The following is a 71,742-nucleotide window of genomic DNA, read 5'->3' as shown; positions in this document are numbered from 1 at the left end:
ATTTCTCAGAACAAGAATAGACTGATGAGTTTCAGAAGAAAGTCCTTTGTTTTTAGCCATTTTGAGCCTGTAATCAAACCCACAAGTGCTGATGCTCCAGATACTAAACTAGTCTAAAGAAGGCCAGTTTCATTGCATTCTTAATCAGAATAGTTTTCAGCTGTGTTAACATAATTGCAAAAGGGTCTTCTAATGATCAAGTAGCCTTTTAAAATTATAAACTTGGAATAGCTAACACAACGTGCCATTGGAACAGAGGAATGATGGTTGCTGATAATGGGCCTCTGTACGCCTATGTAGATATTCCATTAATAATCAGCTGTTTCCAGCTACAATAGTCATTGCAACATTGAGATTGTCTGCTCTGTATTTCTGATCAAATGGATGTTATTTTAATGGACAGAAAATGTGCTTTTCCTTCAAAAACGAGGACATTTCTAAGTGACCCCAAACTTTTGAACGGTAGTGTACTTCAGCCATAGAGAGCGGTGATAGCGTGATGGGTTACTGAAGGAATGTGTGTCCTTTGTCCCTGCAGGGAATCTCTATTTTTCTCTCTCTCTTCTTTCTATCTTTCTCTCGCTCTCTCGCTTTTTCTCTCTCTCTGCTCTAGCTCTTTCTCTCTATCTCTTTATTTCTCTCTCTTTTTTGCCCTCTCAGCTCTCACTCTCTCCGTGTCTTTCTCTCTCTTGGCCCCTTCTCATCCCTGTCCCCAGTCACCTGTATTATTCATGGAGAAGCACTCTGCTAAGTCGTGCAGAAATGGTGATCATGATGATGTAATAATGGCTGTGTGTGGGTGGAGAGCATCAGTTGGGAAGGCTTCACATGATTGGAGGAACGTGGCCACTGTAGAGATGGTCCCTCTCTTACAATGATGGTGGCTAGTGTAGTTAGGCTCCTCTCCAATTATTCGCTAACATTTACAGCCGAATACTAAAGTATCTAGTTTGAGAAGGTCGAAAACTTGTCCAAACTCCTTGGCAGTCATCAAATTATTCACCAGCCAGGCATCAACATGTGTCCAAAGATGAAGATGGAAGTGATTTGGAGCTCCTGGGTGGCGCAGCAGTCTAAGGCACTGCATCTCAGAGCCAGAGGTGTCACTGCAGACCATTGTTCAATTATGGGCTGTATCACAACCGGCTGTGATTGGGAGTCCAATAGGGTGGCACACAATTGGCCCAGCGTCGTTAAGGTTTGGCAGAGGTAGGCTGTCATTGTAAATAATAATTTATTCTTAACTGACTTGCCTGGTTAAATAAATACATTAAAAAAAATGTGTTGAGCAGCTCCCTATTCATCAGACTGATCCTTTATCCACAATCATTCACATATTATTTTATAACATTGGGGACTGCTAGAAGGAAACCATGGCATGAATAGAATACAGTCCATTTTGTGAAGTTGGTACTTGATACAAAAAATGGCCGAGGGTTAGTACTGAACCCAACATGGCCAACCTATCAGGCCTAATGCAATGGTACTATACTACCATCTAGTGTTGGTGGCCTGTACTACAGCTATTCCCTGCACAGTCCTGCAGTAGTCTGGTTAAATTACAATAATGAAACGTGGTGATAAATCAATATGGCAGAGTAATTTATATCCACTTGAAAAATCTTAGTAGTCAGTAAATAAGGTGAGATAATAATAATTTATACTGTCTCTTTCCAGTGTCCACCTTCCTCTCCCTTAAGCATTCTTCTCTTGACATCTATTATTTTAGTAAAACCTTCAAATAAACTTTGCATGACAACAACAACAAAAATATCTTTAGTGAGGGAATTCCATGGTCCTGCATAAACTGAAATTTTACAGCTTCGATTATAGAAATAATAGTCGGTGTTGTGACAGTTGGAAATATGGGAATTAACCAGTGATTTACATCTCAGTTGAGCTCTGCTATCCAAGACGTACATCGGGTTAGGGCCGTGTTGGGCCTGTTTTTTATCAATAATTGGGGTACACGCAGGGCTCAGAGATCACTAAATTGATCACTAACATTTTGAACCTGAGCCATTTACGTGTGCTCTGCTGCGCAGTACAGTCATAGCTGACTAAGTGTCACACCCTGATCTGTTTCACCTGTCCTTGTGATTGTCTCCACCCCCTCCAGATGTCACCCATATTCCCCATTATCCCTTGTGTATTTACACCAGTGTTCTCTGTTTGTTCATTGCCAGCTCTTCTAGTTTGAAAAGTCAACCAGTGTTTTTGTTCTCAGCTCCTTATTTTCCCAGTCTCTCTTTTTCTTGCACTCCTGGTTTTGACCCTTGCCTGTCCTGACTCTGAGCCCGCCTGCCTGACCACTCTGCCTAACCTGACAATGAGCCTGCCCGCCATCCAGTACCATTGCCCCTCCTCTGGTTTACTGACCCCTGCCTGCCTTGACCTGTCTATTGCCTGCCCCTGTTGGAATATTAAACTATTGTCAATTCTAATAAATGTAATGTAAATGTCAATTCGACGTGTCTTGGTCTTACCTTGTTTTCTGATGCTAAGATCATAACATGGTGTCAGAAGTGCTTCAAACTAGTCAAAAATAAGACAGGAGAAATGATTTCACCGAAAATAATATGGTTCCTTGAGTTTTGTCTGACTTTAGAGTGACAAAATGTAGCAAGCTGTTTACTGTTGTCTCATGTCTTTTAATTGAGCAGCCCAAGTGCAGCCATTGCTATGGATACTTATATACTCCGAGCCGACAAGAGCAGAGCACATGCAGAACGAGCTGAGTGCAGGGAGCAAGTGACAGATATAGAGGAGCAGTTAGAAGAATTACTAACTTTTTGATTTTGGGCTTCAGGTCGGGCCTTAAATTTGTCAGAAGCATTCGTGGCTGGGTAGGGTATCAGGGGCATTAAAATTTGTGCTCGCGCAGGGCAGGGCCCTATATCTCAGTGCTGTTGTCGTTTGCTGCTCTTCATTTTGCAATCTTTAGATAGCTATTGTAAATGACAATATACTGTAACTAAATGTTTCCATTTCAAATGCATCTATAACAACATGCTTATAAGCAACTCTGGCCCAAACACCCAAAGCAGCAAGCAAAGAAGACTTCAAGGACAAACTCCTCAAAAAGGAAGATTTCCTTCTCTAGTTGGCCAGGTATAAGTAATATATAACCATCAAGACCAGATCAATGTAGATTTCAATGTACATAAAAAAATGTAGGATTTGTATGTATATTGACTGATATAAACTGAATATAATGTATGCCACACTGTTAAAATGAATTGCTTTGTAACACTAAAACGTAATGTTATGACTATAATTTTAAAAAGACAGAAACAACATATGTAGTGTTGGTTGAATGATCAACTAGCACACCTGACAAGGCCAATGAAATCTGTGCCTCGCGGGAAGCCCTGCCCTCCACAGGTGATAAGCGTGAGGCTCCAATTCATTCCTTCAATTTATTACGGCTCTTCACCAAGCACAGGAACGGGTGGTGCGGGGCCAAACAACCCCACCTCCAAGCAGACCAGATATTTGCTCCGACCACTCAATCCATCTCCGCTTCCCGTGCCTCGATCCCAGCCGAGGTACCGGCATCTGGGGAAAGTAGCCATTGGTAATTTCAAGCTTCCTCAAGAATGCTACACGTCTTTCCAGGGAGTTTGCACGTAGTGCTTGGCAATGGGCACATGGACTGGTGCACAGGACTGGTTCAAGCGAGGACCACCTGAGCGTGATCCAAGCCAAGACAAACTGCTCATAGATTGGGAGTATCTTTCAGAGAAATGCTATAACCACATGACTGGGGGCATGTGCTTAACCCCAAACCCGTCTTAGGCAACACCGTCTCGGTCGTTTTCTTAGCCATCTTACTCATTGCACCAGCAAATTGAATAATAACTAATTGTTTGTTTTAGTAGTGTGAATCGTTCCTGTTTGCACCAAGGTGAAGAGCGGAATAATTGAAGGAATGAATCTGAGCCTCACGCTTATCACCTGCGTGATTGTAGATCTTTCGACCGAAGTCGCAAGAGTGCGACTCCCCATAGTATGTTGTAATGAAGTTGACAGACTGAAATGGAACTAGTGGCAACTGAGCTGCCACCAATGTTTAGGAGCGACTGCCCCTATAAATCAATGAATCCTTTTGAAACAGCCTATGGGGCATCGATATGAGTCAGAAGCATTGATTCACGAGTCAAAATTGACTACAACGTTTAAATAGGATACTTATAGTCATAAAGTCAGTATTGTCTAAAGTGAAGTTTGGAACCTAAGTGTGTCACAACAAGTAAATTAAGGTTGTGTTTGGATTACAGTTGTGTCAACAAATCATGCTCCCTTTTGCCAAGCTCCAAGTGCAAATTGCCCACTTCACTTCCCTTCATTGAATGGGGATCCTTTCTTTCATCGCCCCCATCCAACGCATTCAAAGGATCACGGACATTTGAGACTAGCTAGCTGGCTAACATTAGCCTGCCTCAATATGACTTAGATTTGGCTTGGAAACACGATAACATTGCACAAGAAGGAAAATAATTAGTAGGAAACCCTTTTCTTATGATTGTGATGTCGCCAGATTAACTTTAGATGCAGTATAACTTAAGCCAGCTAATTAAGATTGTGGGGACCTGTAGAGCCGGCTGAGGCGAGGGAACCTGTAGACCCGACTGAGGCGCGTGAACCTGTAGACCCGGCTGAGGCGAGGGAACCTCTAAAGCCGGCTGAGGCGAGGGAACCTGTAGAGCCGGCTGAGGCGAGGGAACCTGTAGAGCCGGCTGAGGCGAGGGAACCTGTAGAGCCGGCTGAGGCGCGGGAACCTGTAGACCCGGCTGAGGCGAGGGAACCTGTAGACCCGGCTGAGGCGAGGGAACCTGTAGAGCCGGCTGAGGCGCGGGAACCTGTAGACCTGGCTGCGGCGCGGGAACCTGTAGACCCGGCTGAGGCGAGTGAACCTGACGAGCCAATCGAGGCTTGTGAACCAATCGAGCCAGCTGAGGTATCCCCGATTGCTTCGGCAGCCGCCCTTGGACCCCAAAAAATTATGTTCCTTCCCATTGGGGAGCCGTTATTCTGTAGCGTGTACGCTAATAATCGGGAGGCATGTACAGGGAGCGAATTTTATAAATAAACAAACATGGAACAAAACAAGAAACACGAGTAGTGTACAGACATGAAACAGAAACAATAACGCCTCAGGACAGAACCAAGGGGAGTGTCATATATAGGGGAGGTAATCAGGATGGTGATGGAGTCCAGGTGAGTCTCATAAGGTGCAGGTGTGCATAAAGATGTTGGCTGGTATGCGTAATAATGTGATTTCCGGCGCCGACAGAGATGGCCGCCACGCTTCGCCTTCATAGGAAACTATACAGTATTTTTTATTTATTTACGTGTTATTACTTACATTGGTACCCCGGGTAATCTTAGGATTCATTACATACAGTCGGGAGGAACTACTGAATATAAGAGCAACGTCAACTCACCATCATTACGACCAGGAATATGACTCTCCCGAAGCGGATCCTGTGTTTTGCATTCCACCAAGGACAATGGATCGGATCCCAGCAGGTGAACCTAAACAACGTCGCTGTAAAAGGGGCAAACAAAGCAGTCTTCTTGTCAGGCTCCGGAGACGGGCACATCACGCACCACTCCCTAGCATACTACTCGCCAATGTCCAGTCTCTTGACAACAAGGTTGATGAAATCCGAGCAAGAGTAGCTTTCCAGAGAGACATCAGATACTGTAACATTCTTTGCTTCATGGAAACATAGCTCACTCGAGAGACTCTATCGGAGTCGGCCCAGCCAGCTGGTTTCTTCACGCGTCGCGCCGACAGAAACAAGCATCTTTCTGGTAAGAAGAGGGGCGGGGGGTGATCATAACAACATACAGGAACTCAAGTCCTTCTGTTCACCTGACTTAGAATTCCTCACAATCAAATGTCGACTGCATTATCTACCAAAAGAATTCTCTTCGATTATAATCACAGCTGTATATATTCCCCCCCCCCAAGCAGACACATCGATGGCCCTAAACAAATTTTATTTGACTCTATGTAAACTGGAAACAACATATCCTGAGGCTGCGTTCATTGTAGCTGGGGATTTTAACAGGGCTAATCTGAAAACACTCCCTAAATTCTATCAGCATATCGATTGTGCAACCAGGGCTGGTAAAACCCTGGATCATTGTTATTCTAACTTCCGCAACACATATAAGGCCCTCCCCCGCCCTCCTTTTGGAAAAGCTGACCACGACTCCATAATGTTGCTTCCAGCCTACAGACAGAAACTAAAAAAAGAAGCTCCCGCGCTCAGGTCTGTTCAACGCTGGTCCGACCAATCTGATTCCACGTTTCAAGACTGCTTCGATCACGTGGATTGAGATATGTTCCGCATTGCGTCCAACAACAACATTGACGAATAAGCTGATTCGATGAGCGAGTTCATTAGAAAGTGCATCGGCGATGTCGTACCCACAGCGTTTATTATAACGTTCCCAAACTAGAAACCGCGGATTGATGGCAGTATTCACGCGAATCTGAAAGCGCAAACCACTGCTTTTAACTAGGGCAAGATGACCGTAAACATGACCGAATACAAACAGTGTAGCTATTCCCTCCGCAAGGCAATCAAACAAGCTAAGCGTCAGTATAGAGACAAAGTAGAGTTGCAATTCAACGGCTCAGACACAAGAGGTATGTGGCAAGGTCTACAGTCAATCACCGATTACAAAAAGAAAACCAGCCCCAGACCAGGAAGTCTTGCTCTCAGACAGACTAAATAACTTCTTAGCTCGATTTGAGAACAATACAGTGCCACTGACTCGGCCCGCTACCAAAACCTACGGACTCTCCTTCACTGCAGCCGACGTGAGTAAAACATTTAAACGTGTTAACCTTCGCAAGGCTGCAGGCCCAGACGGCATTCCCAGCCGCGTCCTCAGAGCATGCGCAGACCAGCTGGCTGGTGTGTTTACGGATATATTCAATCAATCCTTATCCCAGTCTGCTGTTCCCACATGCTTCAAGAGGGTCACCATTGTTCCTGTTCCCAAGAAAGCTAAGGTAACTGAGCTAAACGATTACCGCCCCGTAGCACTCACTTCCGTCATCATGAAGTGCTTTGAGCGATTAGTCAAGGACCATATCACCTCCACCCTACCTGACACCCTAGACCCACTCCAATTTGCTTATCGCCCCAATAGGTCCACAGACGACGCAATCGCAACCACACTGCACACTGCCCTAACCCATCTGGACAAGAGGAATACCTATGTGAGAATGCTGTTCATCGACTACAGCTCAGCATTTAACACCATAGTACCCTCCAAACTCGTCATCAAGCTCGAGACCCTGGGTCTCGACCCCGCCCTGTGCAACTGGGTACTGGACTTCCTGATGGGCTGCCCCCAGGTGGTGAGGGTAGGTAACAACATCTCCACCCTGCTGATCCTCAACACTGGGGCCCCACAAGGGTGCGTTCTGAGCCCTCTCCTGTACTCCCTGTTCACCCACTCAGACAGCATTGTTTAGAAGGCGCAGCAGCACCTCTTCAACCTCAGAAGGCTGAAGAAATTCTACAGATACACAATTCTATAGATGCACAATCGAGAGCATCCTGTCGGGTTGTTTCGCCGCCTGGTACGGAAACAGCTCCGCCCACAACAGTAAGGCTCTCCAGGGGGGAGTGAGGTCTGCACAACCCATCACCGGGGGCAAACTACCTGCCCTCCAGGACAACTACACCACCCGATGTCACAGGAAGGCCATAAAGATCATCAAGGACAACAACCACCCGAGCAACTGCCTGTTCACCCCACTATCATCCAGAAGGCGAGGTCAGTACAGGTGCATCAAAGCAGGGACTGAGAGACTGAAAAACAGCTTCTATCTCAAGGCCATCAGACTGTTAAACAGCCACCACTAACATTGAGTGGCTGCTGCCAATGTACTGACTCAACTCCAACTCACTTCAATAATGGAAATTGATTGAGCTGTCAAGGTTGTGTGGAGAGACGGACCAAGGCGCAGCGTGATTAAAGTTCCACATATTTATTTAAGCGAAACTTCCAAACAAAAAGAAACAAACAACGAACTGTGACATCAGAGGTGCCACATGCACTAACTCAAAACAATATCCCACAAAACACAGGTTGGAAAAAAGGCTACCTAAATATAATCCCCAATTAGAGGCAACGATTTCCAGCTGCCTCTAATTGGGAACCATACCAAGCACACAAACAGAAATAAATATACGAGATCACCCCCTCCTCACGCCCTGACCTACTACACCATAGAGAAACAAGGGCTCGGACTCCGGTGCGGACTCCGGCCGCAATACCTGAAACAAAATGGGGAGGTTAGGGGGGTGATTAGTGTCGGAGGCGGTTCCGGTGCAGGTCATAGCCCCCGCCCAGAACCCGGATCCGGCCATGGCACTGGGCTGAATGCCGTGCCTGGACTGAGCACCGGCGCAGAGGAATGCTCTGGCTATGGAGCTGGGTTGGCCGCCGGCACGCCGTGCCGTGCCGTGCCTGTACAGGTACCACCGGACTGGTGACACGCACTTCAGGGCGAGTGCGAGGAGGAGACACAGGACCGGACTGGGGAGGCGCACTGGAGGCCTAAAGCGTGGGGCCGGCACAGATGCGTGGGGCTGGCACAGAAGTTTGCGACTATCAAGATTCTTCCTAGAGCTGGCCAAACTGAGCAATCAGGGGAGAAGGGCCTTGGTCAGGGAGGTGACCAAGAACCCGATAGTCACTCTGAGAGAGCTCTAGAGTTCCTCTGTGGTGATGGGAGAACCTTCCAGAAGGTCAACCATATCTGCGGCACTCTAGCAATCAGGCATTTATGGTAGAGTGGCAAGACGGAGGCCAATTCTCAGTAAAAGGCACATTACAGACCGCTTGGAGTTTGTCAAAAGGCACCTAAAGAAACAAGATTCTCTGGTCTTTGGCGTGAATGCCAAGCGTCACATCTGGATGAAACCTGTCACCATCCCTATGGTGAAGCATGGTGGTGACAGCATCATGCTGTGGGGATGTTTTTCAGCGGCAGGGACTGGGAGACTAGTCAGGATCGAGGCAAAGATGAACTGAGCAAAGTACAGAGAGATCCTTGATGAAAACCTGCTCCAGAGTGCTCAGGACCTCAGACTGGGGTGAAGGTTCACCTTCCAACAGGACAATGCCCTAAGCACACAGCCATAACAATGCAGGAGTGGCTTCGGGACAAGTCTCTGAATGTCCTCGAGTGGCCCAGCCAGAGCCCGGACTTGAAAATAGAGACCTGGAAATAGCTGTGCAGCAGCGACGCTCCCCATCCAACCTGACAGAGCTTGAGAGGATCTGCAAATACAAGTGCGCCAAGCTTGTAGCATCATACCCAAGTAGACTCAAGGCAGTAATTGCTGTAATCGCTTCAACAAAGTACACCCACTCTCTGGGTGTTGGTCCCCCTTCTCCCTGGGTTGTTCCCATCCCTCAATCTCCCTAGTGCAGGGAGCTAGGTGGATATAATGACCATAAGCGTTCTAATCACCTGTAAATGCACACTGGACAGGTGTAATGAACACGTGTAAAATGACCAAGACAAGCTATCTAATCCCCTGTAAACACACACTTGACAGGTGAAAAAAGTCACCTGCACATTTTTTTTAACCGGCCGTGATTGGGAGTCCCATAGGGCGGCACACAATTGGCCCAGCGTCGTTCGAGTTAAGCTTTGGCCGGGGTAGGACGTCATTGTAAATGAGAATTTGTGACTTGCCTAGTTAAATAAAGGTTAAATAAAAAATAAAAATAAACATTTGACACTTGAATAAAGCAAGTGAAAAACTTGCATTACCAGTGTTTAAATCACCTGTCAACACACAATGGACAAGTGAAAAAAACACATGTAAAGAAAATTACATTTGACACTTGAAAATACAAGTGAGAAATTATAATTATAATATGTTAAGATATGTTCCAGGTAAGACGATTTGAACTTTTTGGGTTTCCATAACTCCTTGGCCAGAGCGTCCATTGTGTGCTATGAATGCTCTGAGAGTGAAACACTCTGAACTTACAAACAGACAATCTGACAATGCTCTGGATTCTCTCTGTGATTTGAAACTCCGGGCAGCTGCGACAATAGTCTTCCACGGCCCTCCTCATCCCGGGCCAGTGGAACCGGATGGCGATCCATTCCCGGGTCTTCTCCATTACCAGTTTCGCACCCAACAGGTGTGGGCCAGCTGAAGAACGGTTCCCACGTACCGTCGGGGAAGCAACAGTACCTCTCGAAGTTCCCCCTGTTGGCGCAACAGCTGATACAAAAGGTTATTCTTGATTTGGAAACGGGGGTATCGCCAATCACTCACCCCCAGAAGTAGCTGTCCATCCACCGCTATCACTTGGGCTGCGGCGGCTTTCAAGTTTGTATCCTCCCAATGGCTCTTGACTGGTCCCTCGAAATCGAGGAGAGGGAGGATGGGCTCCTCCTCCAGTGGTTCACCAAGGGGGTCGGGCTCTGGCGCCCCGTTCCGACTCGGACTCCAGACACGTAGATCTGTGTTTGTCAACCGCTTGCTTCCAGGCCATGCATGCGACGGGTTGTCCGGCTCGTACCTTTTTCTACAGCTCGTGCCTCCACAGTTCCGCGAACAGTGGACAATCTCGTCCCACGAGGAGGGGTCCCGTTCCCACGTACCGTCGGGGAAGCAACAGTACCTCTCGAAGTTCCCCCTGTTGGCGCAACAGCTGATACAAAAGGTTATTCTTGATTTGGAAACGGGGGTATCGCCAATCACTCACCCCCAGAAGTAGCTGTCCATCCACCGCTATCACTTGGGCTGCGGTGGCTTTCAAGTTTGTATCCTCCCAATGGCTCTTGACTGGTCCCTCGAAATCGAGGAGAGGGAGGATGGGCTCCTCCTCCAGTGGTTCACCAAGGGGGTCGGGCTCTGGCGCCCCGTTCCGACTCGGACTCCAGACACGTAGATCTGTGTTTGTCAACCGCTTGCTTCCAGGCCATGCAGGCGACGGGTTGTCCGGCTCGTACCTTTTTCTACAGCTCGTGCCTCCACAGTTCCGCGAACAGTGGACAATCTCGTCCCACGAGGAGGGGTCCCGGCAACACCGGTACAGCACCCACCATCATCTTGCAGCTCCCTTGTGGTGTCACGATATTAGCTCATACGGTTGGATACCGCTTTGTGTCACAGTGGACACAGGAAATGGACATATCCCTACCACATTCGGTCCCCTGGTTCAGCAGGCTCGTGGTTACGAGCGTAACCATACTACCGTAGTCTAATAGAGCTTCTGTGTCGTGTCCGTCAACCTTCACCGGGACCATGGGTGCTGTTGGTTTGTGGTGCGCCCAACAGGAGGTGACGTAGTTCACTGCGGGACCCACCTCGCCTCCGGAGCTTACTGACAGCATCGACTTTTCTCGAGCCGGACAATTCCAGGCCACACTCAAAACACGTCCTTTGGTCTCCAACTACCTGGGGTCGTCGGGGGCGGGTCAGCTCTCCCCCAACCATCTCTCCACGGGTCTGCAGCCCTTTGACCCTCGGACGGGTTCCCAAATAGGCCTCAGTGTTCTGATGCGTCTCCACTGCTCCCAGCAAGCCCTCCAAGGTCTGGGGCTCTTTTCATGTTATGGGGTAGCGCCCGTAAGACGCGATCCCGGACCACTTTGTCTAGGATGGAGAGGGTGAATACGTTGGTTAGGAGCCATGCCCTAGTTACGCTCAGTAGGCCTCTCATCTGGGCTCGGCGGGATGTGTCAGCCACGAACCTCCAGTTGTGGAAGAGTTGGGCCCGAGGGGCCAGGCTATACCCGTAGTGGCTGAGTATCTCCCATTTGAGTCTATCATAGTTAGCCGCCTGTTCGTCGTTAAGGTCCCAACATGCCTTTTAGGCATTCCCGGAGAGGAGTGGGACCAGCAGACTTGCCCACTTTGGCCTTGGCCATCCTTCCCGTAGAGCTGTCCGTTCAAACGTACAGTGGTACAGTATGTTTCGATGTCGTCGTCTTCCGTTAGCTTGATTTAAAATGGTTTGGATGTGATTCAGTAGGTGCTCCTCCTTGGAGCTTCCTGATTTCCTCAACGAGGTGGATGTGTTGTAGCCCCTGTTCCTCCAATGTTCGTTCCTGAACCGCCTGTTGTGCTTGTTGGGCCCGTACTAACTGAGCTATCAATTCATCCATGCTGATGCAGCATAAACGTCAACCCTCGTTAGAGCCGATTTGGACATATTTGTATAAAAGACTGAACATACCGAGCTCCATGTACATTTGTGTAAATATATTAAATATAATGTACATGATTAAATATTAGGTACGCGCCATTATGATTTATATTTACCTGATTGAGATACATTCATTTGTCAGTGTAACTCAATTTTTGCCCCCACCCCCCTCTTGCCCATTCATTGTATTGTGGTAAGTGTGTTAGGATAAAGACAGGAAGTTGGGCCTTCGGGGGAGGGAGTCCTTGCTAGAAGCGGGAGCGGTATAGTTTTTTTTGACCATACAGACATACATACAGACAGGTCATATTATGTATTTTTCCATATCAAGTAATCTATGCTTTAAGTTGATTGGAGTATCATTTCTTTGTTAGATATAAGAATAATAAACATTTTTGTTGCACCATATCCCTGGATGTCATTGAATGTTTGGCCGTTTGGAAACCTTGAGTGTGAACTGTATGCGTACCAAACAACCCCGCTCCAGGCCTTGAGAGTGGCTATGGTAAAGAGGAAAGGAAGCCACAACAACCTTGATCTGACCACGTTATCAGAATCAAATAAAATCACATTTATTTATAGAGCCCTTCTTACATCAACTGATATCTCAAAGTGCTGTACAGAAACCCAGCCTAAAACCCCAAACAGCAAGCAATGCAGGTTTAGAAGCACGGTGGCTAGGAAAAACTCCCTATAAAGGCCAAAACCTAGGAAGAAACCTAGAGAGGAACCAGGCTATGAGGGGTGGCAAATCCTCTTCTGGCTGTGCCAGGTGGAGATTATAACAGAACATGGCCAAGATGTTCAAATGTTCATAAATGACCAGCATGGTCGAATAATAATAATCATAGTAGTTGTCGAGGGGGCAGCAAGTCAGCACCTCAGGAGTAAATGTCAGATGGCTTTTCATAGCCGATCATTAGGAGTATCTCTACCACTCCTGCTGTCTCTAGAGAGTTGAAAACAGCAGGTCTGGAACAGGTAGCATGTCCGGTGAACAGGTCAGGGTTCCATAGCCACAGGCAGAACAGTTGAAACTGGAGCAGCAGCACGGCCAGGTGGACTGGGGAACGACTGGAGTAATCATGTCAGGTATTCCTGATCCATGGTCCTCGGAAGAAAGAAAGAAAGAAAGAAAGAAAGAGAGAATTAAAGAGAGCATACTTAAATTCACACAGGACGCCGGATAAGACAGGATAAGTACTCCAGATATAACAAACTGACCCTAGCCCCCCGACACATAAACTACTGCAGCATAAATACTGGAGGCTGAGACAGGAGGGGTCAGGAGACACTGTGGCCCCATCCAATGATACCCTGTTAGAGGAATTAAATTCCTGTATGTTTATTAACCAATTAAATTAATACACTCAGCCCATTTCTAAGGATTTGTAAGAAACTTATTTGCATAAAATGGGAGGAGACTAGTCTCAAAATCAAGCACTAGCGTTTATTCTCGAGAGTACTGAACATGATACAATTTACAACAGGTTATAAACTGAAAATGACGTCATTAGGTTTCAAACTGTCCAGTCCCTCCTCCACTCCGGTACAATGGCAGTATAGTTTATGACCAGGCCAAGGCCTTCCTGTGTAGATAAGCATTCTAGCCAGTCTGACAATATGTTCATTAGTTTCTACCAAGGAACAGACAGTCATTGTTCTAATTCTTGATTATATATACACACATTATATTCAGTACTAGGATTAAAATAAAATTCATACATCTATACAGTAACAGAATAGTATTCTGATTAGTCAGTCCTGATTGAAATGTATACATAATTAGTCATTATTGATTTAAAAAATCCCTTAACAGACCCCCGGACAGGGCCAAACAGGAAGGATATAACCACACCCACTTTGCCAAAGCACAGCCCCCACACCACTAGAGGGATATTCAGTAGTTTAGTTGGAATAGGGTCCAGTATGCAGCTTGAAGGATTAGAGGCCATGATTATTTTCATCATTGTGTCAAGAGATATAGTACTAAAACACTTGACTGTCTCTCTTGATCCTAGGTCCTGGCAGAGTTGTGCAGACTCAGGACAACTGAGCATTGGAGGAATACGCAGATTTAAAGAGGAGTCCGTAATTTGCTTTCTAATGATCATGATCTTTTCCTTAAAGAAGTTCATGAATTTATTACTGCTGAAGTGAAAGCCGTCCTCACTTGGGGAATGCTGCTTTTTAGTTAGCTTTGCGACAGTATCAAAAAGATTGTTCTTATTTTCCTCAATTAAGTTGGAAAAATAGGATGATCGAGCAGCTGTGAGGGCTCTTTGATACTGCACGGTACTGTCTTTCCAAGCTAGTTGGAAGACTTCCAGATTGGTGTGGCGCCATTTCCGTTCCAATTTTCTGGAAGTTTGCTTCAGAGATCGGAGATCAGAGATTTCCTGTATACCAGGGAGCTAGTTTCTTATGACAAATGTTTTTAGTTTTTAGGGGTGAAACTGCATCTAGTGTATTGCGCAAGGTTAAATTGAGTTCTCAGTTAGGTGGTTAACTGATTTTTGTCCTCTGACGTCCTTGGGTAGGCAGAGGGAGTCTGGAAGGGCATCAAGGAATCTTGAATTGAATCAAGAATTTATAGCACGACTTTTGATGCTCCTTGGTTGGGGTCTGAGCAGATTATTTGTTGCGTTTGCAAACGTAATAAAATGGTGGTCCGATAGTCCAGGATTATGAGGAAAAACATTAAGATCCACAACATTTATTCCATGGGACAAAACTAGGTCCAGAGTATGACTGATAGTGAGTAGGTCCAGAGACATATTGGACAAAACCCACTGAGTCGATGATGGCTCTGAAAGCTTTTTGGAGTGGGTCTGTGGACTTTCCATGTGAATATTAAAATCACCAAAAATGTGAATATCATCTGCTATGACTACAAGGTCCGATAGGAATTCAGGGAACTCAGTGAAGAACGCTGTATATGGCCCAGGAGGCCTGTAAACAGTAGCTATAAAAAGTGATTGAGTAGGCTGCATAGATTTCATGACTAGAAGCTCAAAAGCGAACACCGCCATGTTTAGTTTTGCCCAACCTAGGTCGAGGCACAGACACTGTCTCAATGGGGATAGCTGAGCTGACTCCACTGACTGTGCTAGTGTCAGACTCCACTAAGCTGGCAGGCTGGCTAACAGCCTGCTGCCTGGTCTGCACCCTATTTCATTCTGGAGCTAGAGGAGATAAGTAGATAATTTAGGTAGATAAGATGAGAGCACCCCTCCAGCTAGGATGGAGTCCATCACTCCTCAGCAGGCCAGGCTTGGTCCTGTTTGTGGGTGAGTCCCAGAAAGAGGGCCAATTATCTACAAATTCTATCTTTTGGGAGGGACAGAAAGCAGTTTTCAACCAGCGATTGAGTTGTGAGACTATGCTGTAGAGCTCATCACTCCCCATAACTGGGAGGGGGCCAGAGACAATTACTCGATGCCAACACATCTTTCTAGCTGATTTACACGCTGAAGCTATGTTGCGCTTGGTGACCTCTGACTGTTTCATCCTAACATCGTTGGTGCCGACATGGATAACAATATCTCTATACTCTCTACACTCTCTACACTCGCCAGTTTTAGCTTTAACCAGCACCATCTTCAGATTAGCCTTAATGTCGTTAGCCCTGCCCCCTGATAAACAGTGTATGATCGCCGGATGATTCATTTTAAGTCTAATACTGCGGGTAATGGAGTTTCCTATGACTAGGGTTTTCAATTTGTCAAAGCTAATGGTGGGAAGCTTCGGCGTCTCAGACCCCATATCGGGAGGAGTCTCTACTCCCTAGTCTCTCCTCTACAAGAGAAGGCTCGGCCTCTGACTGTGACTCTTTGCTTCAAGGGGAAAACCGGTTGAAAGGTTCAATATCTGTACTTACTGGTGGCACAGACGCGGTTTCATCCTTTCCTACACTGAAATTACCCTTGCCTAACGATTGCGTCTGAAGCTGGGCTTGCAGCACAGCTATCCTCGCCGTAAGGCGATCGTTCTCCTATATATTATGAGTACAGCGACTGCAATTAGAAGGCATCATGTTAATGTTACTACTTAGCTTCGGCTGTTAGAGGTCCTGACGAACCATGTCCAGATAAAGCGTCTGGAGTGAAAAAGTTGAATGAAAAAAAGTTGAGTGAGGGAAAAACTACAAATATAAACGGTAATTAAAAAGAAAAAAATGTAAAGTTGTCAGGTAGCAAAGTAAGGTTGGCAACAAAACGCACAGCAACACGTAAACAAGTCTGCAAGTTGTGACCGGAAATGAGCGGAAATGCTCATGCAGAATACCCGAGTTCGCCACCACTTAAGGCAGACCAGGGGGTTTGGTCAAGACGTTTACACAGATCAGACACGGACAGAGTTGGGTTAGCTTGGTTTCAGGGGTGTTTATTTAAGTAACAGAAGAAAAGAAAAGATAGGTAAGAAAGAAAAGATAGACCTTCTCTGGGATACTGTCTTCTGGCCTCCGGGTCTTGCTGTATCCTGTGGGGAACAATACTGAACTCCTTCAGTTATCCCTGGGACTGAGCATGACTATACAGGAGTAAACTCTCTTCCCCCAGTCCCCTCTCCCGTGTGCTGCCCTACCGGCAGCTTTATGGGACTCGTCCAGCTGGTGAGCGATCAGCCTCTTGATTACACACTAACCACAATCAGCCCAAATTAGTCCAGGCCGGAGAGCCCATCAAGACCTGGCATGTCCAGTAGAGGGAGCCATCGCCTTGTGATGTAGACTCCGTCTGTCACAAGGCCTCGACGAGTCTTCCCCTGGTGGCTGACCTGCTGTATGCCACAATTAATTAAAATATTTTCTTAAAGATCATCGTCAATCAATATTTACGCTATAAATCCTTTGCAATTTATAACCATTTGATTGTATGAGAGACTGCGGAAAAACATACTTTTTGTGTTTTGATGATGCCTTTTACATGCACTAAAACACCAACAACGGTTTTCACAGTCCTAACAAGGGTACACCAACGTTCAGATTGATGGACCACTGTCAGTGTTTCAGGGTACTTCCATTCTGTTTCGAAATACATTCAGTGTATTATAACACTTACACTGAAGAACACTCCAACGTTCAGATTGATGGATCACTGTCAGTGTTTCAGGGTACTTCCTTTCTGTTTCAAAATACATTCAGTGTATTATAACACTTACACTGAAGAACACTCCAACGTTCAGATTGATGGATCACTGTCAGTGTTTCAGGGTACTTCCATTCTGTTTCGAAATACATTCAGTGTATTATAACACTTACACTGGGGTTACATTCAAACACCCTTCAAACACCAGATCTCAGGTAAGGACACACTACTTTTCATGGTTTCACTACACCATCGTGGTGTTTTGAGTCTTTCTGTTTTCACATACAAGGACTATCTTTCTGAGAAGCACTATAAGTGATCCATCCACTGGTGAACTCTCATGGTGTAGTGCACTTCACACAGTAACTAGGACGACACAATATCTTCTCTATCTGTTTTCTCTGTCGTTATCTGTCACTGTCACTCCCATGGTTCCTCTTCCTTCCACCAGACACAGGATGAAAACAGAAGTATTCTCAGTAAAATATAAGACATTTATTATAGATGAAAAAACGTAACAGAAGCAACCAAAGTTAATGAATAAAAACATACAAAGTATGAATTTTCTGATGTTCTTACAATGAGATCATAACCCTCTTGTATATAAAAAAATGTCCTTCATATTTACAAAATATATTGACATAAAATCACCCCAGAAACTAAGAAGAAACAGATAGCTGGGTCTTGTGACACCCTTGTCATTGATTTGGTTCTTGGTGCTGAGAGGAAAGATTAACAGTAGGTGTTGAGTTCAGTTTTTGACTGCGTACTATTCCTTTATATCCTGAGTTGTGATGACATCATTGGATTAGGCCTGTGAGGTCTTGATGTGAGACGCTTTGGTCCTAAAACGGACATAAAATGTCAAATGGAAATCATTCATTTGTATTGTCACGGCTACAACCACACATTTAGTCTTACAACTCTCTGCTCATGAGAATGATTCATACCCCAGTCGGATGACGTGCTCTATCACCCAGTTCTGATCAGGGTCTGCACACACATCATTACCCTTTTTAGTGTGGAACCTGGAAGAGACATAAAGCACAAGTTCATATTCAACTCTTTTTTTTTTTACACGTACAGCATTATATAATTGTTTGATTGCTAAAACTACAGTATAGTAGGCTATTTATAGTAGCTATAATGGCATTCTTCTGGCTGTATTACTTGCCATACAATGCAATCAGATTCTCCAAAGATACTCACATGATGGCAAAGATACGGCAGGTTTCTGATATGGTCTGTATGGTATAGCCTTCGATAACTGCGAAAGGTGTTTTACGAAGAGTATAACTCTCACAGCATCCTCTCCTACGACGTGCTGTCAAAAAGGAACAAATAAAGGATTTACGAGGAATGTTGAGGAACACAAAATACGACCATATTTGTCCAGTTGTTTATTTCTGTTTTTCAGTAATTACACACAGAGACACACAGACTAATATTTACGTCGTTTAGCTGCAGACGTTTCCGTAGCAAAGAGCCCCAAAGCAAGTAGCACCAGCAGTACAATCACAGGGACTCTCATCTGGGCCATTTCTTCTTCTGTGCTGCTGTGGTTAGTGATGAGCTGAGTTGAGATGCTGTCTTGTCTTCAAAGAGAAAGCTTCAGTGGCTGTGTGAGGTCCTACTCTATATATATACTCCTTCTGCAGGTGGAAACTTCTGCTTTGAGAGGTGAAATGGGCGTTCTTACCCACCCCTTAATGGCAACGTCCCACGAAAGAATTTCCCCATCACTATCCCACATTGATCAAAAAAAGGAACAACATTACTCGACAGAGGGACAACAAGGGATGTTTTAACACAACTTTGATTTGTTTATTCAAACATTTATCCTTAGATGGTTAAAATGTACTACAAAGTACAATGAGTTGATACTCTATCCCATGATCCTTTATGAGCTTGCCAAACATATTTACAAGTGTCATTTGTTTTTTACAGTATAGACTATTGAGTGGTGCAGCGGTCTAAGGCACTGCATCTCAGTGCTAGAGGCATCACTACAGACCCTGGTTTGATTCCAGGCTGTATCACAACTGCCTGTAATTGGGAGTCCCATAGGGCGGCGCACAATTGGCCCAGCGTCGTTAGGGTTTGGCCGGGGTAGGCCGTCATTGTAAATAATAATTTGTTCTTAACTGACTTAAGAACAGTTAAATAAAGTTTAAATAACTTTGGAAGCTTTCAACTTTCCAGCTGAAATAATACATTTTATTAAAATATGACATACATGTCCTAAAGCTAAAATATACACAAATAATACATTATCTGATCAAATGGCTTTAGAAAGGGACACAAGACAGGGAAGTCCCCTCTCCCCCCTCCTGTTTGTACTGGCAATTGAACCGCTTGCAGAAAGAATTAGACAAACCCAAACCAAAGTATCAGTATTGGTAAAAGGGAATATAAACTAAACTTATTTAAAGATGATCTCCTGATATACCTGACCAATATTGGAAACTCAATGCCCCCTTTGCTAAAATTATTTTCAGAATACGTGGAATACGTACATTTTTTTATTTTACAAGAACCAATATCACTCCCTAAAAACACAACCTTATGGAATAATCCTTGAATAGCTTTTCAGAATTCACAGTTAAATTGGGCCACATGGAAAACTATAGGCATAGTGTCAGGATTTGGCCAGGGTTGTTCTGGTTTTTGGTCACTAGATGCCCCCATTGTGCCTTTTTGTTTTCCCTTGATCCCCATTATTATTTGCACCTGTGCCTCGTTTCCCCTGATTGTATTTAAACCCTTTGTTTTCCTCTGTTTTTTGTTCTGTGTTTGTATATTAGCACCCAGCCCTAGTACTATGAGAACTCTTGTTGATCCCGGTGGACTCTCTTGTGGAATTCTGTTTTTTGTTCTTGTTTGTTTGTTTTTTGAGTATCTTTTGAGGCTTTTTGTGCTTTACCTTCCACCTTGTGGATTTACCTTTTTTGTCTTGGAGGATTACCTTTGTTCTTGTAGGATTCCTTTTTAGGTTGTGGAGTTACATGTTTTCCTGAAGAACTTCACTTTTTACTTCATTAAATACAGCGTCTCAAGTACTACTGTGTCTGCCTCATCTTCTGGGTTCTGCCGACTATTCGTGGCTCAGTTGGTTAAGTGACTTCCACCTCCCCAATGGTTCTCAGGTGATCCAAGTGCTTGTAAAGGGTTTCTCACCCAATGTTCTCTCTACATCGAGCTGCAACCCTCGTCGTTCCCCACCGACCGGTCTAAGATCGGATATATCATCACCCTGCTGTCGGAAAAAGCCCTGGCCTGGGCTACTGCTGTGTGGGATGCCCATAGTTCCTAATGTGCCAGCTACTCTGCCTTTGCTGAGGAATTCAAATGAGTGTTTCAAGGCCCAAGCATTGGTCCTGACTCAGCCAAACAGCTCCTGACTCTCCACCAAGGTCGGCGCAGCGTGACGGACTATGCCATCCAGTTCCGCACGGTGGCAGCAGCGAGTGGCTGGAACAACGAGGCACTCACGGTGTGCTTTCTGAAAGGCCTTTCCGACACTATCCAAGATGAACTGGCCACTCGGGAACCACCGGACAATCTCGAGTCCCTGATCAAGTTGGCCTCACGCATTGACCAGCGTCTGAGAGAGAGAGAACTCAACCGTAGACCTCTAGCCCCTATCAGTCCCAGCTCCGAGTCCCCACCTTTATCCTCGCTGGCTCCACCGGAACCCATGCAGATTGGACGCATCTCCCAGGCTGAGAGAGACCACCGGATGAGGGAGCGACGCTGTCTATATTGCGGCAAACCGGGCCATTTCCGTTCCACGTGTCCCGGGCTCCAGGGACACGCTCTGTCCCGTACAGACTGGGGGGAACTGTAACGGGAAACATAACCTCCTCCCATCCGTCCAACTCCCGTCTGCTCATTCCAGTCACCCTTTCCTGGGACAACCACAAGCTTCACCTTCAAGCCTTGGTAGACTCTGGAGCCGCAGGTAACTTCATGGATGGTGTCTGGGCGAAGGAGAATGGCGTTCCCTCTGAACCTCTAAGTGACCCCATGAAGGTTACTACATTGGATGGAAGCCCTTTGGGATCTGGACTTGGCACTCATGTCACTACCTCCTTGCGACTTTCAGTTTCACAACACCAGGAATTGATGAACTTTCATTTGATCTCCTGTTCCGAGTTCCCTCTCGTCCTTGGATACCCCTGGCTTCACAGCCATAACCTCACATCGACTGGTCTGTGGGCACTATCAAGCAGTGGGGTCCTACGTGCCAAGCTACTTGTATTTTCCCGAATTCCCCGAGTTCTACTCCCGAGTCTTTAGAATACATCGACCTGACCCGAGTTCCCGAGTGTTACCATGACCACAAACTGGTATTTAGCAAACAGAGGGCCACCATGCTACCAACCCATAGACCTTATGATTGCCCCATCGAACTGTTTCCGGGCACTTGCCCTCCCAGGGGTCGGATCTTTTCCCTATCTCCACCCGAACAATCTGCTATGGATACCTACATCAAGGACGCTCTGGAAGCAGGCCTCATGCGTCCATCCACCTCCCCGGCGGGAGCAGGGTTGTTCTTTGTGGCCAAGAAAGACGGTGGATTACGTCCTTGCATCGACTACCGGGGACTCAATGCCATAACCGTCCGTAACCGTTACCCGCTACCCCTTATGGCCACAGCCTTCGAGCTGCTCCAGGAAGCAGTTGTTTTCACTAAGCTTGACCTGCGGAATGCATACCATCTTGTGCGGATCAGACCAGGTGGCGAGTGGAAGACCGCTTTCAACATGCCTACTGGTCACTATGAATACTTGGTGATGCCCTTCGGCCTGACCAACGCCCCAGCGGTGTTCCAAGCGCTCATAAACGATGTGCTTAGAGATATGCTTAACATATTTGTGTTCGTTTACTTGGATGACATCCTCATCTTTTCGAGCTCTCTTCAAGAACACACTAAGCATGTCAGACAAGTACTCAAACGCCTCCTAGACAGCCATCTGTACGTTAAGCCGGAAAAATGTGAATTCCATTCATCCCGAGTACAATTCCTGGGATTTGTAGTGGAACCCGGTCGAGTCCAAATGGACCCCAGGAAGGTAGGGGCGGTAGCAGATTGGCCCACCCCCAAATCCGTTAAGGAAGTTCAGCGTTTCCTGGGCTTCACTAACTTTTACCGCAAGTTCATCAAGAACTTCCGCTTGGTGGCAGCCCCTCTCTCAGCTTTAACCAAGGGTGGCAATGCAAGGTTTTTGTGGGGAAGAGAAGCTGAGACGGCCTTCCAAGGACTCAAGCAGCGCGTCCTCTCTGCTCCCATCCTGATTCTACCGACTACGGATGAACCGTTTGTGGTGGAGGTAGACGCCTCAGAGGTTGGTGTTGGAGCTGTCCTGTCTCAGAGGGGTGAAGACAAGAAGCTTCATCCGTGTGCTTTCTTCTCACACCGGCTTACCCCGGCTGAGAGGAACTACGATGTGGGGGATCGTGAACTCCTAGCGGTTAAGATGGCATTGAAGGAATGGAGACACTGGCTCGAGGGGGCTTCTCACCCGTTTCAAGTGCTTACGGACCACAAAAATCTGGAGTATATCCAGCAGGCGAAGCGGTTGAACTCTAGACAAGCTAGATGGTCTCTTTTCTTCAATCGATTCCAGTTTATCCTCACCTATCGGCCCGGGTCGAAGAATCTCAAACCGGATGCCCTGTCCCGAGTCTACGCTCCTGCCATTCGAGATGACACGGACATGCCTGTCCTTCCTGCTGCTAAGATCGTGGCTCCGATCTCGTGGCAAGTTGAGGATACCGTGAGACGAGCTCAAGCTATTGAACCGGACCCGAAAGGAGGTCCTGCCAATCGGTTGTTTGTCCCCAAGGCAGAGAGGACTCAGGTCCTTCTGTGGGGGCACTCCTCTCGCCTCACCTGTCACCCGGGCGTAGGTCGCACCTTGGAGTTCATCCAGCGTAAGTTCTTGTGGCCTACCATAAGACGTTGCCACTTTCGTCAATGCCTGCCCCGTGTGCTGCCAGGGCAAATCTTCTCAACTCCGCCCGCAAGGACTCCTTCACCCTTTACCTGTTCCCCACAGACCCTGGTCCCATATCTCGTTGGACTTCATTACTGGCCTTCCTCCATCCCATGGCAATACTACTATCCTAGTCATTATCGACAGGTTTTCAAAGGCGGCCAGGTTCGTCCCTCTGACTAAGTTACCTTCTGCCAAGGAAACGGCTGAGTTGGTAATTAATCATGTGTTCCGAGTCTTCGGCATTCCTCAAGATATGGTTTCTGACAGAGGTCCCCAGTTCGCCTCTAGGTTTTGGAAGGCCTTCTGCCAACTCATGGGGGCTTCTGCCAGTCTATCTTCAGGGTACCATCCGGAGTCCAACGGCCAAACTGAGAGGATGAATCAAGAGCTGGAAACCACCCTCCGATGTATGAAACGTAACAACCCGTCCACATGGTCGTCCTTCATTGTTTGGGCCGAATACGCGCACAACACCTTGCGCTCCTCCTCCACTGGTATGTCCCCGCACGAGTGTCAGTTTGGCTATGCCCCTCCATTGTTCCCGGACCAGGAGGCAGAAGTCAGAGTGCCTTCAGCCTTGAAGTTCGTCAGACGCTGTCGGCTTATGTGGAGGAAGACCCGTCTTAATCTTATGCGTTCCTCACAGAGGTACCAACAACAAGCCAACAGACATCGCCGTCCCGGGCCTACCCTGCGCCCCGGCCAGAGAGTCTGGCTCTCCACAAGAGACTTACCACTACGGGTGGAGTCTCGCAAGCTGTCCCAAAAATACATCGGTCCCTTTAAGGTTGCCAGGAGAGTTAACCCAGTTTCTTATCGCCTACACTTACCCAGATCCCTTAAGATTAATCCCCCGTTTCACATTTCCTTATTAAAACCTGTTGTTTTTTCTCCCCTTGTCCCGGCAGACAGACCTCCCCCTCCGCCTCTTGTCATTGGAGGCCAGCCGGCTTATACCGTCCATCGGATAGTGGATTGCCGCCGGGTGCAGCGGTCCTGGCAGTATCTGGTGGACTGGGAAGGCTACGGTCCCGAGGAGTGCTCCTGGGTTCCTGCCAAAGACATACTGGACCCTGACCTCATTCGTCAGTTCAGGGCCCTCCACCCTGTGAGAGCTGGTAGGAACGTCAGGAGCCGTTCCTAGGGGGGGATTCTGTCAGGATTTGGCCAGGGTTGTTCCGGTTTTTGGTCATTAGATGCCCCCATTGTGCCTTTTGACCTTTTGTTTTCCCTTGATCCCCATTACACCGTCTCAAGTACTGCTGTGTCTGCCTCATCTTCTGGGTTCTGCCGACTATTTGTGGCTCAGTTGGTTAAGTGACTGTTTCTCACTCCGGAGACCCGGGTTTGTAACCGGGTCCTGACACATAGAAACCATAAATGGAAATACATGTATTTCCATGAAAGCTTTAAAAAGCTATTTTGGATTGGCCATTGTAGATATTGTCAAATAGATGCAAATTAAATCACATTTTGACTTGAAAAAATCCCCAAATTTCAACTTGAATTTTTTTTGGACATAAGATCTTGAGGGAATTCTATTTGAGTCAGAAAAGGATATTCATATAATAGGTAAGCTATACAAAACTTATGCATTCAGTTTATCCAACTGACTCTTAGAAAAAATGTAAACAATTGGATTCAAGACTTGAAAATAACTGACATTGACACAAGATGGAGAGAATGTTGGAACATAACTAACGAGATTATAGTTAAGGAAAATGTATGTTTAATACAGCATAAATGTATGTATAGAATTTATTATACAAAAGACACAATTCGCAAATTTTACAGCACAACGGCAGAGTCATGTCTGAAGTGTAAAACTAATAATGACTCAATAATCCATGCCTTCTGGGAATGTTAGAAAATCCAAAAGATATGGGTAGAGTTAGTGTAGGGACCAATGCTCGGAGACGAGAAGCAAGTATAGGGAGTGCACATTTAATGGATAATAGACAATAGACAAACAAGGACAGCGTCTGGACAGGGGAAAACGTAATGACATCAATGCAGACACGGGGAAGAAACTGAGGAAGTGACAGATATAGTGGAGGCAATCAATAAAGTAATAGAGTCCATGTGAGTCCCATGAAGGGCTGATATGTGTAACGATGGTGACAGGTGTGCGTAATGATGGGCAGCCTGGTGCCCTCGAATGCCAGAGAGGGGGAGCAGGAGCAGGCGTAACAGTACCCACCCCCCCAATGGGCGCCACCCGGCGTCCCACCTGGACGACTCGGCTGAGTCGGGTGAGTCCCATGAACCGCTGATGCGCGTAACGATGGTGACAGGTGTGCATAATGATGAGCGCCAGACGAGGGGGTGCAGACGTGACAGATAGAAAGTTTACTTTTAATCCGTCTATCTGCGTCTATCTCCATATTTCAAGACATGGCATATGATGGAACAGTGAGATACCCCATGACTTGGACGATACTTCTCATGTCAATCATCTTAAATAAACGTATACTTAAAAACAGGAAATTAACCAATCCTCCATCAGTAACGCAATGGTAAGGTAAAATGCTTTATCTAAAAAATGTAAGTGCGTGGGCTACCGTGAAAAACCAAATGGTGGTGGTGGCAGTTGGAGGCCATGTGGTGTAAAGTGACGTGAGCATTGGATATGGGGATGTGTGCTAGTGGGTCTGGGTAGATGTGATGTAGTTGATGTTTGCATGATGGTGTCGTTTGTATGTGTATGTTTTGTATTGTTCATAAAAACAATTACAAATTCTTACAACAACAAAAAAGTGTCACAGCACTTTTGGCCTCATAACCAAATCAAGGCCTATATTCAAACAGAACAACACTTTGGTCTCAAATTCACACCTTTGCAGTGATTTGTGTTCTACATGGAACCCAAAAGCGTTCTACCTGGAACCAAAAGGGTTTTTATCTGGAACCAAAAAGGTTTCTTCAAAGGGTTCTCCTATGGGGACTGCCGAAGAACTAGTTAAGGTTCTAGATAGCACCTTTTTTTTCTAAATGTGTGTATACACATTTATCAGATGTTTCAGTTGATCTACCCCAGTGAGTAAGTAAGTTTTCTAAATGTGTGTATAAACATTTATCAGATGTTTCAGTTGATCTACCCCAGTGAGTAAGGGTTCTGTAAGGCTATACAGTCATACCAAGGGATTGCCGCTGTTTGTGGCCTATGAAGTGGTGAATGGCAAATTTGAGATTGTGATATTGATCAGAAAATAAACTTAGCAAAAAAAGAAACGTCTCTGTTTCAGGACCCTGTCTTTCAAAGATAATTCGTAAAAATCCAAATAACGTCATAGATCTTCATTGTAAGGGGTTTATTAAACACTGATTCCCATGCTTGTTCAATGAACCATGAACAATTAATGAACATGCACCTCGTTAAGACACTAAACAGCTTACAGACGGTAGGCAATTAAGGTCACAGTTATGAAAACTTAGGACACTAAAGAGGCCATTCAACTGACTCTGAAAAACACCAAAAGAAAGATGCATGCTGCAAGGAGGCATGAGGTCTGCAATTGCAATTTCCGTACTGTGAGACGCCTAAGGCAGCGCTACAGGGAGACAGGACGGACAACTGATCATCCTCGCTGTGGCAGACCACGTGTAATAACACCTGCACAGGATCGGTACATTAGAACATCACACCTGCGGGACAGGTACAGCATGGCAACAACAACTGGCCGACTTACACCAGACGAGGCAGACTCTCCACAATAAGCTGAGAGATGCTGGACTGAGGGCTTGTAGGCCTGTTGTAAGGCAGGTCCTCACCAGACATCGCCAGCAACTACATCGCCTATGGGCACAAACCCACCGTAGCTGGACCAGACAGGACTGGCAAAAAGTGCTCTTCACTGATGAGTCGTGGTTTTGTCTCACTAGGGGTGATGGTCACATTCACATTTATCGTTGGAGGAATGAGCGTTACACCGAGGCCTGTTCTCTGGAGCGGAATTGATTTGGAGGTGGAGGGTCCGTCATGGTCTGAGGCGCAAAAACCAAATAAACCATAATAGCACCACAGAACCCGTAAGAAAACTAGGAATTCAGGTTGAGTGTTGCACTGAAGATGATCAAAAACTATAAGCTCACAAAAGGTATGACAACTATTGAACTGTTTACATAGACAAGATTACATAATGACCTCAGAGTTCTGATGTATGGTCCAAATTCCACACTACCGCCTCCCGAGTGGCGCACTGCTAGCTGTGCTTCTAGAGATCCTGGTTTGAGTCCAGTCCCTGTTGCAGTCGACCGCGACCGGGAGACCCATGGGGCGGCGTCCAATTGTCCCAGCGTCGTCCGGGTTACGGGAAGGTTTGGCCGGCAGGGATGTTCTTGTCCCATCGTGCACAAGCGACCACTGTGCCGGGCCAGGCGCAATGCACGCTGACACAGTCAACAGGTGCATGGTGTTTCCTCCGACACATTGGTGTGGCTGGCTTAAGGGTTAAGCATTGTGTCAAGAAGCAGTGAGGTTGGCTGGGTTGTGTTTCGCGCAGCTCTCGACCTTCACCTCTCCCGAGTCCGTAGGGGATTTGCAGCGATGGGACAAGACTGTAACTACCAATTGGATGCCACAAAACTGGGGAGAAAAAGCGATAAAACATTTACAAAAATAAACAAATACAAAAAACAATAATTGTCCACACTATAGGATCCCTCCTAGAGCCTGTGGAGGATTGGGGAGTTATGAGGGAAAATGTCATGTGTAACTGTGTTTGGGTAGTGCTGTAAATCTACACAGCACTGAAATACAATACACTGAAAGACAAAGAAAAGTAATATCTTATCTGTTCAATCTAATAGTCATGTCCGTGTGTGTGTGTGTGTGTGTGTGTGTGTGTGTGTGTGTGTGTGTGTGTGTGTGTGTGTGTGTGTGTGTGTGTGTGTGTGTGTGTGTGTGTGTGTGTGTGTGTGTGTGTGTGTGTGTGTGTGTGTGTGTGTGTGTGTGTGTGTGACTTGCATGGATGTGGGCTGTTGCATGCAGGTTGTCTTGAGGTTATAATATGGTTATTTTCTAGGTCAGAGGAACACATAGAAGTGATACTGTGACAACTAAATAGGGCATTATGAAGTGGTTTTGAGTTCTTCTTCATTTGTTGCATCATAGTTGTCCCTGTGACAACCACAACCTTTTTAACCATGCATATGTATCGCAATGCTTTAATTGGGACATTTTATCATGTTCATATGAATACTGAAACATTTCAAATGTTGGTGTTGCTTTAGCACTACAAACATCTATTTGCATGGTTATTACAAGTTAAGCTGTTGTTACATACAACTTAACCTTAAACAACTACCATATAAAAACTCAGCCTGGTCTCAATGACTAGACGTAACACAGTAAATGTAAATCCAGGACACTGAAATCAGTATGATATGTTATGTTTGGTATGGTTACATAAGATAGAAGGCTACTTACACTACCGTTCAAAAGTTTGGGGTCACTTATAAATGTCCCTTGTTTTTGAAAGGAAAGCACATTTTTGTCCATTAAAATAACATACAGTGTAGACAATCTCAATGTTGCAAATGACTATTGTAGATGGAAACGGCAGATTTTTAATGGAATATCTACATAGGCGTACAGAGGCCCATTATCAGCAACCATCACTCCTGTGTTCCAATGGCACGTTGTGTTAGCTAATTCAAGTTTATAATTTTAAAAGGCTAATTGCTAGCCCAGCGGAAAACTGTTGTTCTGATTAAAGAAGCAATATAACTGGCCTTTTTTTGATTAGTTGAGTATCTGGAACATCAGCATTTGTGGGTTCGATTACAGGCTCCAAATGGCTAGAAACAAAGGACTTTCTTCTGAAACTCATCAGTCTATTCTTGTTCTGAGAAATTAAGGCTATTCCATGCAAGAAATTACCAAGAAACTGAAGATCTCATACAGCGCTGTGTAATACTCCCTTCACAGAACAGCGAAAACTGGTTCTAACCAGAATAGAAAGAGGAGTGGGAGGCCCCGGTGCACAACTGAGCAAGAGGACAAGTACATTAGAGTGTCTAGTTTGAGAAACAGATGCCTCACAAGTCCTCAACTGGCAGCTTCATTAAATAGTACCCGCAAAAAAAACAGTCTCAATGTCAACAGTGAAGAGGCGACTCTGGAATGCTGGCCTTGGGAATGTTTATCTGTTTAAAGGTCTTACTCACATCGGCTACAGTTAGTGTGATCGCACAGTCGTCTAAAACAGCTGGTGCTCTCATGCGTGGTTCAGTGTTGCTAGTCTCAAAGCGATCATAGAAAAGTTATTTAGCTCGTCTGGTAGGCTTGCGTTACCGGACAGCTCGCAGCTGTGTTTCCCTTTGTAATCCATGATAGTTTGCAAGCCCTGCCACATCCGACGAGCAACAGAGCCCGTGTAGTATTATTCCATCTTGGTCCTGTATTGACCGTTTGCTTGTTTGATGGTTTGTCAACAGCGTAGTGGGATTTATTATAAACTTCCGGATTAGCTTCCCACTCCTTGCAAGCGGCAGCTCTCGCCTTCAGCTCAGTGCGGATGTTGCCCGAAATCCACGTGTGAGGTTTATCACGCGATTTTAACAGTGAGAAGTGTCGGGATTTGGCCAGGGTTGTTCCGGTTTTTGGTCACTAGATGCCCCCATTGTGCCTTTTGACCTTTTGTTTTCCCTTGATCCCCATTATTATTTGCACCTGTGTCTCGTTTCCCCTGATTGTATTTAAACCCTTTGTTTTCCTCAGTCCTTTGCTCTGTGTTTGTATGTTAGCACCCAGCCCTAGTACTCTGTGAACTCTTGTTGATCCCGGTGGACTCTCTTGTGGAATTCAGTTTTTTTTGTTCTTGTTTGTTTGTGTTTGAGTATTTTTTTAGGCTTTTTGTGCTATACCTTCCACCTTGTGGATTTACCTTTTTGTCTTGAAGGATTACCTTTGTTTTTGTAGGATTCCTTTTGAGGTTGTGGAGTTACATGTTTTCCTGAAGAACTTCACTTTTTACTTCATTAAATACAGCGTCTCAAGTACTACTGTGTCTGCCTCATCTTCTGGGTTCTGCCGACTATTCGTGGCTCAGTTGGTTAAGTGACTGTTTCTCACTCCGGAGACCCAGGTTTGTAACCGGGTCCTGACAGAGAAGGCAGAAGGCAACAAGGTAGAGCTGACTTTCTGCCCAGGGTGAGGGATTTTATTAGCAAAGGTGAAGATAATAGCCAGCGAAATGTACAAGTATTTACAAAACAAAAACTGGATCAAATAGCGTCCTTCATACAAAATCCAGCAGCATGCTGACCTGTCTCTGTTTCTTTGTCTCCCTACATGAAAATGACAGGTGCTTAAATAGGACTATCATGGAGAAGTGACTCACACAGGCTCACTAATCACAATGATCAACACCTTTTCTGTATGAATTGAACACTCCAGCTCATTATAAGGTAACTGTACATCACATTATGTAACACAATCCTAACATTATGTAATCATCTAGTACAAGAATAACTTCTTCCTTAAATTTGATCTGACACGCATCAACGTATACAACGTATAGTTGCTGTAAATTCTTGATGCAGACAGAGTGGAAGGGGGTTTTGAATCAAGTTACCAACAATGCGGCCTGTCATTCTTCCCATCTGAGAACTTTCCACCTTGTTCTTCAACCACTGAGTCTGCGGTCCAGAAAAAGCAGCATATTTACAACTAAGTATTTAAACTACATTACAATGCCAGATCATTGTATCAGATTATCTTTGTATCTTATTCAGACAATAGAGTTACATGTATCTATCCAACTTTACTGCCTGCCTAGAACTCTGAACCTGACAAGATGACAAAGCTTCTGGTGACTCTCTCTACTCTGCATGTGCTGCTGGTGGCACTGATGACTCTGTGTGAAAGTAGTAAGTAGGACATGAACGGTAATTTATTGTGAGTTTAGTCATATTTTAGTAGAGAAAAGGTTGTGCATTGCGTCTGTTTTGAGCTATGCTTTTTTTGTTTTTACTTAAATGATAATCTATATTTTTTTACGTTGTCTTTTCTACAAATAAGTCTAAATATCTGTGATGCTGTCTGTCAGAATACACAGAGAAGGCTATCCCTGTGACAAAAGCTGAAAGAGTGCAGAATGAGACTGGGATCTGCGACATCAATGCTGTGATGCAAGCATATAGCTATATTATTTGTCTTTAAACAGTTTCAGTACATAGAGTTTTATTTTCATGTTTAAGTGACATTATTGGATTGATTGTTGATTGTTGATTGATTGTTGAATCTGATGTAATGTTTCTAAAAATCCACACCTCTTTTATAAAGGTCTACCACTGTGAAGGACAGACATGTCTGTGCTGACCCCGACAGCAAGTGGGTACAGGACGACATTTAGCACATAAGTAAGATAAACGTTGTTTTTTATTTTATTGATAACCCATCACAGTAGCAACACGTTTCCATTTTATTAAACAGTAACACACAAATGTTTGAATTGTATATGATGTTGTAAATGACCAAACACTCTTTTTTTCTTCCCATGACCAGAAGGACTGCAGCCTGAACGTGATGGCATCCACACAAACATAATCTGTTGGGTGATGACAGACGTGACACTCGTCTCTTTCCCAGTTACGGTGTCTGTCTGTCCACTGTTAAGAACAACATTTCAATTACGTTTAATTTGTTATTGAATGTGTAGTTATGGCTGGAAAAAGTGCTTCAATGTCAAGATGTAAATGTTCAGTACAAAAAGTTATAATGTAGCTATATTTTTTTAATCATGGTGTGGTTCACGGAACACTACAGGTCAATTGAAACCAACACAGAGCACCAGCTCAACACAAGGTAATATCTCGTTAAAACATCAATATGAGCGAAAATCACCCGCACAGCTGATCTCGATTGCAGCCATTATTGGCCATATTATCGATCCCTGCAGATGATGTCGGTGTTTAATTTAAGTCCTGGTTGCTGCCAACATTTTTCAAGACTATTTATGCCTCTGGTGGGTAATATGTTCGGCATAAATGAAACCTAATATTTGAGCAGACCAAGTCCAAATGGAACTATTTCACATCATTTCATACAAGTGAAATAAGGTATTTCCTCATTTACCAGAGATAATCTACTGTGATAATGTACTCTACACATTTTATTAATGTAAAGCTTATGTTGGTATACTTACTTGTAATTTTTAAATCATTTAACCCATGAATAAAACCTTAATACAGTATGGTCATTTCTTATCAAAAGGGAAAAATAAAGTATTCCTGTATTGTCTACATCTAAAATTGGTAACTTATTGAAGACAATTATGATTGAGCTAATACTGGCAAATCTGTTTTCATTAAATTATAATCTACTCAAGGTATGTCAAATGACAAATCAGTATATTCTAATGTGGCCCAAACATAGCTGTCTATAATGTACTGTATTGTACTTTACAGTAAACTCAAGTATAGTTCAGTGCAGTACAGTACAGGAAAGTACTGTACAGATCAGTGCAGTATAGTTCAGTACAGTACGTTACTCTACTTTTCTATACTGATTTAAACTTTACTGTACTGAACTATACTCTACTTTCCTGTATAATCAAATCAAAAATATTTTGTTACATGTGCCGAATACAACCGGTGTAGACTTTACTGTGAAAGTCTTGCTTACGAGCCCTTCCCAACAATGCAGAGTTTAAAAATAAAATAGTAACACGAGGAATACAATAAAATACACAACAACAGAGCTATACTGAACTATACTGTACTAAATGTTACTGTACTATAGTTTCTTACAATTCACGGGGTCTATAGTCTTACAATAAACAGTTTTAATTAAATACTAGCCTTGCTTTTTTCAATGGTCCTGGTAGGTCGTATTTCATTGGGGCCTGGAGTAGAGAACCTAGACACAGCTGTCTGATATCAAACTCGTTTGACACAGTAACAACGGGAGATCAACTGATCTGCTTGTTTATTCTTGTGGGTTTTTTGGTTGCAAGCATGTCTGTTTTAACACGCAGGTGCATGTAATCTCCCATTAGTAACGTTACAAGAAATACATTGCTAAATGTTCTGCCTGTTGGTTGCAATTGACCATTACTTGTTTTATGATGGACACACAAACAATGATACAGAAAATAGACAGTACACCTTGGGATCAAAATGGATCTACAGGGTTATAACCAACCTCAACACACACCATAGGGTAATGTCTAAAAAACAATATATTCTGGATGTCATTTAGTCATCTCAGAGCTCTAGCAAAACCAGAACTTTACTGAGACTGTCTCATAGGAACCACTGTGGCACTGTGAAGGATGCTGTTTGACTAATTCCTTGTATCCAGATAGAAGATTTTCAAGATTGCTCTGGTAGGTAGTGATGCGTGATCGCACTAGGCCACTTTGGCCCCATCCAGTCTGGCCAGGTGAATCAGCATCTGGACATGGAGGGACGCTCCGTTGATCGACATCCTCAGAGTCCACAAGCTCATCTGTCCGTCCAGCAGCATGGAGTTCTTCAACTGAGTCAGGGCAAAGCTCAGGTTACGCTCCACGTGCTGGATGTCACTCTTAAACTCTGCCTTGTTGTGTATGTGCATGAGGTATCTCTTGAGGTACTTATCCATTTGGTCTCTCACAGCGGAGGCCTCTGCAAAGATACAACGCAGCAGATAATCTGTGCTATCCTCTGGTAGCTCTATGGCAGCTACAGATCTGTCTATTACTATAGATATAACCAGGGACGCATCCATTCTGTAGCATTTTCATTCGGTTCCATCTCTCTTCGTTTGTAGTGTTTTAGCAGCTTCTACAAGGACCTAGGACCTGAGAATTGCAGCAGAGCCTTGTCTATGCCCACACCTGGAAAGTATTTTTAGCTCATCTGATTATTGAGTTCATCTGATATCATTTGCCTTTCTTCCTTTTATCTTTTATTCTGTACTCTTTGATTGACCCATGTTTTCTTTGTTCTGGTCTCTGGTAAAGGGTGTTAGAGTAATTTCCTTTGGTGTGAGCAAGCAGTCGTTGGTCTCTGTTGAGCATGTCTTGTCTAGGGCACTTAGACAGGTTCCTTCAGTGAAGCCCTAAAGAAAACACAAAAACAAAAGGACAAGTCCAAATCAGATTCAGAATACAAATCAGAATGAAATATCCTGTGTAGGGCAGTAGCCGGATTGTGTGCAAACACATATTAAGAAACAGGAGGGGGCATTGATCTCAAGATGATTAAGCACTTAACCGTGATTGCTCCTGTAATTCGGTTTGGATAAGAGCGTCTACTAAACGTTGGCTAAATATTATTCTAAGTAGCCTACAGCAGTAACCCTCTTAACCTCAACCTGTTTTCTAATATCCAAACAAGCGAATGTTGCTATGTCGTGTGATGTGATGCCTGTCCATTCCAGATAAACCTTGTGTAATGCAATGTATAGCCACGGGGTGGGACCATAATACCAAAAACTCTCAAACTGGAAGGATTCGCATAATGAATGGGCCGCTTGCTGTCACTGTCCTTCCGGGAGAGATTTGGCAGGACTATATTCAGGTATTTGCCTGCTACGTTTCTTTTCAGAGTTTTCTCAATTGTATTTATGCACTCTTATGGTAAAAATATGTGATTTCAGCGTTTCAATTAGTTATCATTGTCTAATAGCGATGTAAAACGTAGTTAGCTAACATGCCTAGTTTACTAACGTTAGCTAGCTAGCTGGCTAACGCTAAATAACTAACGTTAGCCAGCTAGCCATCATCCACATTATTTTAAAAACGCTGACTGCAGTGAACGATGCACGACTTTGGCAAAGAGCTAGCTAGACCTCTCAGTCGGAGGCTGTAACCCAGGGTTCTTTAATGACTAGTCTGATATTCATTGTGTTTCTTCTCTATTGTCTCTGCTTGGGATTACCTTTATAGCTAGCCTACTACCAAAGATGTTTATAACCAACCCAAGATAGACCAGAGCCTGTCGTTTCCCATGGGAGCAGATGAATCATAGTAGTGGGCAGAACAAACAAGGTAGGCAGAGCCAAGCGTGAGCTAGTGAGATCCCGTTGGCGCATTCCATCATTGATTTGCATGTATCCGTTAGGGAACGCCTCACTTGTAAAATGCGATTTCACTTAATTCGACCTTGCACTCCTAAACAACGCAATTAAAAATGTAACTAAACTTTGGCAAAGTGCCAAGTCTATAAAACGTAGTGCACTGTTGGTAATATATTTGTAGTTTTGGGAACCGAATTTATTTTGAGAAGATGTTTAATCGATGAGAAAATTAGCAGTTCTATCCTCTCCCAATACCCTCGACTGGACTTCCTCCCACTACCACATTCGGTGGTTAGAAAACCTTCTGAACGATGCTTCATCTTTATAGCCCCATGTGACGTGCCCCCGCTACCCCCTCTGTGCTTGCACTCCTAAACAACGCCATTTTTTGAAACTTTGGAAAGGGGTAAAGTCTACAAATCGCAGTCCACCCTGCTTGTTACACATTCTAGTTTTGGTAATGTAAAACTGTGGCCACTGGGCTTCCTCTCGCCACCGTATTTGTTATTGAGTGGAAACGCCAACTGAATGCTTCACATTTAATTACAACCGGTGAAATCTGTCTATTTGTTCTATCAGTGTTACTACTGTTCTCCTGAGACAAACTCTACTCCGTTGATCTACGTGCGTGCGTACACGTGTGATTTTTGGAGTAGCAGCAGGGTTGCCAAGTCGAGCAATAATTTATGACGCACTGACAACTCAACCCGCCCACAAAGCTTGAAAACTGGCACCCATTTTTTACGCCGCATGTGGAGTTGACACATGTTTCCAATTGGTGTCTCTATAATGACAATCTATGTAAATACAACTGGTAAAATTGCTCTAACTTTAAATTGTTCTCTTCATATCTGCCTTTGTTATTGGTTTACACCAAATGATTTAATATGAACTATAGAAGTGAAAAACCGAAAAGCCCCAACATTTTGCTATTTGCCTTTTATTGAATAATTAAAAAAATAATAATGTGTGACTGCAGGCAACTTGACGTACCAGTTATACATCCCTCTGGAGCAAGATGGAAAGTAAAGAGCAAAAGGAGATCCATCACGAGTCCAGTTAAAAACAAATTCTTATTTTCAATGACGGCCTAGGAACGGGCAGAACAGATTTTTTTACCTTGTCAGCTCTGGGATTCGATCTTGCAACCTTGCGGTTATTAGTCCAACGCTCTAACCACTAAGCTACCTGTCACCCCTGACTACTTTGTCAGTAATTAAGTTAATTGGCTCCTCTCTGTCCTCACGGCCGCTGTGCTCCGCACTGCTGCACGCTGCTCTCTCTCTCCTCTGACTTCAACTTTCTAGCCAATGTTAGCTAGCTAGCTTTTTGCATCACTGTCCCAGAATTGTCCTGTAGTGCAATTTAAATTGTCCCAGACTGTACATGAACTTCCCAAATTCAAATACGTGTTGATGTTTTTTGATATGCCAACATGGGTCTACTCTAGAACATATAGGTCATTCATTCATAGGGATGTAAACTACTAATAAGAAGAGCCTACTACTAAAATAAATACATGGAACTGTCAACTGAGCCAGAAATTCACATAAAATTGCCTCTAAAATGGCCAACAATAATATTGACATATATTGTGCATAAATATACATAAAAAATTAGTCTACATGTAAAAGTGTAGCGTAGGTTATTTAAGAAATAAGGCCAGAGGGGGTGTGGTATATGGCCAATATACAATGGCTAAGGCTGTTCTTATGAACGGTGCAACACGGAGTGCCTGGACACAGCCCTTAGCCGCAGTATATTGGCCATATACAGTGCATTCGGAAAGTATTCAGACCCCTTGATTTTTTCCCACATTTTGTTATGTTACAGCCTTATTCTAAAATGGTTTTAATTAAATAAAATCCTCAGTAATCTACACACAATACCTACACACAATACCGAATACGGATCTGGGACACCTGCCAAATCTCCTGAGAGGGAAAAGGTTTTTGTCGTGCCCTCTTCACGACTATCTTGGTATGTTTGGACCAAGATAGTTTGTTGGTGATGTGGACACCAAGGAACTTGAAACTCTCGACCCGCTCCACTACAGCCCTATTGTTGTTAGTGGGGGCCTGTTCGGCCCTCCCTTTCCTGTAGACCACAATCAGCTTCTTTGTCTTGCTCACATTGGGGGAGAGGTTGTTGTCCTGGCACCACACTGCCAGATCTCTGAGCACCTCCCTATAGGCTGTCTCATCGTTTTCATTGATCAGGCCTACCACCGTTGTGTTGTCAGCAAACTTAATGATGGTATTTGAGTCATGCTTGGCCACACAGTTGTGGGTGAACAGGGAGTACAGGAGGGGACAAGCACGCACCCTTGAGGGGCCTCTGTGTTGAGGATCAGCGAGGCAGATGTGTTGTTGCTTACCCTTACCACTTGGGGCGGCCCATCAAGAAGTCCAGGATCCAGTTGTAGAGGCAGATATTTAGTGGTCCTTAGCTTAGTGATGAGCTTTGTGGGCACTATGGTGTTGAACGCTGAGCTGTAGTCAATGTACAGCATTCTCACATAGGTGTTCCTTTTGTCCAAGTGAGAAAGGGCAGTGTGGAGTGCAATTTGAGATTGCGTCATCTGTGGATCTATTGGGGCGCTATGCGAATTGGAGTGGGTCAAGGGTTTCTGGGATGATGGTGTTGATGTGAGCCATGACCAGCCTTTCAAAGCACTTCATGGCTATCGACGTGAGTGCTACAGGGCGGTAATCATTTAGGCAGGTTACCTTTGCTTTCTTTGGCACAGGGATTATAGTGGTCTGCTTGAAACATGTAGATATTACAGACTCGGTCAGGGAGAGGTTGAAAATGTCAGTGAAGACACTTGACAGTTGGTGCGCACATGCTTTGAGTACACATCCTGGTAGTCCGTCTGGCCCCGGGGCTTTGTAAATGTTGACCTCTTTAAAGGTCTTGCTCACATCGGCTACCCGAGACCGTGATCACACAGTCGACCGGAACAGCTGGTGTTTTCATGCTTGCTTCAGTGTTGCTTGCCTCGAAGCGAGCATAAAAGGCATTTAGCTCGACTGGTAGACTTGCATCACTGGGCAGCTCGCTGCTGGGTTTCCCTTTGTAGTCTGTTTTTCAAGCCCTGCAACATCCTACAATCATCAGAGCCTGTATAGTAAGATTCAATCTTAGTCCTGTATTGCCGCTTTGCCTGTTTGATGTTTCATCTGATGGCACAGCGGTATTTCTTATAAGCGTCCGGATTAGTGTCCCGCTCCTTGAAAGTGGCAGCTCTGGCCTTTATCTCAGTGAGGATGTTGCCCGTAATCCATGGCTTCTGGTTGGAATATGTATGTACTGTCGCTGTTGGGACAACATCGTAGATTCACTTATTGTTGAAGCCTGTGACTGAGGTGGTATACTCCTCAATGCCATTGGATGAATCCTGGAACATATTCCAGTCTGTGCTAGCAAAAGAGTCCGGTAGCATCCGCATCATCTGACCACTTAGGTATTAAACAAGTCACTGGTACTACCTGCTTTAGTTTCTGCTTGTAAGCCGGAATCAGGAGAATATAATTATGGTCAGATTAGCCAAATGGAGGGCAAAGGAGTGCTTTGTATGCGTCTCTGTGTGTGATTGTAATGGTGGTCTTCTCTTTTTTCTCTGGTTGCACATGGTTGCTGGTAGAAATGGTAGAAAAGTCTACAAAACTTAGTCCACTCTGTTCAGGAACAGTTCTAGTTTTGGAAACAGAAAACTGTATTGAGCTCAAATGTTTAATTGATGAGAAAAGTTGCCGAATGTCTCGCTCCATCTTCTCCCACTACCGGCCACTGGGCTTCCTCTGACCACCATATAAGGGTTACGTTAAATAAATAAAACGCTCCATCGGCTCCGTTTGCATATTCTCTGTAGACCCCTTTAGCTATGGCCATAACCAATGAAAAGGGGAATCACTATAGGATATGGTAATTCAAGAGTACAGGAGCAATGGTGAATCTCGCTAATACAATTGTGGCCAAAAGTTTTGAGAATGACACAAATATTACATTTCACAAAGTCTGCTGCCTCCATGTCTTTAGATATTTTTGTCAGATGTTACTATGGAATACTGAAGTATAATTACAAGCACTTCATAAGTGTCAAATGATTTTATTGACAATTACATGAAGTTGATGCAAAGAGTCCATATTTGCAGTGTTGACCCTTCTTTTTCAAGACCTCTGCAATCCGCCCTGGCATGCTTTCAATTAACTTTTGGGCCACATCCTGACTGATGGCAGCCGATTCTTGCATAATCAATGCTTGGAGTTTGTCAGAATTTGTGGGTTTTTGTTTGTCCACCCGGGCCTTGAGGATTGACCACAAATTCTCAATGGGATTAAGGTCTGGGGAGTTTCCTGGCCATGGACCCAAAATATTAATGTTTTGTTCCCCGGGCCACTTAGTTATCAATTTTGCCTTCTGGCAAGGTGCTCCATCATGCTGGAAAAGGCATTGTTCATCACTAAACTGTTCCTGGATGGTTGGGAGAAGTTTCTCTCTGAGGATGTGTTGGTACCATTCTTTATTCATGGCTGTGTTCTTAGGAAAAATTGTGAGTGAGCCCACTCCCTTGGCTGAGAAGCAACCCCACACAGGAATGGTCTCAGGATGCTTTACTGTTGGCATGACACAGGACTGATGGTAGCGTTCACCTTGTCTTCCCCGGTCAAGCTTTTTTCCAGATGTCCAAACAACCGGAAAGGGGATTAATCAGAGAAAATGACTTTACCCCAGTCCTCAACAGTCCAATCCATGTACCTTTTTGCAGAATATCAGTCTGTCCCTGATGTTTTTCCTGGAGAGAAGTGGATTCTTTGCTGCCCTTCTTGACACCAGGCCATCCTCCAAAAGTCTTCGCCTCATTGTGCGTGCAGATGCACTTACACCTGCCTGCTGCCATCCTGAGCAAGCTCTGTACTGGTGGTGCCCCGATCCCGCAGCTGAATCAGCTTTAGGAGACGGGCCTGGCGCTTGCTGGACTTTCTTGGGCGCCCTGAAGCCTTCTTCACAACAATTGAACCGCTCTCCTTGAAGATCAAATAAATGGTTGATTTAGGTGCAATCTTACTGGCAGCAATATCCTTGCCTGTGAAGCCCTTTTTGTGCAAGGCAATGATGACGGCGCATGTTTCCATGCAGGTAACCATGGTTGACAGAGGAAGAACAATGATTCCAAGCACCACCCTTCTTTTGAAGCTTCCAGTCTGTTATCTGAACTCAATCAGCATGACAGAGTGATCATGTTGCAGGGTAGCCTAGTGGTTAGAGTGTTGGACCAGTAACCGGAAGGTTGCAAGTTCAAACCCCCGAGCTGACAAGGTAAAAATATGTTGTTCTGCCCCTGAACAAGGCAGTTAACCCACTGTTCCTAGGCCGTCATTGAAAATATGATTTTTTTCTTAACTGACTTGCCTAGTTAAATAAAGATAAAAATAAAAATGTATTTATATAAAAAATGCCTTGTCCTTGTTAACACTCACACCTGTGTTAACGAGAGAATCACTGGCATGATGTTAGCTGGTCCTTTTGTGGCAGGGCTGAAATGCAATGGAAATGTGTTTTTTTTTAGGATTCAGTTCATTTGCATAGCAAAGAGGGACTTTGCAATTAATTGCAATTCATCTGATCACTCTTCATAACATTCTCGAGTATATGCAAATTGCCATCATACAAACTGAGGCAGCAGACTTTGTGAAAATTAATATTTGTCATTCTCAAAACTTTTTGTCACAACTGTAGTCTATATTTGCATCAAAGCTCATCTGTTCATCTGGCTGTTTGTTTTGATATGCAAATGCTGGCTACCAATTTATCTTGCCATTACAGTCTGTTCTGATTATTTTAAAGAAAACATAATGCTGTATCTTCAAGAATGGTGGGGTCATGAAAAACCCAGCTCCTTGGTTGTGGAGTAGAGGAGAAGTAGTGCATCGTGGGTGATTCACAGACAAGACAGGGAGGCGATGGAGGAAGATGAGAGGGGTAAGTTTGAGGGTGACAGTCTCTTTTTAGTAAACAACTGTTGGTAACTTGACATTACATTGCCCCTATACCTGTGTACTGCTGTTATTAGCCTATGAATTTATTTTGCTTTACTGTTATGTTGAAGGATCAATTACAGTTGAAGTCGGAAGTTTACATACACCTTAGCCAAATATGTTTAAACTCAGTTTTCACAATTCCTGACATTTAATCCTAGTAAGAAATTCCTGTTTTTAGGTCAGTTAAGATCACCACTTTATTTTAAGAATGTGAAATGTTAGAATAATAGTGGAGATAATTATTTATTTCAGCTTTTATTTCTTTCATCACATTCCCAGTGGGTCACTTACATACACTCAATTCGTATTTGGTAGCATAGCCTTCAAATGGTTTAACTTGGGTCAAATGTTTTGGGTAGCCTTCCACAAGCTTCCCACAATAAGTTGGGTGAATTTTGGACAATTCCTCCTGAAAGAGCTGGTGTAACTGAGTCAGGATTGTAGGCCTCCTTGCTCTCACACACTTTTTCAGTTCTGCCCACAAATGTTCTATAGGCTTGAGGTCAGGGATTTGTGATGGTCACTCCAATACCTTCACTTTGTTGTCCTTAAGCCATTTTGCCACAACTTTGGAAGTATGCTTGTGGTAATTGTCCATTTGAAAGACCCATTTGCGACCAAGCTTTAACTTCCTGACTGATGATGTCTTGATTAGAGGTCGACTGATTAATCGAAATGGCCGACTTCAAGTCTTCATAACGATCGGAAATCGTTAATTTTGGACGCCTATTTTTATTATTATTATTATTATTATTTTTTCTCTCTCTCTATTTTTTCCCACCTTTATTTATCCTTTATTTAACTAGGCAAGTACTTTAAGAACACATTCTTATTTTCAATGACGGCCTACGAACGGTGAGTTAACTGCCTTGTTCAGGGGCAGAACGACAGATTTTTACCTTGTCAGTTCCGGGATTCAATCTTGCAACCTTACGGTTAACTAGTCCAACGCTCTAACCACCTGCCTCACGAGGAGCCAGCTTGTTACGCGAATGCAGTAAGAAGCCAAGGTAAGTTGCTAGCTAGCATTAAACTTATTCAATCATAATCACTAGTTGTAACTATACATGGTTGATGATATTACTAGTTTATCTAGCGTGTCCTGCGTTGCATATAATCGATGCGGTGCGCATTTGCGAAAAAGGAATGTCGTTACTCCAACGTGTACCTAACCATAAACATCAATGCCTTTCTTAAAATCAATACACAGAAGTATATATTTTTAAACCTGCATATTTAGCTAAAAGAAATCCAGGTTAGCAGGCAATATTAACCAGGTGAAATTGTGTCACTTCTCTTGCATACATTGCACGCAGAGTCAGGGTATATGCAGCAGTTTGGGCCGCCTGGCTCATTGCAAATTAATTTGCCAGAAGTTTATGTAATTATGACATAACATTGAAGGTTGTGCAATGTAACCGCAATATTTAGACTGATAGATGCCACCCGTTAGATAAAATACGGAATGGTTCCGTATTTCACTGAAATAATAAATGTTTTGTTTTCGAGATGATAGTTTCCGGATTCGACCATATTAATGACCTAAGGCTCGTATTTCTCTGTGTTATCATGTTATAACTAAGTCTATGATTTGATCGAGCAGTCTGACTGAGCGATGATGGGCACCGGCAGGCTCATAAGCATTCATTCAAACAGCTCTTTCGTGCGTTTTGCTAGAAGCTCTGCTGTTTATGACTTCAAGCCTATCAACTCCCGAGATGAGGCTGGTATAACGATGTGATGTGAAATGGCTAGCTAGTTAGCGGGGTGCGCGCTAATAGCGTTTCAAACGTCACTCGCTCTGAGACTTGGAGTAGTTGTTCCCCTTGCTCTGCATGGGTAAAGCTGCTTCGAGGGTGGCTGTTGTCGATGTGTTCCTGGTTCGAGCCCAGGGAGGAGCGAGGAGAGGGATGGAAGCTATACAGTTACACTGGCAATACTAAAGTGCCTATAAGAACATCCAATAGTCAAAGGTATATGAAATACAAATGGTATAGAGAGAGAGCGAGAGAGTCCTATAATAACTACAACCTAATACTTCTTACCCTGGAATATTGAAGACTCATAATCGGTCGACCTCTAGTCTTGATGTTGCTTCAATATATCCACAGAATTTTCCAGCCTCATGATGCCATCTATTTTGTGAAGTGCACCAGTCCCTCCTGCTGCATAGCACCCCCACAACATGATGCTGCCACCCCCGTGCTTCACAGTTGGGTTGGGGTTCTTCGGGTTGCAAGCCTCACCCTTTTTCCTTCAAACATAACGATGGTCATTATGGCCAAACAGTTCTATTTTTGTTAAATTGGACCAGAGGACATTTCTCCAAAAAGTACAATCATTGTCCCCATGTGCAGTTGCAATCCATAGTCTGGCTTTTTTATGGCGGTTTTGGAGCAGTGACTTCTTCCTTGCTGAGCGGCCTTTCAGGTTATGTAGATATAGGACTCGTTTTACTGTGGATATAGATACTTTTGGACCTGTTTCCTCCAGCATCTTCACAAGGTCCTTGTGTTCTGGGATTGATTTGCAATTTTCGCACCAAAGTACGTTCATCTCTAGGAGACGGAATGCATCTCCTTCCTGAGCAGTATGACGGCTACATAGTCCCATAGTGTTTATATTTGCGTACTATTGTTTGTACAGATGAACACGGTACCTTCTGGCGTTTGGAAATTGCTCCCAAGGATGAACCAGACTTTTCTTCTGAGGTCTTGGCTGATTTCTGTTGATTTTCCCATGATGTCAAGCAAAGAGGCACTGAGTTTGATGGTAGGCCTTGAAATACATCCACAGGTACACTTCCAATTGACTCAGATGTCAGAAGCCATGACATAATGTTCTGGAATTTTCCATGCCGTTTAAAGACAGTCAATTTAGTGTTTGTAAACTTCTGACCCACTGGAATTGTGATACAGTGAAATAATCTGTCTGTAAACAATTGTTGTAAAATTACTTGTGTCATGCACGAAGTAGATGTCCTAGCCGACTTGCCAAAACTATAGTTTGTTAACAAGACATTTGTAGTGTGGTTGAAAAATGACTTTTAATGGCTCAAACCTAAGTGTATGTAAACTTCCGACTTCAACTGTATATGTTGCAGGAAATTACATTTTATAAAATTGAATTGAATATCCCTTCTAGTGTTGATAACATGCTCCTCCATCACTGTTTTAGCTGTAGAATTCAAGGGTCTGTTTGAGGACCCTGTCTTCATCTGTGAGGACTCCCTGTTCTCAGACTACTCCACCCCTATCGCCAGGTTCCAGGATGACATCACATGGCTCCGGCCACAGGTGAGACCCGGGCCTACAACTTATCCAATCAGAATTGGCCTTAGGTATGTCAAAATATACAGTGCCTTCTGAAAGTATTCAGACCCCTTGACTTTAACATTTATTTTGCTACTTTACAGCCTTATTCTGAAAATGATTAAATAGTCCCCCCCCTCATCAATATACACACAATACCCCATAATTTACTGATTTATAAAAAAATAAAAAATTGAATGACATTTACATAAGTATTCTGACACTTTACGCAGTTCTTTGTTGAAGCGCCTTTGGCAATGAATACAGCATCAACTCTTGGGTATGACACAACAAGCTTGGCACACCTGTATTTGGAGAGTTTCTCCCATTCTTCTCTGCAGATCCTCTCCTGCTCTGTCAGGTTGAATGGGGAGCATTGCTGCACAGCTATTTTCAGGTCTCTCCAGAGATGTTCGATCGGGTTCAAGTCCAGACTCTGGCTGTGCCACACAAGGACATTCAGAGACTTGTCCCGAAGCCATTCCTGTGTTGTCTTGGCTGTGTGCTTAGGGTCGTTGTCCTGTTCGAAGGCGAACCTTCGCCCCCAGTCTGAGGTCCTGAGTGCTCTGGAGCAAGGATTACATTTACATTTAAGTCATTTAGCAGACGCTCTTATCCAGAGCGACTTACAAATTGGTGCATTCACCTTATGACATCCAGTGGAACAACCACTTTACAATAGTGCATCTAAATATTTTAAGGGGGGTGAGAAGGATTACTTTATCCTATCCTAGGTATTCCTTAAAGAGGTGGGGTTTCAGGTGTCTCCGGAAGGTGGTGATTGACTCCGCTGTCCTGGCGTCGTGAGGGAGTTTGTTCCACCATTGGGGAGCCAGAGCAGCGAACAGTTTTGACTGAGCTGAGCGGGAACTGTACTTCCTCAGTGGTAGGGAGGCGAGCAGGCCAGAGGTGGATGAACGCAGTGCCCTTATTTGGGTGTAGGGCCTGATCAGAGCCTGGAGGTACTGAGGTGCCGTTCCCCTCACAGCTCCGTAGGCAAGCACCATGGTCTTGTAGCGGATGCGAGCTTCAACTGGAAGCCAGTGGAGAGAGCGGAGGAGCGGGGTGACGTGAGAGAACTTGGGAAGGTTGAACACTAGACGGGCTGCGGCGTTCTGGATGAGTTGTAGGGGTTTAATGGCACAGGCAGGGAGCCCAGCCAACAGCGAGTTGCAGTAATCCAGACGGGAGATGACAAGTGCCTGGATTAGGACCTGCGCCGCTTCCTGTGTGAGGCAGGGTCGTACTCTGCGGATGTTGTAGAGCATGAACCTACAGGAACGGGCCACCGCCTTGATATTAGTTGAGAACGACAGTTTGTTGTCCAGGATCACGCCAAGGTTCTTAGCGCTCTGGGAGGAGGACACAATGGAGTTGTCAACCGTGATGGCGAGATCATGGAACGGGCAGTCCTTCCCGGGAGGAAGAGCAGCTCCGTCTTGCCGAAGTTCAGCTTGAGGTGGTGATCCGTCATCCACACTGATATGTCTGCCAGACATGCAGAGATGCGATTCGCCACCTGGTCATCAGAAGGGGGAAAGGAGAAGATTAATTGTGTGTCGTCTGCATAGCAATGATAGGAGAGACCATGTGAGGTTATGACAGAGCCAAGTGACTTGGTGTATAGCGAGAATAGGAGAGGGCCTAGAACAGAGCCCTGGGGACACCAGTGGTGAGAGCGCGTGGTGAGGAGACAGATTCTCGCCACGCCACCTGGTAGGAGCGACCTGTCAGGTAGGACGCAATCCAAGCGTGGGCCGCGCCGGAGATGCCCAACTCGGAGAGGGTGGAGAGGAGGATCTGATGGTTCACAGTATCGAAGGCAGCCGATAGGTCTAGAAGGATGAGAGCAGAGGAGAGAGAGTTAGCTTTAGCGGTGCGGAGCGCCTCCGTGATACAGAGAAGAGCAGTCTCAGTTGAATGACTAGTCTTGAAACCTGACTGATTTGGATCAAGAAGGTCATTCTGAGAGAGATAGCGGGAGAGCTGACCAAGGACGGCACGTTCAAGAGTTTTGGAGAGAAAAGAAAGAAGGGATACTGGTCTGTAGTTGTTGACATCGGAGGGATCGAGTGTAGGTTTTTTCAGAAGGGGTGCAACTCTCGCTCTCTTGAAGACGGAAGGGACGTAGCCAGCGGTCAGGGATAAGTTGATGAGCGAGGTGAGGTAAGGGAGAAGGTCTCCGGAAATGGTCTGGAGAAGAGAGGAGGGGATAGGGTCGAGCGGGCAGGTTGTTGGGCGGCCGGCCGTCACAAGACGCGAGATTTCATCTGGAGAGAGAGGGGAGAAAGAGGTCAGAGCACAGGGTAGGGCAGTGTGAGCAGAACCAGCGGTGTTGTTTGACTTAGCAAACGAGGATCGGATGTCGTCGATCTTCTTTTCAAAATGGTTGACGAAGTCATCTGCAGAGAGGGAGGAGGGGGGAGGGGAGGAGGATTCAGGAGGGAGGAGAATGTGGCAAAGAGCTTCCTAGGGTTAGAGGCAGATGCTTGGAATTTAGAGTGGTAGAAAGTGGCTTTAGCAGCAGAGACAGAGGAGGAAAATGTAGAGAGGAGGGAGTGAAAGGATGCCAGGTCCGCAGGGAGGCGAGTTTTCCTCCATTTCCGCTCGGCCTTCCGGAGCCCTGTTCTGTGAGCTCGCATTGAGTCGTCAAGCCACGGAGCGGGAGGGGAGGACCGAGCCGGCCTGGAAGATAGGGGACATAGAGAGTCAAAGGATGCAGAAAGGGAGGAGAGGAGGGTTGAGGAGGCAGAATCAGGAGATAGGTTGGAGAAGGTTTGAGCAGAGGGAAGAGATGATAGGATGGAAGAGGAGAGAGTAGCGGGGGAGAGAGAGCGAAGGTTGGGACGGCGCGATACCATCCGAGTAGGGGCAGTGTGGGAAGTGTTGGATGAGAGCGAGAGGGAAAAGGATACAAGGTAGTGGTCGGAGACTTGGAGGGGAGTTGCAATGAGGTTAGTGGAAGAACAGCATCTAGTAAAGATGAGGTCGAGCGTATTGCCTGCCTTGTGAGTAGGGGGGAAGGTGAGAGGGTGAGGTCAAAAGAGGAGAGGAGTGGAAAGAAGGAGGCAGAGAGGAATGAGTCAAAGGTAGACGTGGGGAGGTTAAAGTCGCCCAGAACTGTGAGAGGTGAGCCGTCCTCAGGAAAGGAGCTTATCAAGGCATCAAGCTCATTGATGAACTCTCCGAGGGGACCTGGAGGGCGATAAATGATAAGGATGTTAAGCTTGAAAGGGCTGGTAACTGTGACAGCATGAAATTCAAAGGAGGCGATAGACAGATGGGTAAGGGGAGAAAGAGAGAATGACCACATGGGAGAGATAAGGATCCCTATGCCACCACCCCGCTGACCAGAAGCTCTCGGGGTGTGCGAGAACACGTGGGCGGACGAAGAGAGAGCAGTAGGAGTAGCAGTGTTATCTGTGGTGATCCATGTTTCTGTCAGTGCCAAGAAGTCGAGGGACTGGAGGGAGGCATAGGCTGAGATGAACTCTGCCTTGTTGGCTGCAGATCGGCAGTTCCAGAGGCTACCGGAGACCTGGAACTCCACGTGGGTCGTGCGCGCTGGGACCACCAGATTAGGGTGGCAGCGGCCACGCGGTGTGGAGCGTTTGTATGGTCTGTGCAGAGAGGAGAGAACAGGGATAGACAGACACATAGTTGACAGGCTACAGAAGAGGCTACGCTAATGCAAGGAGATTGGAATGACAAGTGGACTACACGTCTCGAATGTTCAGAAAGTTAAGCTTACGTAGCAAGAATCTTATTGACTAAAATTATTAAAAATGATACAGTACTGCTGAAGTAGGCTAGCTGGCAGTGGCTGCGTTGTTGACTTTGTAGGCTAGCTGACAGTGGCTGCGTTGTTGACACTACACTAATCAAGTCGTTCCGTTGAGTGTAGTAGTTTCTACAGTGCTGCTATTCGGGGCTAGCTGGCTAGCTAGCAGTGTTGATTACGTTACGTTGCGTTAAAAGAACGACAATAGCTGGCTAGCTAACCTAGAAAATCGCTCTAGACTACACAATTATCTTTGATACACAGACGGCTATGTAGCTAGCTATGTAGCTAGCTACGATCAAACAAATCAAACCGTTGTGCTGTAATGAAATGAAATGAAAAATGTGATACTACCTGTGGAGCGAAGCGGAATGCGACCGGGTTGTTGAGTGCGGAAGTTCTATTCAGTAGACGTTGGCTAGCTGTTGGCTAGCTAGCAGTGTCTCCTATGTTAAGGACGACAAATAGCTGGCTAGCTAACCTCGGTAAATTAAGATAATCACTCTAAGACTACACGCTCTAAACTACACAATTATCTTGGATACGAAGACAGCAAAGACAACTATGTCGCTAGCTAACACTACACTAATCAAGTCGTTCAGTTGAGTGTAATAGTTTCTACAGTGCTGCTATTCGGTAGACGGTGGACGTTTGCTAGCTGGCTAGCTGCTGGGCAGATAGCAGTGTAGACTACGTTAGGACGACGAAATACGAAGTTGCAATAGAAGTGCTGACTGTTTCACTTTGTTGTCCTCTTTCTTTTCCTTTTTCTTCTGTCCTTCTTTTGTCCTTATTTTGTCTTCCTTTCTTCTGTTAACTAGATATTTTTTGTTGTTATTCTTTGTAAGCTAGCTAGCTTCTTCCAGGAGAGTCCCTAGCAACTGCTTAGCAACAAGTAAACAATTCTGCTAGCAATTCACCTAGCTAAGATAACTGTACAATTTTATGAAAAAAAATAGTTAATTTTTCAAAAGCCTGTCTTGTTTAGTTTGTTCCTTGTTTTGTCTTCTATTGAATCTTGCAGTTTTCTCTTGATTTTTTCGATGTACTTCACTCTCAAATCACACGTGTCAAACCTCAGTTTTAGTGTGGAACCGAAAGGATCTCTCTGTACTTTGCTCATTCATCTTTGCCTCCATCCTGACTAGTCTCCCAGTCCCTGCCGCTGAAAAACATCCCCACAGCATGGTGCTGCCACCACCATGCCTCACCGTAGGGATGGTGCCAGGTTTCCTCCAGACCTGACGCTTGGCATTCATGCCAAAGAGTTCAATCTTGGTTTCATCAGACCAGAGAATCTTGTTTCTCATGGTCTTGAGAGTCTTTAGGTGCCTTTTGGCAAACTCCAAGCATACGGTCATGTGCCTTTTACTGAGGAGGGGCTTCCGTCTGGCCACTGTAACATAAAGGCCAGATTGATGAAGTGCTGCAGAGATCGTTGTCCTTCTGGAAGTTTCTCCCATCTCCACAGAGGACGAGAGCTCTCTAGAGCTCTGTCAGAGTGACCATCGGGTTCTTGGTCACCTCCCTGACCAAGGCCCTTCTCCCCTGATTGCTCAGTTTGGCTGGGTGGCCAGCTCTAGGAAGAGTCTTGGTGGTTCCAAACTTCTTCCATTTAAGAATGATGGAGGCCACTGTGTTCTTTGGGACATTCAATGCTGCAGACATTTTTTAGTACACTTCCCCAGATCTTTTTCTCAACACAATCCTGTCTCAGCTCTACGGACAATTATTTCGACCTCATGGCTTGATTGGACATGCACTGTCAACTGTGGGACCTTTATATAGACAGGTGTGTGCCTTTCCAAAACATGTCCAATCAATTGAATTTACCGCAGGTGGACTCCAATCAAGTTGTAGAAACATCTCAAGGATGGTCAATGGAAGCAGGATGCACCTGAGCTCAATTTCGAGTCTCATAGCATAGGGGCAGAATACTTATGTAAATAAGGTATTTCTGTTTTTTATTTGTAATAAATTTGCTAAAAAAAATTTTTTTGTTTTGTTTTCGTCGTCGTTAGTGAAGAGGGTTCTGAATACTTTCCCGAATGCACTGTATATGCGATTTATAGTCTGTGTTCCTTCCATTCATGTTCTTTTTTCCTCAACACCGTGTGAACACTTGATCACATAACGGAAACAAGCATGTCCAATCTGCTCACAATGATTCTGTGTGTCTGTTAATGGTGACATATTTCTCTCTTTGTCCTTACAGGAGATCTGCCCGTCTCCTACACTCTTCCCTGACAACACCAATGACGGCCATGCAAAGCAAGGCCTCCTGGGAGACTGCTGGTTCCTCTGTGCCTGCACAATCTTACTGAAGTACCAGCATTTGATGAACAAGGTAAAGCTGCACAAATTTGTAAAGTATATGTGACCGACCGGCTCGTTTCCGTCTTATGTAGCAAAATTTGAAATGGTTTTTAACAAACACTTTTGAGAAAATGGCCCTTGAATCTTTTGGTACCTACTGGACAGCATGGTTCACACCCTTTTTAAGCTTTAGCCCCACATGTGAGGCTATGTACTAAACAACCAAAGATGTCAATACTAAAGGCTGGTTTATACTACGGATGTGTTCGTACATTTTATTTGGAGTGGTGCCAGAGTGTGCTCTGACATTCGTAATCTCAGAGCGTTGTAAGATTCGCTCGTAAATTCAGAGCGTTTCGCTCTCGAAGTGTACGCTCGACGTTCTGGACGAAAAGTAGGGTTGATCCGAACGTTCTGTCCTAACAACAGCAGTCAAGCACCCAAGCTAACTGGCTAACATTGGCTAGCTTGCTAGCTACTTCCAGACACAAATGAGAGAACAGCTCACTCTGACCATTTTACTCGCCCTAGCAGAGCTAGTTAGGCTGTTTTTATGTTATCCCGAGCGTTGATGAATGCAACTGTGCTGCTGGCAACAATTTAATTACGTTTTTTTTTGCCAACGTTTACTGACACCGGCTATATTCAACGGGTGTTGAGCGTTTGTAAATTCGTCAGTTATTCTGCGCTCTGGCACACTCAGACGAGGGTGCTCTGATATCGGACTAGATAGCCAGAGCAAATTTCCCAGCTACGTCTATCGACGGTTGTTGCAGTGACGTCATACAAATTCTATTGGAATAGTTACTTGCATAGCGGAGTCTTTTGTTTAGACATGTAGCTAGCTAGCTAGCTAGCTAGCTAAACAATTAAACAAAATCCCAAGTCATAAGGTTACTTCTCTGCATGATTCTGCAGGTAGCTAACCAGGTTCAATGTTAGCTAGCTAACATTAGGCTATATCTAGCAAATGGCTCTGAGATACAAATAACATTACTACACAGATCATACACGTAATGTTAGCTAACTAGCTAGCCAGCTAACGTTAGCTAGCTAGCTAACTGTACACTTTAACTTGAAATGAAAACAACTTTCTGACAAAATTTGAAACGTGTAATATCTGAAAATGTAGCTAGCTAGACTCTCATACCGTATACATGGATGGACATTTCTCCCTATCTGTCACGGATGACATGATTGCCCTTAGCTTGAAGATGTAATCCGGAGCCTTCTGTGTTCTCTTTTTGACGCCGTCTGCTTATTTGCAATCCAAACTCTGTCCCCCAGAAAGTGGAGAGCAACACTTATGCAGTTCTACTACGTGATATCTTTATAAATAAGCTGTATTAGAAAGGATTACCTACACATACTGTTATAGACAGAAGCATGCTACATGGCAGACCAAATCCAACGCATCTCTTGGCATGTCTAGCCCACTCATTATCTCAGTCAATCATGGCTAGCGGGAAGGTTCCTGTCTCTTTCCATGGCTAAACCAACTAGGCTTGTAACATAATTTTTTTTGTATTTACAGATTGCATACAAGTTTGTTATTAAGACCCATGAAATCAAATGGTACTCCTGTGAAGTAGCGACATACGTTTAGTTTCCTGAAACTGAAATTGCATTGAAGTATTTTGTTGCTTTTTGGTTTTGCTGTGAACAGTAAAACTACAACTGTAGGTTACTACCACATATTCAAGTCTTACAGCAAATACACTATGCTTCTGCCACTGACCTAGTCCATGAAGTACTTGGTGACTTTTATCAATACCACCAAAACACTGTGATAAACCCAGTGCCCTGTACCCTTTCTGTCCCCCAGGTGGTGCCCCCTGCCCAGCCCCAGTGGGGGGAGAGGGGGTACCGGGGCTCCTTCCTCTTCCGTCTCTGGCAGCATGGCTGCTGGACAGAGGTAACCGTTGACGACCGGCTGCCCTGCCTCAGCGGCAAGCTCTGCTTCTCGCGCTGCCAATCCCCCACTGCTTTTTGGGTTGCTCTGCTGGAGAAGGCCTACGCCAAGTGAGTGACAGGTGGAAAGTTGAAATTGACTAACAGTGTTTCTGCATCTAGTCATTAATATTAGGTCTCCAAATATTCTATACTGTTCCAATCACATACCATTCCATACCATACAATACTCTAGTTAGGTTTTGTGACATTCTCTGATACACCCATGTTGACTCCTGTCCCTACTCCTCCCCCAGGCTGCAGGGGTCATATGAGCGCCTATGGGCGGGGCAGGTCTCTGAGGCCCTGGTAGACCTGACAGGGGGGCTGGCGGAGCGCTGGAGCCTGGGGGATTGTGGGACAGAGGAGGACCAGGGTCGGGGGTCATCTGACAGTGACTGGGTCAGGAAGAGGAGGCTGGATCTGGACCTGCTGCATGCGGTCAGAGAGGGCTGTTCAGTCAGCTGCTCTGTACACAGCGCCCCCGGAGGTAAGGAGGAAAAATGACTGGTCTGGGAATATTCTGCTGTTTTCACATTTTAAACACAAAAATAGCTCTGGGCTGTGCAGACCATTGTTCTCCAATGGAGAAGGAATGCAGTTTTCTAAGAATCTTACTGAAAGCCTTCTATTGAAATCTTGTGACTGACCTTTCAAAGTAAGGTACTGGCACACCCCAAGTCTGCTAATAGGCAAGTAGCTAAAATATTGTTTAGGGCTATATTTACCCCAAGGGACTGCGGTTGAAAATTAGCCGGCTGGCTAAAACCGGCACTTTTACTGAAACGTAGATTAATGTGCACTGTCCCTGTAAAAATAAAATAAACTAAACTAAAAAACTGCCCCCTTATACCCTAGGTGCCAGTGAGTTGGGGCAGTTCCATGCCCTGAGTGTGATGGAGTGGGTGGACGTGAGGACGGTGGAACGGGGAGGAGTACGTCTAATCAGGATCAGAAACCCCTGGGGCAGACGCTGCTGGGAGGGAGCATGGAGAGAGAGGTAGGGTGTTTGTGTTAGAGCTGTACTACCCGAGCCCGCACAGCTGCGGTCCCAGGGGTAGTGTTCCCCCCCTCTCCCACCAGACACCCCCCCCCCCCCCCTTCTGCTTTTCTGCCCGTGTGTGCGCCATTGCTGTGACTTCTGTTGCACAGACTGCTTCTCGTTTGCAGCAGAATGTAGTGGGAAATGTGTAGCTAGAATCCTTTAATGATTTAATGTAGCAGAATGTAGTGGGAAATGTGTAGCTAGAATCCTGTAATGATTTACTGTCGCTGGAAGGGTCTGAAAACTCACTAGATATTATTACATTTGGGCAGGGATGAATTTAAGGCCCAGGGCCTGAACACCACGGACATGGGTAGGGCTTAAAATTCATGCCCGTGCAAGGCTCGCTCGTGTGTGTGTTCTTTTGTGTCATTTTGAGCCTGAATCCATCTATAATTATTTTCTTAAGAACCTCTGTCTCAGTAATAAACTGGCCACTCTCACCTGGCAGTGGAGAAGGCTGGAACTCTCTGGACCCGGCCTGTACTCTGAACCTGCTGGGCCGGGCCCAGGAGGCAGAGTTCTGGGTGGACGAGACTGAATTCCTGTTGCAGTTTGATGATGTCACAGTGGGGTATCCTATCAATGAGGAGGGACACCTGCAGAGCATCTATTCTGGTATACTCACTCAATACTTCCTCATTATATAAGCATTAGACAAAGTTGAATAGTTTTGAATGTATGAGAACGTCTGACGATCTTTGGTTTGGGGGTGAACTATCCCTTCATAAAAGCAAAGCCAGTGTTGTTGTGATTGTGTGATTCACAGCCCCTGTCTGTCCAATAGGCAAGCTGCTGACTCATAGCCACCAGACCAGCGATCGCTGGGTCAAAGGTCACTCAGCAGGTGGTTGCCGTAACAACAGTAGCTTTGGCAGCAACCCTCAGTTCTGGCTGCGGGTGTTTGAGAGGGGAGAGGTGCTGGTGTCTCTGCTACAGCACAGAAGGTATAGCAGGAACACAGGACACCACTACACACAGTCACCAGAAGAGGGCAGCAGCACCACACAACACCAACACTACCAGGCCATCGCTTTGCACATGTGGAAGGTTGGTACTGCACTGTAACCTTGTAGCTGATAGATGTTAAAATAAGAATGTGTATGTGTGTGTGGCTTTTAATGATTTCATCTTTATCTCTGTGTGTGTGTGTGTGTGTGTGTGTGTGTGTGTGTGTGTGTGTGTGTGTGTGTGTGTGTGTGTGTGTGTGTGTGTGTGTGTGTGTGTGTGTGTGTGTGTGTGTGTGTGTGTGTGTGTGTGTGTGTGTGTGTGTGTGTGTAATACGTACATCTGTCTGTCTGTCAATCACCAGGTAGAGAAGAAGTGTTTGAACCTGTCTAGGACTCTGAACAGCCCTCCCTGTGCCTCCACACACTGCCACGCCTACGAGCGTGAGGTGGTACTACACACACACCTGGACCCTGGCTGCCACCTGCTCATCCCCAGTACCTTCCTCCAGGGGGGTGAGGGGAGCTTCCTGCTCAGGGTCTTCTCCTCTTCCCCCACCTCACTCAGGTCAGTAGGAAGACTGTGACCATAAAGAGATGGGTCAAATAGGGAGCCAGGACCAAATACTGAATCAAAATGTATCAGAAGTTTTGCTTTTCATACATCAAAAGTGGTTTATATATCATTCCATTTGTTTTGTAGATCATGTTGTCTTACAAGTCTAGGAAACTGGATCTATATGTTCCCCCATCCTCCTGCAGTGCTGTGAAGACCCCGGGGCCCTCTTTGCCATTGGTAACAGAGGGGGGGGAGTGGGAGACAAACTACTTACAGGGCGCATGGGTCACAGGGTCATCGGCCGGGGGGAGCAGGAACTTCCTGTCTCACTGGCAGAATCCAAGGTTCCCGGTCACCATGGGTGACAACATAGCGGGGTCAACAGGGGTCAATGTTAGGGTCACCCTCCACCAGAACTGCCCTGACACTGACCTCCAGGCCATCGGCTTTCACCTGTACAAGGTGAGCTGAGTTGTATTCATTAGGGAATACTCTAGCAAAACGTTTTGCAATGAAAAACACTAAATTAGTTTATTATTGAAGTCCAAGTAGTCCCTCCTTGTTTTAGTCCATTTTCTTCTGCTTGGTGCCTAATAAAATATGACCCTAGTTTATTAACAGTATGTGGTTAGCCTATCTAAAATATGTCCTTAATGTAGAGTCTATGGTTTATCCTGTTGATATGTTGTTTTAATCCTCCTTTAAAATCTGTCTATATGAAGATGATTCTGTTGTGACAAGTTACATGTGAATCTCTCTGTGTATCCAGACTCCAGAGGGACAGGAGCAGGCCGAGTCGACAGTACCCAGGGAGGAGGAACCGGTGGCCAGCTGCATTCCTCACTGCTACACCCAGGCTGTCAGTCTGGCCTGCTGCCTTCCTCCAGGGGCCTATGTCATAGTGCCCTCCACCTACCAGCCTGACTCCCCAGGCCAGTTCACCCTCACTGTGGCTCGCAAAATACACAGGTAGACCTGGTTCTAATTCCACTCCCTACCCCCTTAATACCTTCTCCTAGCCCCTATGCCCTTGTGATTGTGTTCATTTTTAATTTTATTTTGGGGAATAATATGATGGTGTGTTGTACTTGTGTTTCAGGAGAGTGGTGAAGAGTCAGGAAAGACTGGGGAGAGCCATTCAAGAGGTGAGTGAGTGTTGGGCTATGTGTACAAGACCTATACTTTGCAACAAACACACTTCCTAAACCAATTTGGTGTACCATAGTGCACAAACACTTTTCAACTGTGTTGAATGGCAGTATTGTGTTTGGGTCAGTTATATGTTCCCTGCACCTGTCCGCAATTGCTAATAACCCATCCGCAACCGCCCGACTATATGATAAGATGAACATCTGAGGCCCTCAACCGCCCGACTATATGATAAGGTGAACATCTGAGGCCCTCAACCGGCCGACAATATGATAAGGTGAACATATGAGGCCCTCAACCGGCCGACAATATGATAAGGTGAACATCTGAGGCCCTCACCCGACCGACAATATGATAAGGTGAACATCTGAGGCCCTCACCCGACCGACAATATGATAAGGTGAACATCTGAGGCCCTCAACCGGCCGACAATATGATAAGGTGAACATCTGAGGCCCTCAACCGCCCGACTATATGATAAGGTGAACATCTGAGGCCCTCAACCGGCCGACTATATGATAAGGTGAACATCTGAGGCCCTCAACCGCCCGACTATATGATAAGGTGAACATCTGAGGCCCTCACCCGACCGACAATATGATAAGGTGAACATCTGAGGCCCTCACCCGACCGACAATATGATAAGGTGAACATCTGAGGCCCTCAACCGGCCGACAATATGATAAGGTGAATATCTGAGGCCCTCAACCGGCCGACAATATGATAAGGTGAACATCTGAGGCCCTCAACCGCCCGACTATATGATAAGGTGAACATCTGAGGCCCTCACCTGCACCTAATCCGCTAATATAGAAAATTCGCTGTAGGCTACATTCAGAGACAGCGGAACAATGTTTTGACAGGGGGTGCAGGATTTATTTAGCCTGATTTGAAATGTTTGTGTTTTTAATTTACTACATTTTGGTAGGCTAGTTGTTATTCAACTATAATTAGATACATGTAGCTTCTCTTCTGTCATTATATGCTGCCCTAGAAGACAAAATAAACCCTTGGTCACCAGAATAATTTATAGAATCTAAAGTCTCTGCTTCTTTCGCAGAGCAAAATGTCCAGGAGTGTGCAGGAGTTTAAGGCTATGTGAGAGGTTACAGGCCTACAGTCAGTGTCCAGTCAGTTTCCATTTAACCCATCTGAACAGTAGACTCTAGTTCCCCTGACGTTCCGTAGGCCTATATGAAGTCCCCATCTTGTGACTGCACTTCACAATCATCACACATAACACTGCTATCATCCTCTTTTACCACATCACCAAGACTTTCCCAAACATACCCTTCTCTTTATTTTCAACTCTCCATTTAGCAGATTTTGTCTTATTGAATTAAACTCAGACGTTTAATTTTGCTCGTCCCCAAAGGCATTTGGCGATTGGCGTGGAGGTTATTTTGCGGATGTGCAGTTCGGCTCTAAAGCTTATTATAACATACTAATACCAGATGACCTCAAATAATTAAAGAAAAACCTCAATGTAGCCTGTAGATATATATTGCACAAGATTGATACATTTATGGATTTTATAAGGTGTGTCTCTCTCTCTCTCTCTGGCGACAGGTCTCTCACATATCTGTGATGCGTAGTTAGCTCTGGGAGCTGTGCTGCCGCTCTGCTGACGTGGGCTCACATCACTTCGGCCCTTGGCCACACATGAAAGGAGCGGGTCTCCCCCCCTCCTCCCCATGCCGAACACTGTGTGTGTTTGTGTGCGCACGCACGGCCTGGGCTCAGGGCCTTTATCCCCAGCCTGGCGAAGGCTCAGGGAGCCGATCGGCATCTCTTCTTTCTGTCTCTCTCTCTCTCCCTTTCTCTCTCTCTCCCGGCTGCGATTAGCACATCACAGGTTGTCGTTGGGCCAGGCGCTAATGGGAGCTGACGGGGCTGGCCGGTGTAAACAAACAGCCGCCATTGAAGAGGCCCGCTCACTATGCTCACTCGCTGGCCCGTCGGCCTGGGACAAAGGGCCCACTCATGGAGCTCCTTGCTGGGGCAGAGAGGGCAGAAGCAAGGGGTCGGACCTCACCACACTGCAGTGCACCCACCCAGCCTCCGACCCAAACCCCAGGGCTGCCTGTGACTGAACTTTGCCTTCATCCATGCCCCCAGAGTAGATAGAAGTTTCCCCTAACCAGTGATATTTTGTCATCCCCTTAATGTTTGAGTTTAGGATTAAGGGTGTGGTGAATGTGATTATAAATATGTGGTTAAGGACAGCTTTAACATCAAGCCCTTGTCCTCCGACCACAAACAGAGTAGTCCCCTCACCCCACAACCCCCACACCTGAGACTCTGCTGCAGCCCCCCCCTCCCCCCGTCCCTATCACCCTCACACCCTTAGAACTGGACCCGGACTGCTGTTTGAAGTGGCTGCATGATGAACAGTACAGGGGACGATATGGGGCGAAGCGGCACTACTTAGGCAACAGATTCTTTGGAAGAAGCCGCCAGTGTTTTGGCTCTGCACGCAGTGGCTGAAAAGGCAGGGTGTGTGTGTGTGTTTGTGTGTTGCTGGTGTGGTAACTAACTTGGGGACCACTGCCACTCCAACTGTTGACTGATTACAATGGTTGTATTATCTGAGAGTATTACTGTGTTATTGTACTTTTGTTGTCAGTGTGTTTGTGTGTTTAAATATACAGAAGATGCAGTTGCTGATGGAACTATAATAAAGTTGTATCCTGCACACCACACTTCAGCTGTGACCATCATGATTGAAATATTTGTGTTATCTAATGATGATTTTTGGACCATATCAAAATGCCACACAATGCTTTACACACAACATGTCTTGAGGATCACAATAACTACTCCATATACTCTAGTGTCCACAGATGAGGGACAGTACGTTTTCTGCAACACACCAAACTGTATTCTGCTACTGTGGGGCCATCTACTCATTAATCTGTAGGCGATATGCTCTCTGGGGCACGTCAACATCGCACGATACTGTAGCCTACGCGCGCGTGCCCCGCTTCGGTCGTGCGCGCCGCCGTTCCTGCGGAATTCAGGGAGCTGTGGTCGGACTCTGAAGACTCCCACCCCACCTAGAGAATAATGAACAACAAATTTGATGCGTGAGTAATCAAAGCTATTTTGAATATTTGGTGGACAATGGGCGCCCCGCTGTGAATGCAAATTCGTTGAGCAATTAGGGCTATGCCTTGCTCGTGGGTTGCTTGGAGAGAAAGAGGTGTGTCCGGTCTGGTCTGCATGCCTTGCAGGGACTGGGGGACACGCGAGTGCTTGTCACGTCTCATCGTAGTTACGCATTTCACATAACAAGATTCATGGTGACAACGAATCAATCGTTTAATAGGGAATGCTTGCCCCTTCTTGCGATAGCCCTTTTTAGCGTTGAGGCCCCGCGGGCCGTGGATGAATCCTCGGCTTGCAAGTGGTTGAAAGTCAGGGGCAGGTGCGCGCAGAGTCGGCAAAAACTATCCCCCATGCCCCTGATCACATTTAGTTATTTTAGGAGGGACAGATGGGGAAAGGTTTTTATTTAGCAAATGTTAATACGCTATTCCGCTTGGAAACGTTGACAGCGACAAGCAGCCGTGTGTTATGTGTATATTGGAACCACTGTGGAACCACTCACCAGTGCTACAATGTTGCACATGCTTATAAATGTCAGCACTGCACATTCGACCACATTGCTAGTGAGAGATGTTGACAAGACCCTGTTACTATACACAAATACGAAGCAATGAAAAGCCAATCACTTTCAGCTGTGACCTATAGTATTCACATGTATATAGTGATTGTTACAATGTAATAAATTAGTACATGTACACTGAACAAAAATATAAATGCAACATGCAACAATTGCAACGATTTCACTGAGTTACAGTTGATATAAGGAAATCAGTCAATTTAAATACATTCATTGGGCCCTAGTCTATGGATTTGGGAATGCATATGTTGGTCACAGATACATTAAACATTTTTTAGGGGCGTGAATCAGAAAACCACCATTTGCCTCATGCAGCGCTACAAGTTGCTGGATATTTTCAGGAACTGGAACACACTGTTGTACATTTACATTTACATTTAAGTCATTTAGCAGACGCTCTTATCCACGTTGATCCAGAGCACCCCAAGCATGCTCAATGGATGACATGTCAGGTGAGTATGCAGGCCGTAGACGGACTGGGACATTTTCAGCTTCTAGGAATTGTGTACAGATCCTTGCGACATAAGGTGAGCAGATGAACGGCACGACAATGGGCCTCAGGATCTATGCATTCAAATTGCCATCGATAAAATGCAATTGTGTTCGTTGTACGTAGCTTATGCCTATTCATAGCATAATCACACCTCCACCATGGGGCACACGTTGACATCATTAAACCGCTTGCCCACACGACACCATACAGTACATGATGTCTGCCATCTGTCCGGTTTGACACCGCGATTCATCCATGAAGAGCACACTTCTCCAGCGTGCCAGTGGCCATCAAAGGTGAGCATTTGCCCACTGAAGTCGGTTATGATGCCGAACTGCAGTCAGGTCAAGACCCTGGTGAGGACGATGAGCACTAAGATGAGCTTCCCTGAGACGGTTTCTGACAGTTTATGCAGAATCGTTTTCAGTTGTGCAAACCTACAGTTTCATCAGCTGTCCAGGTGGCTCTCAGTTGAAGAAGCCGGATGTGGAGGTCCTGGGCTGGCGTGGTTACACGTGGTTTGCAGTTGTGAGGCCCGGTTGAACGTACTGCAACATTTTCTACAACAACCGCAGAGTTGAGTAATTATCGTAGAGTAATTGACCTTAAATTATCTGGCAACAGCTCTGGTGGACATTCCTGCAGTCAGCATGCCAATTGCACACTCCCTCAAAACTTGAGACATCTGTGGCATTGTATTGCGTGACAAAACTGCACATTTTAGAGTGGCCTTATATTGTCCCCAGCACAAGGTGCATCAGTGTAATGATCATGCTGTTTCATCAGCTTCTTGATATGCCACAACTGTCAGGTGGATGGATTATCTTGGAAAGGAGAAATGCTCACTAACAGGGATGTAAACAAATTTGTAAACAAACATTTGAGAGAAAAAAGCTTTTTATGTGTATGGAAAATGTCTGGGGTCTTTTATTTCAGCTCATGAAACATGGGACCAACACATTACATGTTGCATTTATATTTTTGTTCAATGTAGTAACTAATATTTTACAATAACCTAGTTAGATAAGACTATTAAAAGTGTGTACACAACAAGGACCTTCATTGTTGTAAGTAATTACAGTTCAATATCATGCTTTGCTTATGTGTATGAGTACTGCATGTGTGATGTCCCATTGTATTTTTGATAAGGTTCTGTACAGTATCTTGTGGTCTTGTTCTCCTCACTGACGAGATATCCAATTTCCTCTCCTCTATATATTCTATCTATCCTGTTTATCCTCCATATATTCTGTCTGTGTACTGTTTATCCTCCATATATTCTGTCTGTGTACTGTTTATCCTCCATATATTATGTCTGTGTACTGTTTATCCTCCATATATTCTATCTATCCTGTTTATCTTCCATATATTATGGCTGTGTACTGTTTATCCTCCATATATTCTGTCTGTGTATTGTTTATCCTCCATATATTCTGTCTGTGTACTGTTTATCCTCCATATATTCTGTCTGTGTGCTGTTTATCCTCTCTATGTTCTGTCTGTGTACTGTTTATCCTCCATATATTATGTCTGTGTACTGTTTATCCTCCATATGTTCTATCTATCCTGTTTATCCTCCATATATTATGTCTGTGTACTGTTTATCCTCCATATATTCTGTCTGTGTGCTGTTTATCCTCCATATATTCTATCTATCCTGTTTATCCTCCATATGTTCTATCTATCCTGTTTATCCTCCATATATTCTGTCTGTGTGCTGTTTATCCTCCATATGTTCTGTCTGTGTACTGTTTATCCTCTCTATGTTCTGTCTGTGTGCTGTTTATCCTCCATATGTTCTATCTATCCTGTTTATCCTCCATATGTTCTGTCTGTGTACTGTTTATCCTCCATATATTCTGTCTGTGTGCTGTTTATCCTCCATATGTTCTATCTATCCTGTTTATCCTCCATATATTCTGTCTGTGTACTGTTTATCCTCCATATATTCTGTCTGTGTACTGTTTATCCTCCATATATTCTGTCTGTGTACTGTTTATTCTCCATATATTCTGTCTGTGTGCTGTTTATCCTCCATATGTTCTATCTATCCTGTTTATCCTCCATATATTCTGTCTGTGTACTGTTTATCCTCCATATGTTCTGTCTGTGTACTGTTTATCCTCCATATGTTCTGTCTGTGTGCTGTTTATCCTCCATATGTTCTGTCTGTGTGCTGTTTATCCTCCATATGTTCTGTCTGTGTGCTGTTTATCCTCCATATGTTCTGTCTGTGTGCTGTTTATCCTCCATATGTTCTGTCTGTGTGCTGTTTATCCTCCATATGTTCTGTCTGTGTGCTGTGTATCCTCCATATATTCTGTCTGTGTGCTGTTTATCCTCCATATATTCTGTCTGTGTACTGTTTATCCTCCATATGTTCTGTCTGTGTACTGTTTATCCTCCAAATATTCTGTCTGTGTACTGTTTATCCTCCATATGTTCTGTCTGTGTACTGTTTATCCTCCATATATTCTGTCTGCATTCAGCTTATTATCTCACAAGGTCAAATTCCTGGTATATGTAAGTGCACCTGGCGAATAAAGGCAATTCTGATTTTGATTCTGTGTGTTCAGTCTGAAAGATGATGACAGTGGGGACCACGACCAGGATCAAGGCTCACAGAAAGACTGTGAGAAGGAAAAAAATGACAATGATGAGGACAATGATCAGAACACTGCCAAGAAGAAGGTGTGTGTGTCGCCCAAATACAATGCTACAGTATGTATCGTTTGTTATGCTTTCTAAATTAGATACATTATAGATGTGACGGCTCAGTTTGTTAGAGCCAAGGTCGGACTACTGCATTTGGGGCCATGGGGCACCACCCCACAACCCAAAAAATAAAATATATATATATGTGACTAGAGCTCGACCGATTAATCAGAATGGCTGTTTAATTAGGGCCGATTTCAAGTTTTCATAACAATCGGAAATCTGTATTTTTGGGTGCCAATTTTGCCTATTTAAAAAAGAAAAATTGTATACCTTTATTTAACTCGGCAAGTCAGTTAAGAACACATTCTTATTTTCAATGACGGCCTAGGAACGGTGGGTTAACTGCCTTGTTCAGGGGCAGATCAACAGATTTCCACCTTGTCAGCTCGGGGGATCCAATCTTGCAACCTTACAGTTAACTAGTCCAACGCTCTAACCATCTGCCTCTCATTGCACTCTACGAGGAGCCTGCCTGATACGCGAATGCAGTAGAAGCCAAAGTAAGTTGCTAACTAGCATTAAACTTATCTTATAAAAAACAATCAAATCAATCATAATCACTAGTTATAACTACACATGGTTGATGATATTATCTAGCGTGTCCTGCGTTAGGTAACGTTAAAAGGAACCACCAACTTTCATATGTTCTCATGTTCTGAGCAAGGAACTCAAATGTTAGCTTTTTTAAATGGCACATATTGCACTTTTACTTCTCCAACACTTTATTTTTGCATTATTTAAACCAAATTTTACATGTTTCATTATTTATTTGAGGCTAAATGGATTTTTATTGATGTATTATATTAAGTTAAAATAAGTGTTCATTCAGTATTGTTGTAATTGTCATTATTACAAATAAATTAATAAAAATCCTCTGATTAATCAGCTTTTTTTTGGTCCTCCAATAATCGGAATCGGTGTTGAAAAATCATAATCGGTCGACCTCTATATGTGACCGACCGGCTCGATTCAGTAGCACAAATTATGTATCACAAATTGAAATGGTGTTTTTAACACTGGATAGAAGTATAAACTCCGAGCAAAACAATTGTATATCATACACTACAGTTGAGGAACAATGAAAAGTAATTCTGCTTTGAAAGTTGATAATGTCCCATCTGTTTAAAAATGAATTCAGTATATGTCAATCTAGCAAACCACGCAACTAAAATAAACTTTCTGAACAATGTTTTGTTTTGTTTCTAGCTTGTTAGCTAGCTAACATTAACCACATCATATAGCTGACGTCTTAGCTTTAGCTAATTTGTATTCATTATTACAGGAAAATAAACTCTCAACAAGATCATTATTTACACGTTAACCAGAAGGGGACTAGTGTTCCAATTTTGGAACACCCCCCCCCACCATGTTCAGCTGGAAGGTGGCGCATGGAATGCAAAAATATTCCTAAAAATATTTAACCTCCACACATTAACAAGTCCAATGGCTTAAATGAAAGATAAACACCTTGTTTATCTACCCAGCAAGTCAGATTTCTAAAATGTTTTACGGCGAAAACATAGCACATATTTATGTCAAACCACCACCGAAGACACAGCTAATTTGCATAGCCAAGTTGAAAAAAATATGCAATCAACAAACGCAGGATTAAAAGAAAAATAATGCACTAACCTTTTGAAATCTTCATCATATGACACTAATATAACATGTTACACAGTACATTTATGTTTTTTTCAATAATATGCTATATATATCCACAAATCTCTGTTTACAATGATGCATCGTTCAAAAAATGCTACTCAAATGTCCTGAGAAATGACGATAGCTCCGGCAGATAACGTCAGCTAACAAGGAATACACATCATAAACTTTGACTAAATATGCATGTTCTACATATATATAGTTAGATACACTTCCTCTGAATGCAATCGCTGTGTTACATTTATTTTTAACGTTACAGGTTTCGTTCACTAGGCTATACTATGAGTCGGCGCTCAAAAAGTAGCATTATGGCTCCTCTATCTTGGAGTCCACAAAAACCCAAATTTACCACATAAATATTCCCTTACCTTTGCTGTTCTTCCATCAGAAGACCTGGAAGGAATTATACTTACCAAAAACAGCGTTTAGTTTTGCAGTCTGTGTCTTTCGGTTCTCAAACACGACACATTTCGGTTGAAATGTAGCCAAAAGTCAAGTGGATGCGCACCAAAACGTCGAACTTACATATTATATGTCGACTAAACTTGTCTAACTAAGTTCATAATCAAGCTTTAACATGTTATAAAAGCTGTACAGCAATCGTGAGGACGAACAGAAACGCATGCATTGTATAATCGATCTTGGAAAAAAGACAGGACCGGAGCAGAGCGCGCATAAAAGTGACCTGTTTTTTCGCGTGACCGAAAGGTTTCGGCCCGCCAAAACTCTCGTGAGCGCGCAATTCTCACAATGAGAAGCCCCATTGAAAGCTGAGATCGCGCTGAAGACAGAGAGACTGTTCCCAGACCTGTAAGTGCTTGGGAAGGGTGGGGGCGATGACTTCAAAGTTGGGCCAACTTTTCTGATGACAAGAGAGAGTTTGGGAGAATGACTGCCCTGAGAGTTCTGCTTTACATACAGACATAATTTAAACGGTTTTAGAAGCTTTAGAGTGTTTTCTATTCAATAATATTTTTTATTTGCATATATTAGCAACTTTTGACAAAAAAAAATTATGTTTACTATGGGCACGCAATTACTCCAGCGGGGGCAGTAGACAGCCCTATCCCCAACAGGTTGGCGAGCGAATGACAGAAAATAGCTTACGGTTGTGAGTGCGACGAAATATAAGCATGGCATTCATGTTGTTCTTCACATTCCGTCTCTGGAAAACACACATCATATCAAATCAAATCAATGTTTATTTGTAACATGCACAGGATACAGTAGGTGTAGACGGTACAATGAAATGGTTACTGTAAGCTAATGCACTTCTGTACATCGCGCTGTAACGTACAATTGACCTTATTTTAGCGCCCCAAAAACATAATACTTCCAGGTCAACTGTAATAAGAACACCATTGTAAAGCACAATTTCTCCTATTTTTTGCTGCCCGGCTCTACATGATTCAACAAGGAAATGAGCTCCGTCGGGTCTTTTTAAAAATGGCAGGTGGGGAAGCGAAACCTACTGCGTGATAGTGTTAGGGGGAGATAAGCCGTGTGGGGATTTTTTTTTCACCCGATCTGTCCAACTTATCACCTTTAAAATGTAAATAAAACACTATTTGAAGATTTGTGTCAAATTTGAATCAGGATTTTAGGGCTGCGCTAAAGTTATCTTCAGAAGTAAACAGCGGCTGTCACAGCTTTTGAGAGTCATGATGGCTTGCAGTGATGATGCAAAAAATGAATGCATTCAGTTGTACAATTGACTAGGTATCCTCCCTTACCCTGTCACTGTCCATTTCTTGTTTTTAAACGATGAGAGAAGTGCTACACGTGGTGGAGAGAGATTGTAAGACAGAAATAGTAGCTTTATGCATGCTGTACGTTACGACATGACACGTCACGATGTAACGGAGGGTCAGTTTTTTTCAACTTTTCTCCAATACTATAGATTGGAACCTTTCCACATTTTGTTACAGCCTGAATTCAAAATCTATTCAAAAATGTTTTTTCTCACCTATCTGCACACAATACCCGATAATGACAAAGTGAAAACATGTTTTTATACATTTTTGCAAATGTATTGAAAATAACTACATAAATATTGAATTTACATAAGTATTCACACCCTTGAGTCAGTACTTTGTAGAAGCACCTTTGGCAGTGATTACAGTTGTGAGTCTTTCTTGCCCTTAGCAATATTTTTTTCCCATTTTGTCTGTCATGGTTGAAGTGTACATATGATAACAATTACAGGCCTCTCATCTTTTTAATTTTTTAATTTTTTTAATTTCACCTTTATTTAACCAGGTAGGCTAGTTGAGAACAAGTTCTCATTTGCAACTGCGACCTGACCAAGATAAAGCATAGCAGTGTGAACAGACAACACAGAGTTACACATGGAATAAACCATTTACAAGTCAATAACACAGTAGAAAAAAAGAGAGTCTATATACATTGTATACATTGTGTGCAAAAGGCATGAGGAGGTAGGCGAATAATTACAATTTTGCAGATTAACACTGGAGTGATAAATGATCAGATGGTCAAGTACAGGTAGAGATATTGGTGTGCAAAGAGCAGAAAAGTAAATAAATAAAAACAGTATGGGGATGAGGTAGGTAAAAATGGGTGGGCTATTTACCGATAGACTATGTACAGCTGCAGCGATCGGTTAGCTGCTCAGATAGCAGATGTTTGAAGTTGGTGAAAAAGTCTCCAACTTCAGCGATTTTTGCAATTCGTTCCAGTCACAGGTAGCAGAGAACTGAATGAAAGGCAGCCAAATGGGGTGTTGGCTTTAGGGATGATCAGTGAGATACACCTGCTGGAGCACGTGTGTGTTGCCATCGTGACCAGTGAACTGAGATAAGGCGGAGCTTTACCTATCATGGACTTGTAGATGACCTGGAGCCAGTGGGTCTGGCGACGAATATGTAGCGAGGGCCAGCCGACTAGAGCATACAGGTTGCAGTGGTGGGTGGTATAAGGTGCTTTAGTGACAAAACGGATGGCACTGTGATAAACTGCATCCAGTTTGCTGAGTAGAGTGTTGGAAGCTATTTTGTAGATGACATCACCGAAGTCGAGGATCGGTAGGATAGTCAGTTTTACTAGGGTAAGTTTGGCAGCGTGAGTGAAGGAGGCTTTGTTGCGGAATAGAAAGCCGACTCTAGATTTGATTTTCGATTGGAGATGTTTGATATGAGTCTGGAAGGAGAGTTTACAGTCTAGCCAGACACCTAGGTACTTATAGATGTCCACATATTCAAGGTTGGAACCATCCAGGGTGGTGATGCTAGTCAGGCGGCGAACGGTTGAAAGGCATTCATTTGGTTTTACTAGCGTTTAAGAGCAGTTAAAGGCCACGGAAGGAGTGTTGTATGGCATTGAAGCTCGTTTGGGGGTTAGATAGCACAGTGTCCAAGGACGGGCCGGAAGTATATAGAATGGTGTCGTCTGCGTAGAGGTGGATCAGGGAATCGCCCGCAGCAAGAGCAACATCATTGATATATACAGAGAAACAGTCGGCCCGAGAATTGAACCATGTGGCACCCCCATAGAGACTGCCAGAGGACCGGACAGCATGCCCTCCGATTTGACACACTGAACTCTGTCTGCAAAGTAGTTGGTGAACCAGGCACGGCAGTCATCAGAAAAACCGAGGCTACTGAGTCTGCCGATAAGAATATGGTGATTGACAGAGTCGAAAGCCTTGGCAAGGTCGATGAAGACGGCTGCACAGTACGCTCTTTTATCGATGGCGGTTATGATATCGTTTAGTACCTTGAGCGTGGCTGAGGTGCACCCGTGACCGGCTCGGAAACCAGATTGCACAGCGGAGAAGGTACGGTGGGATTCGAGATGGTCAGTGACCCATTTGTTGACTTGGCTTTCGAAGACCTTAGATAGGCAGGGCAGGATGGATATAGGTCTGTAACAGTTTGGGTCCAAGGTGTCTCCCCCTTTGAAGAGGGGGATGACTGTGGCAGCTTTCCAATCCTTGGGGATCTCAGACGATATGAAAGAGAGGTTGAACAGGCTGGTAATAGGGGTTGCGACAATGGCGGCGGATAGTTTCAGAAATAGAGGGCCCAGATTGTCAAGCCCAGCTGATTTGTACGGGTCCAGGGTTTACAGCTCTTTCAGAACATCTGCTATCTGGATTTGGGTAAAGGAGAACCTGGAGAGGCTTGGGCGGGTAGCTGCGGGGGGAGGGGCGGAGCTGTTGGCCGAGGTTGGAGTAGCCAGGCGGAAGGCATGGCCAGCCGTTGAGAAATGCTTGTTGAAGTTTTCGATAATCATGGATTTATCGGTGGTGATCGTGCTACCTAGCCTCAGTGCAGTGGGCAGCTGGGAGGAGGTGCTCTTGTTCTCCATGGACTTCACAGTGTCCCAGAACTTTTTGGAGTTGGAGCTACAGGATGCAAATTTCTGCCTGAAGAAGCTGGCCTTAGCTTTCCTGACTGACTGTGTGTATTGGTTCCTGACTTCCCTGAACAGTTGCATATCGCGGGGACTATTCGATGCTATTGCAGTCCGCCACAGGATGTTTTTGTGCTGGTCGAGGGAAGTCAGGTCTGGAGTGAACCAAGGGCTATATCTGTTCTTAGTTCTGCATTTTTTGAATGGAGCATGCTTATCTAAAATGGTGAGGAAGTTACTTTTAAAGAATGACCAGGCATCCTCAACTGACGGGATGAGGTCAATGTCCTTCCAGGATACCTGGGCCAGGTCGATTAAAAAGGCCTGCTCACAGAAGTGTTTTAGGGAGCGTTTGACAGTGATGAGGGGTGGTCGTTTGACTGCGGCTCCGTAGCGGATACAGGCAATGAGGCAGTGATCGCTGAGATCCTGGTTGAAGACAGCAGAGGTGTATTTGGAGGGCCAGTTGGTCAGGATGACGTCTATGAGGGTGCCCTTGTTTACAGATTTAGGGTTGTACCTGGTGGGTTCCTTGATGATTTGTGTGAGATTGAGGGCATCTAGCTTAGATTGTAGGACTGCTGGGGTGTTAAGCATATCCCAGTTTAGGTCACCTAACAGAACAAACTCTGAAGCTAGTTGGGGGGTGATCAATTCACAAATGGTGTCCAGGGCACAGCTGGGAGCTGAGGGGGGTCGGTAGCAGGCGGCAACAGTGAGAGACTTATTTCTGGAGAGAGTAATTTTTTTAATTAGTAGTTCGAACTGTTTGGGTATGGACTTGGAAAGTATGACATTACTTTGCAGGCTATCTCTGCAGTAGACTGCAACTCCTCCCCCTTTGGCAGTTCTATCTTGATGGAAAATGTTATAGGTGGGTATGGAAATCTCAGAATTTTTGGTGGCCTTCCTGAGCCAGTGGGAGAACTTGCACAATTGGTGGCTGACTAAATACTTGTTTGCCCCACTGTGTATATATATATATATATATATATATATATATATATATATATATATATATATATATATATATATATATATATATATATATTTTCATCCATTGTAAATTCAGGCTCTAACACAAAAACATAGAAAAAGGTAAGGGGTGAATACTTCCTGAAGGCTGTAAGTGTGAATAAGTGGCACAGTGGTCTAAGGCTCTGCATCTCTGTGCAAGAGGCGTCTCTACAGTCCATGGTTCGAATCCAGGCTGTATCACATCCGGCCGTGATTGGGATTCCCATAGAGCGGTGCACAATTGTCCCAGTGTCGTCCAGGTTTGGTCGTGGTAGGCCTTCATTGTAAATAAGAATTTGTTCTTAACTGACTTGCCTAGTTAAATAAAGGATAAATTACTTTAGGATAAAAGTGCCTGCTGAATGACCATATCTTGTCTGTCTCTGCTCTGTTGTTCAGATTGCAGTTCCAGGGGTAGGGGAGCACCCCCTCCAGTATAACTACTCCTTCTGGTACTCCAGACGCACCCCCGGCCGGCCTGCCAGCACCCAGAGCTACGAGTCCAACATCAAACAGATCGGCAGCTTCGCCTCGGTCAGTCCCTTTCGGGAACCATTGTTCTTTGCCTTTCACCTTTGCAGTTTCTAGACTCAGCGGATCTAGTTTAGTATATTTCTTGGGTTCTAGACTAAATCTGTCCTCCGGTCCACCAGGTGGAGCAGTTCTGGCGTTTCTACAGTCACATGATCCGCCCGGGCGACCTGACTGGCCACAGCGACTTCCACCTTTTCAAGGAAGGTATCAAACCCATGTGGGAGGTGGGTAGCAAAGATGGTGGATACATGGAGATAGTTCACTCAGGCCGTTTACCATTGAACATCATTTTCAGTTTCTGTCTACTTAAGTGGGTGGCTCTCCCATAGACACCAATGCTATAGCAGCTGGATCTTGTCTACTTTTCATTGGGGGAGTGGGATGTCTCGCTTCCTGTATTCCTGTATTCTTTTGATCTATCCTTACCTTTATGAGCTCACTCAGCTGACCTTAGATCAGTCTTCACCTGTTGATACTGTTATACCATTACCAGGGTTGTATTCATTAGGAAACAAATAGAAGAAAACAGACGGGATCAGGAAGGGACTGCCTAAACTAATAAGGAATGCTTATTTCCCTTTTCAATTGCAGAACATTTTGTTTCGGTGTGCCCTAATGAATATGACACATTTGTTTCCTGCCTAATGGCCTTGTCTATCTTCTCTCTGTGTCTCTCTAGGACGATGCTAATAAGCTAGGTGGGAAGTGGATCATCCGGCTGAGGAAGGGCCTGGCGTCTCGTTGCTGGGAGAATCTGATTCTGGCCATGCTGGGGGAACAGTTCATGGTGGGGGGGGAGATCTGTGGCGCTGTGGTGTCTGTACGCTTCCAGGTACACACATAC

The 71,742-nt window shown here is 44.7% G+C and overlaps 3 protein-coding genes across 7 annotated transcripts; 2 read left to right on the top strand and 1 right to left on the bottom strand.

The window, feature by feature from the left end:
* Positions 1-17,774: 17,774 nt before the first annotated feature.
* On the bottom strand, positions 17,775-18,928 carry LOC124017362 (C-C motif chemokine 5-like). Its single transcript, XM_046332620.1, has 4 exons — positions 18,756-18,928; positions 18,513-18,627; positions 18,254-18,331; positions 17,775-18,148 (listed from the first exon to the last, which is right to left on the bottom strand). The coding sequence occupies exons 1-4, from the start codon at positions 18,841-18,843 to the stop codon at positions 18,112-18,114; spliced, it is 318 nt and encodes a 105-aa protein (XP_046188576.1). The 5' UTR covers positions 18,844-18,928; the 3' UTR covers positions 17,775-18,111.
* A 15,747-nt stretch (positions 18,929-34,675) lies between these two features.
* On the top strand, positions 34,676-59,115 carry capn10 (calpain 10). Of its 5 annotated transcripts, none has more exons than XM_046332623.1 (15): positions 34,679-34,813; positions 35,182-35,283; positions 41,188-41,298; positions 44,535-44,653; positions 50,665-50,796; positions 52,591-52,787; positions 52,973-53,205; positions 53,574-53,715; positions 54,212-54,378; positions 54,530-54,810; positions 55,073-55,275; positions 55,470-55,728; positions 56,036-56,235; positions 56,366-56,411; positions 57,985-59,115. In XM_046332623.1, the coding sequence occupies exons 3-15, from the start codon at positions 41,280-41,282 to the stop codon at positions 58,012-58,014; spliced, it is 2,028 nt and encodes a 675-aa protein (XP_046188579.1). In that variant the 5' UTR covers positions 34,679-34,813; positions 35,182-35,283; positions 41,188-41,279; the 3' UTR covers positions 58,015-59,115. The 5 variants fall into 5 exon arrangements, with proteins under 5 accessions (XP_046188580.1, XP_046188579.1, XP_046188578.1 ...); XM_046332622.1 differs by having other exon boundaries at positions 41,164-41,298; XM_046332624.1 differs by lacking the exon at positions 35,182-35,283 and having other exon boundaries at positions 34,676-34,813.
* Positions 59,116-59,385: 270 nt separating this feature from the next.
* LOC124017364 (eukaryotic translation initiation factor 4E type 2-like) lies at positions 59,386-71,730 on the top strand (the record flags this gene model as incomplete). Its single annotated transcript, XM_046332626.1, has 5 exons — positions 59,386-59,501; positions 63,170-63,284; positions 70,764-70,898; positions 71,018-71,122; positions 71,578-71,730. Coding segments are annotated over exons 1-5 (528 nt in total), but the record flags the coding sequence as incomplete, so codon positions are not given.
* Positions 71,731-71,742: the final 12 nt, after the last annotated feature.

Source organism: Oncorhynchus gorbuscha, unplaced genomic scaffold, assembly GCF_021184085.1.
Source record: "Oncorhynchus gorbuscha isolate QuinsamMale2020 ecotype Even-year unplaced genomic scaffold, OgorEven_v1.0 Un_scaffold_20:::fragment_2:::debris, whole genome shotgun sequence".
Taxonomy (NCBI): Eukaryota; Metazoa; Chordata; class Actinopteri; order Salmoniformes; family Salmonidae; genus Oncorhynchus; species Oncorhynchus gorbuscha.
The sequence above is the reverse complement of the archived record's forward strand: the minus strand, read 5'-3'. Positions and strand labels throughout refer to the sequence as shown.

Excerpts from the sequence above, each read along its gene's own strand:
- LOC124017362 (XM_046332620.1), bottom strand. The coding sequence starts at position 18,843 with ATGGCCCAGATGAGAGTCCCTGTGATTGTACTGCTGGTGCTACTTGCT. Across the intron at positions 18,332-18,512 it reads TGCCGTATCTTTGCCATCAT|GTTCCACACTAAAAAGGGTA; the intron begins GTGAGTATCTTT and ends TGTCTCTTCCAG. Across the intron at positions 18,149-18,253 it reads GAGCACGTCATCCGACTGGG|GACCAAAGCGTCTCACATCA; the intron begins GTATGAATCATT and ends TGTCCGTTTTAG.
- capn10 (XM_046332624.1), top strand. Across the intron at positions 52,788-52,972 it reads CTGGAGAAGGCCTACGCCAA|GCTGCAGGGGTCATATGAGC; the intron begins GTGAGTGACAGG and ends CTCCTCCCCCAG. Across the intron at positions 54,811-55,072 it reads TCGCTTTGCACATGTGGAAG|GTAGAGAAGAAGTGTTTGAA; the intron begins GTTGGTACTGCA and ends GTCAATCACCAG.